This window comes from Lactuca virosa, chromosome 4 (assembly GCF_052849685.1).
Source record: "Lactuca virosa cultivar CGN04683 chromosome 4, Lactuca_virosa_CGN04683_v6, whole genome shotgun sequence".
NCBI classification, from domain to species: domain Eukaryota; kingdom Viridiplantae; phylum Streptophyta; class Magnoliopsida; order Asterales; family Asteraceae; genus Lactuca; species Lactuca virosa.
In genome coordinates this window covers 133,642,256-133,703,203 of record NC_136429.1, presented here as the reverse complement: position 1 = coordinate 133,703,203, position 60,948 = coordinate 133,642,256, and the positions used below count along the sequence as shown (strand labels likewise).

The 60,948-nt window shown below is 37.1% G+C and overlaps 3 protein-coding genes and 1 long non-coding RNA gene across 27 annotated transcripts; 1 reads left to right on the top strand and 3 right to left on the bottom strand.

Annotated features, from left to right (window-relative positions):
- Positions 1-6,814: 6,814 nt before the first annotated feature.
- Positions 6,815-13,281, bottom strand: LOC145107428 (vacuolar-sorting receptor 4-like). 21 transcript variants are annotated; one of them, XM_079044311.1, is made up of 13 exons: positions 12,640-13,272; positions 11,895-12,446; positions 11,745-11,814; positions 11,563-11,638; positions 11,177-11,252; positions 11,023-11,096; positions 10,499-10,608; positions 9,156-9,982; positions 8,916-9,072; positions 8,195-8,325; positions 7,785-7,832; positions 7,233-7,501; positions 6,815-7,105 (listed from the first exon to the last, which is right to left on the bottom strand). In XM_079044311.1, exons 5-8 carry the CDS (start codon positions 11,182-11,184, stop codon positions 9,785-9,787), a joined length of 390 nt encoding a protein of 129 aa, XP_078900437.1. In that variant the 5' UTR covers positions 11,185-11,252; positions 11,563-11,638; positions 11,745-11,814; positions 11,895-12,446; positions 12,640-13,272; the 3' UTR covers positions 6,815-7,105; positions 7,233-7,501; positions 7,785-7,832; positions 8,195-8,325; positions 8,916-9,072; positions 9,156-9,784. The 21 variants fall into 21 exon arrangements, with proteins under 21 accessions (XP_078900437.1, XP_078900438.1, XP_078900439.1 ...); XM_079044312.1 differs by lacking the exon at positions 7,785-7,832; XM_079044318.1 differs by lacking the exons at positions 6,815-7,105; positions 7,233-7,501; positions 7,785-7,832 and adding exons at positions 10,736-10,805; positions 10,881-10,959 and having other exon boundaries at positions 8,010-8,325; positions 11,041-11,100; positions 11,539-11,638; positions 12,640-13,280.
- Positions 13,282-15,111: 1,830 nt separating this feature from the next.
- Positions 15,112-17,199, top strand: LOC145107427 (uncharacterized). Its single transcript, XR_013707858.1, has 3 exons — positions 15,112-15,301; positions 15,390-15,479; positions 16,122-17,199. It is a non-coding gene; the product is annotated as an uncharacterized LOC145107427 (long non-coding RNA).
- Positions 17,200-19,743: 2,544 nt separating this feature from the next.
- Positions 19,744-20,180, bottom strand: LOC145168482 (auxin-responsive protein SAUR21-like). Its single transcript, XM_079087278.1, has one exon. The coding sequence runs from the start codon at positions 20,123-20,125 to the stop codon at positions 19,817-19,819; it is 309 nt and encodes a 102-aa protein (XP_078943404.1). The 5' UTR covers positions 20,126-20,180; the 3' UTR covers positions 19,744-19,816.
- Positions 20,181-22,434: 2,254 nt separating this feature from the next.
- Positions 22,435-25,917, bottom strand: LOC145168480 (AMP deaminase-like). Of its 4 annotated transcripts, XR_013741900.1 has the most exons (12): positions 25,013-25,917; positions 24,697-24,921; positions 24,435-24,588; positions 24,142-24,320; positions 23,940-24,018; positions 23,789-23,856; positions 23,582-23,710; positions 23,467-23,520; positions 23,249-23,362; positions 23,035-23,154; positions 22,872-22,965; positions 22,435-22,784 (listed from the first exon to the last, which is right to left on the bottom strand). XR_013741900.1 is itself a non-coding variant. In XM_079087276.1 (9 exons), the coding sequence occupies exons 5-9, from the start codon at positions 23,473-23,475 to the stop codon at positions 22,747-22,749; spliced, it is 375 nt and encodes a 124-aa protein (XP_078943402.1). In that variant the 5' UTR covers positions 23,476-23,520; positions 23,582-23,710; positions 23,789-23,856; positions 23,940-24,018; positions 24,142-24,253; the 3' UTR covers positions 22,435-22,746. The 4 variants fall into 4 exon arrangements, 2 of the variants coding, with proteins under 2 accessions (XP_078943402.1, XP_078943403.1); XR_013741899.1 differs by having other exon boundaries at positions 23,940-24,320; XM_079087276.1 differs by lacking the exons at positions 24,435-24,588; positions 24,697-24,921; positions 25,013-25,917 and having other exon boundaries at positions 24,142-24,253.
- Positions 25,918-60,948: the final 35,031 nt, after the last annotated feature.

The window sequence follows — 60,948 nt, the reverse complement described above, 5'->3', positions numbered from 1 at the left end:
CCACCTTTCAAGCTGCAGTCACAGCTGCCGTGACAGCTGTCATGACTCACCTAAACACTAACAATGCAAAGGTTAGCGGGATGGGTATCAATAATTCCAATCAAAGTAACAACCAAATACATCAGCGAGTATCAAACTACCACGACACTCCGAATCTCAAACCCAAGAGTAATAAACGAAAATTTCGGGATAGATTTAAAGGCAAATCACCCCAAGGCACGAACAAGAGACAACAACCTGTGGCAGACTTCGCAGCCACGACGTCTGTAACTCCTACTACCATCCCTAGTAGTATCCCGGTTATTCCTAACCCAGCCAGACAGTATGCTGGAAACCTACCGAAGTGCAATAAGTGCAGCTTCCATCATCTACGTAGTTGTCGTCTGTTGCACTGCAATAACTGCAACAAAGACGGACACGCTACCCGCTTCTGCAGGACAAGGATCCAACACCTTACTTCAACCACCAATGTCGAAATTTCTCGGATATGCCATCTATGTGGCGTAATGGGACATTTCAAAAGGGACTGCCCAACAGAGAGGGGTGACGGGGGAACAGGAGGAATTTGACCCCAGAACAACGGAAGACAGCTAAGGACCCTACTATAGTGTAGGAACGCTTCCAATCGGCAGTATTTTGTATGCTTTCAAACTGTTTAAAACTAGTGCAACTCGAGTCGTATCTTTTGCGAGATCCCGTCAGTAAAGGGATCCTCGTGCTGCGTATACTTGTCTTTTGTAGTATACCTTGTTCGCAGTAGTAGTCTAGTAGTTAATCTAAAGTACTGTAACTCTGTTAAAAATTGCACTTTCATGTTTTGTCTGTAACGCCGTTATGATCAAATCTAGTGCCTTTATTTCCGAGTGATTCCGATATTATCATACAACTTGAGTCAATTCGATCCACACAATACCAGTTTCGTGCGCACATATCTTTCTCGAAATCGCCTTTCTAGCGAAGCCGTCATTCCAGAACTCCGAAGTACTCATGCATAGAGTGCCTCATGTTTCGTAACTTTCCGAAGAAACCTCAGAAAACCTCCCCGGAATACCACTCGTACAGTACGTCAAGTTCAGTACAAGGACCCTTACGGTTGATCTATCCCTGAAAAATGTATACGCAAGGGTAGTATATAATCAAGGTTCTACAGGTTTAGAACTGATGATTCCGCTTTAACTTCTTTTCCTTGTTAGGATGTGAGCTTAAAGGAAAATCATTTATTCGACTACCTTTTCAATCTTGATTATATACGACTCGTATACACGAGACTGTGATTGATGAACCATGTATGACTTCTAATATGAACTTCAGGACGGAGACTACTCAAGACTTTGAGTGATCGTGCCGTTATGCGAACAAACCTAGAACCCAACACGACTCCTGTAACCAGATCGCCCTACAGTCTAACACCTACGGAGATACAAGAACCGTCCGGACAACTTAACGACTACTCAGCAATAGAATTAGAAGATCAAGCTTCTCACCCTGGGGAGGTCCAGTCTTGTTCGTCAAGAAGAAAGACGGATTGTTTCGTATGTGCATCGACTACAGGGAGCTCAGCAAACTGACCGTCAAGAATCGTTATCCTTTGCCTCGTATTGACGATTTATTTGACCAACTTCAAGGGGCGAACTTCTTTTCAAAAATCGACTTAAGGTCCGGATATCACCAGTTGCAAGTATTAGAGAAGGATGTTCCGAGGACAATCTTCCGAACTCGATGCGGACGCTACAAGTCCGTAGTGATACCCCTCGGATAGGACCAATACGCCCGTAGTATTCAGGAACTTAATGAATAGGGTACGCCATTCTTACTTGGATCAGTTCGTCATTGTCCTTGTAAATGACTTACTTATCTACTCTCGAAGTAAGAAGGAAATCATAAAGAGCATCTACAACAAACCATGGAAACAATACGATCAGAAGAAGCTTTACGCGAAGTTCTCTAAATACGAGTTTTGGAATTAAAGAGTCAAATTCCTAAGACACACCATTAGTGATGTGGGAATTCTTGAGGACCCTTTCAATTAATCAAAACCGTTGAGAAATTGTCAGCACCGAAGACGCTGACGAGAATTCGCCAAATTCTAGGTCTCGCTGACCGACTGTCGTAGTTCATTTAGAACTCCTCGCAAATTACGGAACCTCTTACGACTTTGACCCAGAAGGAGCGACCCTTGACTGGGAAGAGAATCAAGAGGAAGAAACCTTTGGAACTCCAGGTGAGAGACCAAATTCTTTTGGAAGTCTCACTCTGGGAAGGCTTGATACGCTTCGGAAAGCGTGGAAGGCTAAAATCCAAGATAGTTAGGACCTCCGAGATTCTTGCCAGAATCGGCCCTGTAACTCACAAATTCAACCTACTCGCGAACTCAGTAACGTACATTTTACCCTCCACGTCTCGAACTTGAAAAAGTACCTTTCCGTCAGGACTCTTGTAATCCCACTCGACGAGATCGAGATCAACGAGAGCCTCACCTTTGTGGAAGAACCGTAGTGACCATGGACCGAGAAGTCAGACGAACGATTCAGAGCCGCTTCCCATTAGTGAAGGTTCACTGGAATGCCAACGGAGGACCTGAATTCACTTGGGAGCGCGAGAATAAATCGATTAGGAAGTATCCCCACTTCTTGTCTCGATTATTCATGCCTACTCCTTTACCTAAATTCTAATTTCGGGACGAAATTCCTTCTAACGGGGGGATGATGTGACAACCCGAAATTTCTATTTTGTACAACCATTCACTTCAATAGGAGTCAAAACTATTTCTGCTAATTTTCAAGCTTTTTGGAATAAGTTTGAGTATTTTAAGATTAGTACTTCAAGAGATAACAGGAGAGAGGATGCCCTAGGGTTTATTGTGCAACAATATTATTCCAAAACTCCAAGAGTTTGGAGTTTACGGCCTAAACAAAGGTGTTTACGGCCGTAAACCCTAAATTGGGGGTATATATATGACACTTAGTCATTATTTACCATTTTTCACAAATTCAAGATCCAAACTCAATTCTCTCTCAAGTATCATCCAACAATTCTTCAAGATCTTCAACTTGTAAGTGTTTCTAGCCCTAATAAGTTGATATATTACTTAATCTAGTGATTTAACACACTTCCATCGGTGAAATCATTCCAAAAGGTTAGATCTTCAAGTTTCACCAAGAACACCAAGAACACACACTAGTGTTCTTGGACTTTTAGCACCTTTTCAAGCCTCTATCTTGTAAGTACTTCTATCCTAGAGTATAATAAGGCTTGTTACACTTCTATACATCAAGAAAACACCAAGGAAACCAAGGATCAAAGGTGTTTATGGTCCAAGAACACCTTGGACCGTAAACCGTAAAATGGGTGCCAAAGTGTGCCCTAGTCCCTTCTAAGCCTTGGAAACTTGCATAGATCCCTTCCTTAATGAGTTTAGTACTTGAAAACATCAAAAGACCATAAACCATATGGGTTTACGGCCGTAAACCCAAGGAGAAGTGGTCCAGGGACCGTAAACTCCAATTAGGAGTGAAATGGTGCCCTAATCTCTTCCTAAGGCTTATACTTCAAGTAGAAAGGCTTCTAAGGACTTGTAAAGCTTCAAAACGCAAATGGTCAAAGAAACATGAGTTTACGGTCGTAAAATCATGGGTTTACGACCGTAAACTCATAGGTTTACGACCGTAAACTCAATGAGTTATGGTCACAAAACCGTAAACTCAAATAAAGGGTTCCCTTGAACCCTAAACTCAATAGCAATGTCCTACAACACTTAGATGCAATCCTTAGCACTTATAACACTTATAGAAGGTGTTTAACATGTCCTAGGATGTCTTAACTTTGTTAATTAGGTTTTTCAAGACTAATTGGATACATATATGTGTTATTATATGTTAACTATGATCATTGTGTGTGTACAAGTCTTCACTTGACACCTAGCATCCTCTACATTCCGTTCATCCAAACCACTCACTACAGGTGAGTTCGTACCCCTTAATTAACCTTTTAAATGTTTTTAAATGCTTTTATGGGGGGGAATACAAGTTGAACAATTATAGTTATTATATCAATCACATGTGATTAATAACTACCAAACAAGTGGATTTCTTACTTTTCAAACTGTGTTACCAAACTATTTTACATACCAAATGCTTTTATCAAACTCGTTTACATGTTAAATACTTTTACTTAAACTCTTTTAACTTATATTATGTGTATCTATATAGATATAGTTATATAAGTAGGATTGAAAGGACTTAGGACTGATAGCTCACCTTACTTCCTGTTCCTTGTTTGGTTGTGGACTTAGGGTATTCGGGTTATTTGTCCGAAGGTCGTTTGAATCCTAATTATATATCATGTATATGTGTATAGATATAAAAGGTTACTTCTTTCATTCAGTTCAATGCCTTTGGGTAGCAAAGGTATACAAACATGTTCATATACACAAACAACATTACTAGTAAACTATAATAGGTATGGTTTAGGAAGATACTATTACTAGAACAATGAAACATTCAATGAGTCAGTTCATTCATGAGTAATACATAGTGATGAGAAACAAACATAATACATAGTAATGAAAAACAAACATAATACATAGTGATGAGAAACCAACATAATACATAGTGATGAGAAACCAACATAATACATAGTAATGAGAAACAAACATAATACATAATGATGAGAAACAAACATAATACATAGTGATGAGAAACAAACATAATACACAGTGATGAGAAACAAAACATACAAGCTAGACAGAGAAAGAACACACAATACAGCTAGCACATACATATACATATACATATACATTAAATACAGTTATGTGAGCCACTTAACGGGGGAACATGGCACTACCTGTCATGACCCGTTTTGTATCCAGAATCTCCTTAATTGGGGAGCGTATGAGTTTGTGTATAGATCTATACTGGATTGACTATCCTACACCTCGTTGCTCGCTACAGTGGGACTTGCAAGTCTATGGGTTCCAAACGTCATTTCTTACGGCGTCTTACATCGTCGTTTTACTAGAGTCGGTAGCAGGATACTGGCCGATCACATGGTACTTTAAATAACAATTAGTTTAAAGTAGTTAGTACAGCAGTAGTTACTTAATACAACACTACAGTACTATTTTATTTTCCCTTTACATTTACTTTGTGATATTCACACAATAAACAATAATGTAAGAACTATATTTTTGGTTAATGATAGTCAGATTTGGGAAAATACACACTCTTACAAGAGACACACACACAGACACTAGATGCCTTGGTAGAAGGCTACTTTTAGTAGGAAACATAGGGTTTTCTAGGAGAGTTCAAACAAATACAAACTTTTACAAAACTTATACATTACAAACATCTTACAAATGCTTTCCTACAAACACAAACATTAATATACTTATGATCTCACCAGCTTTAAAGCTGATAAACTCTTTCAAAATAACTTGTATTCTCAGGTCACCAGTAGACAGGTACCGGTGCCAGGTTCTGAGAAGATGGAGCTCGTTCAAGACTCATCTTTTATTTTTGATGTATATTTTTGGTGTCTATATAACTTGACAGAACACACTTGTATGAAATTATTTTATTAATGCAATGGATGATGTTGTTGCTTGTTTACTACTTTGCATTGTTGTGATACTGAACATGACGTCCTCCACCCCCGAACGTTTCCGCCGTTCCGGTTTTGGGGTGTGACAGTGCGGCTGGCTGGCCGTACAGTCGGGTGTGCGGTCGCACACACCTTGCTTGGTGTGTTTGGCCCGATTTTGTGATGCTACACACATTCTAACCCTTCCTAAGACTCATATCTTGATTATACTAAGCCTAATGCACTTATATAGACCCAAAACTTCCTTACAAAATTGCAAAAACGAGGCTAACTTTGATAAAAATGAAGAATGTATAAGTTAGAAATTTCGGGTTGTTACAGTGTCCGTATGATATGAAAACATGTGGCCGTATTATAAAAGTGTGGCAAATGTGTACGAAATTTTTTTCCTTAAATATCTAATATTGTAGCGTTAAACCTACAATAGTCACATATATTTAGTAAACGTGGTGACTGTATATCACCAAATTGCGACATTCATGATGTTTTAGTGTATTTGTTTTCTTTTATATTGTCACACAGTTTAAATTTTATTAAGACTATTTTGTATCTTTTGTAAACATGTAATTATGGTGAGTGTGACCATGTTTGCTAAATGGCCACATGTAATTACTTCCACAAGTGGCGAATTGTTAATTATTAGTCACAAAAAACAATCAATTTTTGTGACTATAACCTATCGTATAGAGACACACAATTAAGTGAAATACAATCATAAGTATTATAAAGACACATATTTTGTTAAAATTAAGGACTATTCGGTATTGTATTAAGACTATTGGGTATATTTTAGACACACATAATTACGGTGAACATGTCCATGTTCGGTAAATGGACACATATAATTAATGATGTAAGTGACGATTAGCTAGTATTTAGTCTCAACAACAATCAATTATGGTATTTATTTGCCACATAAATTGTTTTTCATGTTGTTATTGTTTAACTTAGTCACAAGAACTTTAGAATAAACATCATTTTAAATCAATTATAGTCTCATAATTCTTGTATATTATGGCTATTGTTAACCATTTAGCCACACGCTAAAAATTGATGTAAAGTAACCATTGTATATTTTTAGAGACATTAAAAACCTATAAAATATGGCCAAATTTATATTAAAGCCACAATAATTCTATTTTTATTGTTAGTTTTTCTATATTGTAGATACATCAAAACAATATATAAATGAAAGTAACCAAGACCGACAATATGAAACAATATCAAAATTCAGAATTCGATATTATTAATAACTGAAATCCAAATCCATACATTAAATTCGTAATTAAAATACCAAAAAAATGAAAATTGTACTAATTGCAAGTATTAAAATATGATAAATAAAGCAAAAACATCATAAACCAAAAACTAGACATAACTAGGCATTCATCTTGTTGGTATTGCTCCTTGTCTTCATGAGAAGACTATTGTTCGATATAAAAGTTTCCCTACACTTCTTTGAGTTTTGAAGTTAATTGTCTTGAGGTGATTTTATATTTGATACCTATACCAACAACATTGAAACAAAATTGAATAAATAAAAAACATAATAAAGTAGTTTACGAAGGAAAAAAAAACCCATTAATGTATGATTCTTAATCATAGTAGAAACAAGGGAGTTGAAAACTTACTATGTTTCAACAATTCGATTGGTGTTTACTTCAGCTTGATCCACTCCAACAATCCTCAACATACCAAAATCAGAAATCTTAGGGTTCATATCAAAATCCAGCAAAATTTTGCTAACCTTCAGATCATGATGAATGATTCTTAATCTTGAATCTTCATGTAAACTAGAAAAGTTTCCCCATGCTCCGCATGGGTTGGAGTATTCAAGTTTTCGGACTTCATTGTAGTTTTTTTGGGGAGTGAAAGTGGAAGGTCAAATAATTGACGAAAACTATCATATATATAACATGGTGAAAATAGATATTAGAATTACATAGGTTGTTTATTTACATACTAGTCTGGTTTTTACTACAAGGAGATCAAAAAATTCATGAATCATTTGCATACTTCCCATCATTGAATAAGAAAAAACCTGGCAGAGATTCCAGCCCAGCAGTTGAAAATTCAATCTCATGTGGTTGAAAGTTGTGGAGTACAAACTCCATAGAAACTATAGACATGAAATTTTTTGCATCTTCCATCTATAAATAAGAATAAGTAATGAACTAACTCACCATCAACTGTATTTCATCCTTCAAAGCTATTTGAGTTGCTTCTTTTGCCTATTAATCGCAAAGTTTAACTTTAAATTTTAGATATTTTATTGTTGTTATGTATCTATGTCAAAAGAACAAACACGTTTTAAGCACTACTGTTGACTATACATGACAATTTGATCAAACGGAAACATTTAAATGAAAAAAAGCATAAAATAAAACTAACTCCAAGTTGACTGATGCTTCTATCAACCAAATTAATACAAAAAATTACATAAACCACCTCTCAACCATTTATCAATATGCAATATCTATAACATAAATGGAAAAAATAAATAACATGGATTCAACTATAGTACAGCACCACAAAGGAAAACAATATTTATAAAAAAATCGATTACATGAAGATATATGAGCCCAGATTGTACCTTTCAATAGTCAACTTCAAAGTAACTTGATTGATGTTTGCCTGTTAATTAAGTTCGTTAGTCAGGTCCATACCAGTGTCACTTCTTAACTTCAAACGAAGTTGATCTACCACCTTCAAACCAATACCAACCTGAAACATAAATACCAAAGAAATAAATACAAATTTATTATCAAACATTTTTTTAGAATAAATGTGTAGATACTAAATAATGACTTCTTTTACTTAAAAATAACAAGATTTTTCCAATTTTCAATTTTGACTCTATATGTCCTTCATACTCAACAATTAAACAAAACCACATATAGATGAACAAATTCTTCTAAAAGACTGCAGCAACTTAATTCATTTTCAAAAGAAAATAACCACATAGGGGATCAATCTAAAACAAAATCAAAAGTTCCACCATGTAAGTACATCAATCTGATCACCCTCCTATACCACCTGAAGGCAAGTGATAGAACATAAATTTTGATTAAGTAAATAGGACTGAAACCATAAACCATAAATGTAAGTTTGATTCAACTTTACCAAGTAGAAACACTGCTAACCAGATTTTTCATTGAGGATTTTTGTCGAGCATTTGGTGTTCAAATAAAAAAAAGCAAAAAGAACATAAAGTTGTATTCCACAATTGAATTCCTATTCTAATAACAAAGGTCAAATCCAAATAAACAGTAAATTACCAAAACAAATGGTGGAAGTAAGAATGAAAAACTCACTTGTCTCTAAATCATGCCAAAACGAAAGGAATTTCATGGATAGGTATTACTCTGATTAGTCTAAGAAGTATTCTTGATGTTTCTTCTCCGTCTTAAAGCCCCGTCAATGGCTGAGTCGGAGTTTGTTGGCCACCTGTTTTCTTCTCCACGCTTATAGCTAAATAAAATGACGAAATTTCTATTGAAATTGAGGAGAAATCATAAACAGAAAGGAGAAATCAGAAGCAGAGAGAAAGGCACCTGATTTGATTTCAGAGAATGGAAGTTAAAGCGTATACACGAAGGTGGTCATTGTTAACAGGGAAGACAAAGAGGGAATGGCGGTGGGGGTTCTATGTCTGTCGCCTTCGATTGTTTCCCTTTTCTCCGTATATCATACCGCCTCAGATTGCTTCGATTTCAAAATCCAAACCCAAGTAACCCAGGGTTTTTTTCCAATTGAAAGGCACATAGACGGAACTAAAGTTCCCTAAAAACCCCTAGGATGCTTTTTTTAAGGCAATAAAAAACGGAGGGTGAGGGGAGATCGAGATCGAGATAGGCACGAAGACGAAATCGAGATAGGCGGAAGTATTTTTTTTTTTTTGGGGGGGGGGGATCGGTAGGAATGAATGCTTTTGTTTAAAAATTTTGAAAGATATAAAATTTAAAATATGAAGATGAAATCGAGAGGGGCGGCAATAGGTTTTTTTTAAGGAAAACTAGCAGGAATTACCCGCGCCGTTGGCGTCGGGTTGGATCGGGTTTGCTTAAATGTTGATAAATTTTTATTTTTGTGTACAATTCAATGAATTTTTTTTCTTTGTAAGCACAAAATAAACAACATAAGTCATGCTCGAGTTATAAAACATGTGTTGTTAAGAAGCAAACTAATTACATGATTGAACGGGAGTCGTTAGAACAGATGATGGAATGGAATGTGTCATCAATGGAGTTGGGATTGAGGTGTATGGTCCAGTGAGGGGGAAGATGCAACACGGGAATATGATCGAATTGATGTAGACGTATGGTATAGTGGAATGGAATTGACTGAGTTTGATGATCGATGGTCCTAGATTCATAGCAGCCTGCAAAATAAAAATTAGTTAATAACTTTTAAAAAAAAGGGGAAATTCCACAAAAACCGCTATATTTTGGGCAAATTTGTGGTTTAACTTTTTATACTTTATGTTTTTTTTCCAAACAAACTATAAAAGTTTCAAACAGTTGTCCTTTTTAACCTTTTTTATTATATCATAAGGATATAATAAATTTCATGGATAAAGGCAACAAAAGCGGTCAAGTAACTAAGAATAGACCGTGCTCTAATTCAGGTTCAAGAAACAATCATATACAAACTAAGCCAAATCCTTTCCCAAAAAGTGAATATCAAACCATGTGATATAAGATCATTGAAGCAATTAAGTATAAAACGCAGAAATTGTCATTTACTCTCCTTCACAAGATTTGACCAGTTTAAGAAAGAAACAAACTTTATGTATATATGAGTTTAACCGGACATACATCATTATTCATTCAGCTAAACCATTATACTTTTATTTTTTACCATTTTGGAAAATAAATAAGCCAAAGGACCAACTTACCCTCCATCTATACTTATATACGAGATATGCTCTACCTCCGGCCGTTGCTAACCTCAAGAAAATAATCCACATGGCATCCCATGAAGATTTACCTTTGCCAACTGTCTTACCTGCCATCATTTATAATAAATAAATAAATAAATAGTCAAATAAAAAAAATAAGAAATAGAAAACATATTAATGCAAGTATCAAGGTATCTCATATAAGGAAGATCACCAGTACAACTACACTCATACCTTCCTCATGTATGCTTCCAACTGCATTCTAGACATTTACATGATTTCTTCTCTTTACATTCATTAACATCTGTGTTCAATAACTCATCTTATTTACCAAATTACCTTTCTAAAACCCTTCCATCATTTTAAAAAATTTATTTACCTTCACGATTTTTAACACCATCAGCTTTAAATCCCGAAGGACAGGCACATTTTCCATTTTCATTATCATCTTATAAACCCTACATTAGAATGAAATTACCAAAATGCCTATGAATAAATTGCAAGAGAGAACAAAACCAGACAAGGTGAGAGTGAACTACAATCTCGGCTTTCATTCCAACATCCTCCATTATTGATCTTACAATGCCTGGGGCCACTTGCTACAAAAATACTTAATTACCAAAATACCCTTCGAAAACTAATTTATGTTCTTGACTAAAATGAATGAAAGTATACCTACACATGAGGTGTACCCATCTTCTTCGAATTGTACTCCATCAAACTCTCGTATGAAATGTATCTTGTGTAAAAACTGTAAAAGTATACGGAAAATTTTATAAATTTGTGAGCTTGAGATATAAAAATAAAAAAGGATACAGATGTATATAAAATCAGATCAAAAATACATATATATACAACACAATAAATTAATTAACCCGCACTTTGACAACTGTACCCAATTATAGCATTAATCGTTTAAAAAAATCTTATTATAACAGTAAATATGGTTTGTATTTGGATCATATTCCTATAAATTGGTACATTTTTTCAAAGTATATTGCTATTTTGCTCCATTAAAACCTAAAAATCCAAGTAACCTCTTGTCTGTATAATTTTTCAACCTTTGTTGAAACTGTTTGTATCGAGGGAATGTATTTGGGTTTGTTCTCAGTATGCTATTCGTAAATTTTCCCAAACCTGCCAAAAGATCACATGTTTTATTTCCATTTGAAAAGTCAATTTACAAAAGATAAAGAAAATGGATGGAAGTTTCATAAAATGTGTCGATTTAAAAAGCACGAACCTTTGTGGGTCCCAACGCAGTACTGTTGTACATGTGGTTTTTTCTTTTTCATCTTTTGACTTTTCATCACCTGTAATAAAACATAAATTAATATAATATTACAATTTCAAATCTTTTAAATTAATATAATTTTCATAAATATATGTATACCATATTAGAGTTGCAGAGTGTGAGGTTATCTCTCAACAGATACATGACGAAGGTGTTGTAATTGAGGAATTCCTTCTTCAAAAGCTTGATTAGTCCAATAGTAGGTTCGATAACATGTACAACAGAGTTAACATAAAGTACAACTGGCCAGCAGTTAAAATATTGTAGCAAAGTAATTCAACCAACAATAGATCATTTAAATTGGTAAAAAATAATTCCAACAAAGCAACAATATATACTGTCAAGGTTAATCCAAAATTCTATGTTAAAATATAAAAAAATGCCAAATTAGGCCAAAATGATGAAGTTGTTGACTACATGCGGTTGCGATCGATTCCTAATTGCGTATAAGAAGATGACAAAGTCTTGGAAGGTTGGACCCCCTCAAGTCTTTTAGGTACACGGTAAGTCATGTTTTTCTGCCAGGTCACACTTTACCTTGTTTTACCTGAAAACCTCAGCCACTTGCACAAAAAAATGTTAAATTGATGAGTTTAGTATCGTGTTGATTCAACAGCTTCTTCTTGGCAGTGAGAACATCATTCGCATCCCCTGTTTTCATTAGTATTGAAAAACAACCCAGAGTGAGACAATAAAGTTGAAAGAAATGCTTTAATTGGAAACCCAGTCACGTGAGCTTAAGAGTTACTCGAATCATAGCAATCATATTCTGTTCTAACTCAAACAATTGAGGTAATTCCAAATCGCGGAAGAAAAGTAAGTCGAAAATTTAAGGCTTATATACCCGGTTGAGGTGTACCATCGCCACCGAAGGTGATGAAGCCCTATCCATCGCTGCAATTCCAGTTAGAAGACCTATAACGGAAAGAGGGCAGCAAGTAAAAAAATTCAGATGGAAAAGTAATACAGATCAGTGAAGTGTAAAATCAGGGCTCAGATTGGTCATGATTTCCGCCAAAAATTAGGACTCAGATTTGGTTATGGTTAGAAATTCAGAGAAAGCTAAGAAAATAGAAAAAGGCCGAGCAGCGACGTCGCTAAAGGAGACTTTATCGGTCTGTTCGGTTCTCCACAAAGGCAACCGCCGCCACCGATATTACTTCTCCGTCCTTCAGCGTCTCGAACGTGATGTTTGGTTGGATTCTTCTCCAATATCCCTTCTGTATGGTTGGATGTAGAAGAAACGGGCCTTGAAAAGGAGAATGGATTTAATCATGGGATAAAGATAAGAAATGGTAATGGTAAGTGATTGGATGCGAGAGGCGGTGGCGGTAGCAACACATTATTGGATGGGAAAGGCGGTGGGTGAGTGACGAAGCCTCAATCTGTGAAAGAATATGTTAAGGGACGTAAGTGTAAAGGTCCTAAATTAGCGTGACAATCGTCTTAAACAGGCAGAAATCTGTGGTGAAATTCGAATTCATGTTCACCAATCGGATGAGAATTAATATGTATATAATGAATATTTTATTTTAAAAAGTTCAAAAAAAAATTAAAAGATTTCACATTTAGAAAAATAAAATAAAACATATCCTAATAAAATATTTTGGGTCAAAAGTTAAGAAAAACAAATAAAGTTTAATACTCCCTCCGTCCCAAAAAAGAAACATGGACTATTATTTTGAGACGGAAAGAGTAGTTAATAATTTTCATTACTTTTTATATAAAAAAAATCGAAGTTCTAATAAATTACTTTTAAATTTTTATATATTTTAAAATTTGATTAATGATAGTAAACTAGGAATAACTCTAAAGCAAATACTTAAGTGGGCGATGCAGGGGTGAGGTGGTGTAGGGGTATCTGTGTTGACGTAAAGTGGGTGGGTAGGGTCGGATATGGGTATGGGTAGGGGATGGTAGGCGTTGGTGGATGAGTATATACATGTGAGTTTCATGGTATGGGTCGGATATGTGTAAAGTAGGTGTATGTGTGGGTGGGTGGTGTAGGTTATATAAGGTGTGGGTGGGGTATGGGTGTGAATATAGGGCGAGGTGGGTGGTATTGGTGTAGGTGGGGGTAAAGTTAGGTGAATTAGTGGGTGTGTGTGAGGTGGGGATGTAGGAATGTGCCTTAAGCCTAAACCTATAAGACATGAGACATAATCCATAATTCATAAGCCCTAAGTCATAAGTCATAAGCCATAAGCCATAAGCCAAACATCATACACCACAAGCTATAAGTTATAAGTCTTAAGCCTTAAGTCATAAGTCTCGAGACATAAACCATAAGCCATAAACATTAAGTTATAAGTCATATATAAGCCACAATCCTTAATCTATAAGACACATGCCATAAGTTATAATCCTTAATCCCTAAAACATAAGTTGTACGCCTTAATCCTACAATCTCTAACACCCACCTAACCCACCATAAGGCATAGGGCTTAATGCCTGGTATATGCTTAGTGCTTAGGGCTTTATGCGTAGTGCTTATGGATTCGGGCTTATATGGTAGTTCTGAAGGCTTAGGTCTTATGAAATACATGCACATATACATATACGCACATACACATACACAAATGCATAAACTCTAAGACATACCCCGTAAACCCTAAGCCTTACACCATATGACATAATCCTTAAGGCTTAAGCCATAAGCATTAGGCTTTAGCCCTAAGACATAAATCATAAGACTTAATCCATGCACCTTAACCATCAAGTAATATGACTTAAGTTATAAACCATAATCCCTATGTCGTAAGCCATAAGCCAAAAGCCCTAAGCCTAAGTCCTACAACCTAATCCGTAAGCCATGAGTATTAATCTATAAGTGATACATCATAAGCCATGAGATATAAGCCCAAAGTCGTAATTCATAAGCCCTAAACCATGTGAGGGAATATAGAGCAAATATAACACCTAAATAGTTTACTAGGGTCACTAACGCGAATCTTAGATTATTAAGATTGTCAAAATCTTAGTGAAATTAGTTAAATAGTGAATTTTACGTAGCGTTCGACTATTGTGGCGATAATAATTCGAGTAGTTCCTTACTTCAGCCGATAAGGAGGATGTTCGTTCGCATAGTCAAAATAGGGCCTAAATTCTCTTATTTCTTTTCTTCTTTCTCCTTTCTCGGCCCAACTATATATATATATATATATATATATATATATATATATATATATATATATATATATATATATATATAAAAGGGGAAGAAATGTGGAAATGGCTAGAATTGTGCCACCTCCATATTATTTAGCATATAAACATGCATATTACCCCACAAATATTGAGGCAACTAACCAATTAACCACTAAGTAAAGACTAAACTTCTCACTCTTATCTCTCACTCTATCTCTCGGCCTATCTCTCACTCTCCAACCTCTCTCTCATTTCAAACTCAACCCATATTCTCTCAACTCTTCTCCATCCTTCATCTCTCAAAGAAATCGTGGATTAAGGGAGATCTTCAAAGAATCACTTCAAGCTTCATATTTGTGGTGAGATATTACAAACCTAAGTGATATACTTCATCTTTAAACTTATTCACTCCTCTTACACTCATGTTTTCGTGAATCATGCTCTTAGAACACCTTAGAGCCCGAAAATCATCTCAATAACACATCTAGGGCCGAGATCTCTTCATTTCTTCATCAAAAACCGAAATCTTCAAACAAGGTGAGTTCATACCCCTTTATTTTCGGTTTTATATGATTTTTGGGGGAGAATACAAGTTGCTATATGATAGATCTCGAAAACTCTAACAAAAATGGGTGAGATTTGAAAACTAAAACACTCTAAGCAACATCCTACAAAAATGAAAGTGTTAAACATGTCTAAGATGTTGAAAAACTAAACAAAATCGTGTATAAGGATCATTTTTGACAAATAAACAAAAGTTGTGACATTTGTGACTTTAAATCATTCCCGAGTTTGTTTTGTAAAATATCAAACCAAAAGAATTTCTTTTTGTAATGAATTAAACCAAAAGGGACTATTTTTGATCTTTTAAAACAACATAAGGACCATTTTGTAAAGACTAAGAGGGTGTTTAACTTAGCTTTTGAAAGCCAAAAAGTTTTTTTTGTAAAAGTTGGAAAAGTCAGGATTACGTGACTTTTCAAAAAGATGCCCTTTAGTCTATTGAAAAAGTTGAAAAAGTCAGGATTACCGAATATTTTTTTTACTTTTAGAAAAAGATAAAACTGAAAAGTCAGTTTAAAAGTTATGACAAACATCCTCTAAGTCCAATAGAGTCCAATAGGATTTGCCTTGAAAGCTGTCAAAGGTGTCAGTTTTAATTTAAAGTATTAAACACAGGAACTGTTTTGCCACATTCCCCAAATATACCAAAGGAGACGCATCTTCTTCTGATCAGGGAAGAGGAACGGACGGCCAAAAGAAACGCGAATGAAACAGTCATACGCCTCTCATCTGTCGAGCGGAGGGAAAAGGAAATCGAAGGCGGCAACAGGTGGCTCGGTGGAGGAGACCAATCGCAAAAAGGAGGGAAGAAGAAGTCTGTCAAAAACGGCGATCCATCTTTGGTCTTCGTGATTCTGTCGCCGACAGCAACAACTCGGAAAAGAAATCAGAACAACAAGCAACAACGATTGGGTTTGGGGTGTTTTGGGTCGTGCTTTTTCGAAAGTAGCTGGGGTGTTTGGCTGAGATCGGTGAACAGGAAGGGAAGGATGTGAAAGTAGAAAAGCGGCTCGGTGGTGGCTGTTGTCAACAGCGGTGGTGGCGGAGCATAGTGGCAGTGGGCGCTCTCTGGTGAACCCTCGTGGGTTCCTTTCTCGTCACAGGTTAGTCAAATGGGCAAAGAAACAACACTAATAGGGTGTGTTTGGCGTGATGTCTTCTTGATTGCTGGGAAATCTCCACTTCTGGTGGAGGTTTGGGTTGATTCCATTGACAGGTAAGGCACAAGAAAGAAAACGGGGATGCTGCCCATCTTGGTTTCGCCGGAAACTGCCACCCACCACCGATGGTCCTTGGCAGGAAATGATGAAGATGAAAGGAGGGGTTGATGCTTCTTCATTGGCCAAAACAGTCCATGAATCAGAAAAGCGAAGAGAAATAAAGAAGGATTTTGGGTTTTTGTGGTGATACATTTGTTTTCAATTTCCAAATTTGGTATTCACCATACATTATAGATTTACTTTTTGAGTGCCAAATTGGTCAAGGTGAAGCTTGAAATCAACATACTTGGTTGTCAAATTTTATTTATTGTTGTACTTTGAGGTAATTTTAGAAGCAATGTATTGCTTCAATTATTAATATGTATTTATGTATGTAGAAACATGTATTTGGTGTATTATTGAGTGATGTGGTAAAAATGTGAGTGTAGATGTTATAGTCATATTGCTAGAAATTTAAAATCAATTATGATCGACTCAAAGTGCCAAAAGTACAATGTCATATTTGGAATATCTAAAATGGTGATATTTTCTAACTTTCTCGATTCGTGTGCTCTCGATCCGGATATAATTTTTTTTTTTTGAAAATGACAAATGATAATCTTGGTTATAAGATTTCCCAAAACTGAAAAGGATCTTAAATCCGATAAGTAGAACTTCGGGAAAACCCGTTTAAAGTTTCGCGATTTGTATGATCGGATTCGACAGATTTTTCAAATCTGATTTTGGTCGAGACTAAAAATGTGATAAAATAATAGAACGTAGTCTGAGTTCAAAAACGTGCTCAAAAACAGTTTACGAGATTCGAAGCTATTCAAACGAAACAGGGCACGGTTCATTTCAAAAAAATCAGATAAATACTGATTTTTATAACCTTAAAGAGTCGTAACTTTCTCATACGACATCCGTTTTGGTCGTTATTTATATCCACGAAATCAGGTGAACATATTCTATTCAAATATCTTATCCATAACTCTCATATATATCTGATGCAAAAATTATTTTTTTAACCTTACCAATAAATTTAATTTTTGTAATTTTCGAATTGATGTTCAATGATAGAAGGTTCGAGGAGTTTGAGATGTTCTAAAAGTAATTGTAAATATAATATCTATAGTATACTTTATAAACATAAAATTACACGCAATTGATATTTATTGCATAACGGTTCGCGGTGGTTTGACTGCCGAACTCTAACCAATTTTACCAGTTGTTACAATTTTTTAACTTAAGACATACACTAGTACAAAAAGAATGACCATTATATAATCATAGTCACATATTCAATGACCATACTATAATTATATTGAACATACATTATTTTACTTATATAACTAGACTTATCTATAGACACACATAATAATTGTAACCATAACTAAATGCTACTTACAGTCACAATATTTGTTTTTTTTCAAAGCTAATTCATCATATTTTGACATACATAATAAAATGCACATGACCAGAAACCACTAAAAGTAATGTGTTTTCTTGTTTTGACTAAGTCACTAGTAAACACTTTTCTATGGACACATAAATATTTAATGTGATCATGTGTATCACATGTTAGCTACATTAGATTTCATGTGTCTAAAATATGCACCATGATACAGAAACATGTACAATTGCCTCATTTGACCATATACTTATCTATTGTCTCTTATAAAAAAAATATCATAACATTAATCAATACACGTGGTTGATATCAAAGATAAATATGGTCAAATTTAAGAGTCTTCCAAATACAATAGTACAACCAGAATAAACATTACATAATTATAAGAACATATTCAATGAACGACCCCTAATTATACCGATAAGACATTATTGTTCTTTTATAACTATATTTACATATAGACACATATAATAGTTGTAATCATAACTAAATGCTACCTACAAACACAATATTTGTTTCTTCTCAAAGCCAATTCATAATATTTTGACACACATAATAAAAGGTACATGACCATAAGTAACATATTCAATGAACGACCCCTAATTATACCGATAAGACATTATTGTTCTTTTATAACTATATTTACATATAGACACATATAATAGCTGTAATCGTAACTAAATGCTACCTACACACACAATATTTGTTTCTTCTTAAAGCCAATTCATAATATTTTGACACACATAATAAAAGGTACATGACCATAAGTAACCAATACTAACTTGTTTTATTTTCTTGCGTTAACTAAGTACAACTAGTACAGAACCGCACTATGGACACATAAATATTTAGTGTGACCATATGTATCACCTTTTAGCTACTTTGTCTGTTATGTGGCTATAAAGGCATCAGGTTATAGACACACATAGAACTAACTCATGTCACGATACGTTTATCTACTGTCTCTCATAAAAAAGTATGACAATCTTAATCGATAGCTGTGGCTGATTGTGACCTATGGCCTCAGTGGTCGAGTGTGACTAATTATTGTCACATTTGGTATAATTAAGTGTGGTTAAAGTTTTTAATGGTCACACAAACTAATTTAAATGTATCCAAAAACAGTCTCTAAATTTTTTTAGTGACCTTTGGCCACACTTTTAATAAAAAGTGTCACATGCCGTTTTTCGGAAAGTGTGACCGTAGGTCATTTTTGTACTAGTGCTGCCTATAACGCGAATTGGAAGGTCGTGATGATGTCGTGTCGATGAGATTGTGGAATGTGGATCACATGAGGAAGCCGCACAATATATCTATCTGGAGGAGTCTTTGTGTTCAGTTCAGCAAAATTGGGCGCTTGATTGAAATCGTGTGGCTGTCTTATCGCAGAAGAAATGTAGTATTAACTATATAGAAAAAGATGTGAAAAAAACACCATTTTTGAACACTTGTGAGATCGATGTAGAAAGTTTGAAGTACATGATTTTGAGCACCTTATAATAGTACATTAATAAAGGAAGGTGGCATATGGATATATAGATAAAAAAATTTGAATGATGTTCTTCATTGCTATGTTAATAGTCAAAATAGTGTTGGTTATCCTACAATTTGGAGACTGCTTTACAAATACTTAGGTTTCATGGTGGTTTCTACTGTACAAAATTATGTATATGTTATCAAATACAATGCAAAATTCTGGGTCATAATGAGCAGATCAGGCCAGATGCAAGTTGAATGAAGACATCCTCACGACATGGAATTGTGAGGCCACCCATTGGATGATCATAACCAAATTCTTCCTCTGATTGACGTAGCAGATCTTGGAATGAAGGCTGGTCTAATAACAATAAAGGAACAACAAATCGTCTTTTTTCTTGATCACCAACATAAACTGCAAAATGTCCTTTGGGGATGATTTCTACCGATGATGATGATGAGCGGCTTCCATTGGAGAATGATCGACCGAGAACCTTTTTGGCCTGAATGATTTGAGGCATACGAATGGCCATTTTTATATGAAGGCTACGGTCTCTTTCTTCTGAAAAGGATTTCTTTTATGTGAAAGATGCTATGATGGATTTTGGGAGGAGTTGTGCTTCATATCAGCCCAATTGTATCCATTTTATAGGTGTATGAAGATTTCAATGAAGATCAAATAATAGTAGGAATTTCAAAGAAGAGATGGTGACACATTCTACCAAAAAGAAAAATCACATGATTTTGTCTTCCAACTTGTTATTGCCCCAAAGAATTATATATGTACAATGAAGTATGCAACAAAATTTCAGTGTAATACTGAGTGGCCAAGCTTCAGCTACACTATGGACCCATGTACAAGTGAGTCTTATGGACACACATCATTAATTATTTCTCACATGGCCATGTTTGTCAAAAATATCAGAAGGTTAGGCATCTTTATTTCAAGTGCAACAAGTCCACAATTTCAGGTCCTGAAATCAACAAAACATCCAAAAAGAAATCAATGCTCATATCTAATCTGATATATGAATTAAACACATAGTATGCACTTAAATATTTTCCTTTTCCCTCCCGAAGAAAATCAGATATATATCTTCTGAAGGTTGTTCTGTTATCAATGATCGATACAAATTAAAGGATCCGCTATTTGACTTTAACTGATAGCCGATTGGCTGTTTGCTTTTCCGTAACTCTGATATCAACTAATTAAGTGACCCATTGTGTTTTTATATTATTCATTTATTGATTACAAGCAGTAACTTGTGATGTTGAAAACTTGATATATATAGGTCCATGTATTGTGGGGTCTTTCTAACTATTTTGGTAGGTTGTCAGTGATTGCCATGTTGCTTGAGTAATTAAGATTTGTAGCGGAATAAATCTCTTGGGAAGAAAGTAGGATGTGATGATGTTTAGGATGTTCCAAGAGGGGTCTCTGCTGGAATTCTTTTGTGATTATAATATTTGAAACTCAATGCCTTGCCTTTTTCCTTAGTTTTCATGATATCTATACAAGAGTTGTAGCTAGACTTTATATTGAAACCTTCCTAATTAGTAATATGGTCATGATCTAATATAAATATGCCTAATAGTTTGCCATCAGAAGAAGCTAAGTACCATGGTATTCGCAATATGAGTTCTTTTCTTTAAACTTCCGAGCTTCCTCAAGAAAGACATTACAATGCCCTTTACAAAGTCGTTCCCTTGAGTTAATACACTAACATGTGTGATCCTACCATGAATTTTTATCTAACTATTGATCATTGGTCATCGGCCGATTTCTCTTCACCAATCAGTCCCTATCATAACAGGTTAGAGGAAAAGAACAATAACTGATAGCTCTTGGGTAGGTGGTGTTATAGAAACAACTGATCCAGGCCTTAAGGCTATAGTATATGGAGAAAGATGTGGCATACACACTTTTTTTTAACAGATTGAAAATACAAGCTAAAGAACAAAAGTAAGTACGTGGTTCTGGTGGGTTTAGAGGACATTGATAAAGAAAGCCCTAATGGCATAGACATGAACACCATAAGTTGAACTATGCTCGTCATTAATGTATTAATGCTGAAACTAAATTTTGTTATCATACAATTAATTTGGAGACTACATTACTCCCTCTGATTTACAAGTAATTAATCTTCATGGTGATTTTGACTGTACAAAACTGTTAGCAAACACGATGCATGCCAAGCTCTTCATCATAACGAGCTAAGGCGGCAGGCAACATCAATGAACACTTCCTCACGACACGGAATTGTGAGGCCGCCCACACTACAAGAAACGGGACCTATCGGGACGACAAATGTCGTCTCTATAGGTTAAAAAAGTCGTCCCTATAGGTGTCCGGGACGACATGTCGTCCCTGTAGCTCTCGTCCTCATAGCCCCGTCGCAATAGATCTTTTTGGTCGTCGCTATAAATATCGTCACAATAGCTATCCTTTAGAGACGACATGTCGTCCTGTTCTGGTTCGTCGCTATACATTGCTGGTCTCCATAGATGAAGCTATAGAGACGACATGTCGCCTCTATAGGTATATCTATAAACACAACACGTCGTCTCCATAGATAGAGATGTAGTCGACTCGCCCTACCCTTTAGCAACAGTATGTCGTCGTGGTAAATGCACCTGTAGAGACGACATGTCGTCTCTATAGATCCACCTATAGAAACGACATGTCGTCTCTATATGTATGCCCATACAGCTGCTCTTTTTTCTCTATAATTTCCCAGTTTTCACGTCACAAAATTACTAAAGCAGTAAATTTACAAAATAGATAAAATGGTAAATTTAATTGCAAAACATTAATATTTGATACAATCTCAAAAGACTACATTATTAAATATAATTCATATGAAGAACAAAATTATTAACTTGAGGAAATTTGCATAATCATCACATGCCTTATCATTTGTGTACATAACACTACATTCTACATGGTTTATAAAAACACCATCAACAATGGATTGCTTCTCATCATAGTGTGCCCTTTTTTGCTCCCTAAAGCTTCTTGCACTCTTCCCACTTTCATTATCTGAAAAAAAAAAGGATGAAGGAACTATGAGAAGAAGGAACCTTGATCTTGATGACCATCTATTTCATCTTCATCATCCGAAGATGTCCATCCAGAATGCAATCTCATTCAGTGCTAAACGGATTTCAACTGAACATAATCCAAACCACCTTCTGGAAAAAATAAAAAAGTGTAAATTGTAAGTAAAATGACCACATTTTAATGATTTTTATAAATAAAAGATGAATAAATTTATATACCATTGAAGTTTTTTTTTTCTGATGTAACAAAGGTAAGCATCTGTTCCAAATAGGTTGGATTCCCATATATTTGCACATATTCACTAATCGAGGCCTAATAAATAGAAATTTTTATGAAATAAATCAAATTCAAATTATGTAATGTGTACAATTTAATTGGTACCTGTTTCAAGAAAACATGCAACTGGGGATGTGAATCTTGATCGATTAAAACATTATCCAAAATTGTCTGAAATGATGTTACAATTCCCATTTCTTTGTATATGTTGTAAAGCCGGGGTAGCTGAATAACACAAGTATGCATATAAATTATAATGTTAGTTGATATTAAAGTATAAACATTTGGTGTCTTTTAAAGTATTGTAGTAAGAGATCACCTGAATCAACCAGACAACATTCTCACTGTATAATTCATTGTTTACAATCCAACTAGCTAAATTGTCCCATTCACTTTGCTTTCTTCCATATATAGATATTCTGTATTCAGCCATCTGTCAAAAGGCAAAAGCTTTAAGTGTAAGTGTAAGTGGAAGTGTCATGCATGGATCAAAACAAATAAAAGGAATAAATAAATAACATGGATTTCAAAACTCACTTGTCCCATTCACTTTGCTTTCTTCCATATATAGATATTTACTCGCTTCAAGATCTGCAAACACTTGGCTTGTTACCTCAACAAGAAAACGACCTGAAAAAGTAGTGAAACTTACCCCGAATAAGATTGTCCTGTTTCAAGAAAATCTCCCGAAGCCTGCTTTGACCACATGGGTTGTATTTCAGATTGAATTTATCAAAATGATGAAATGTGCACATCTAATTGATCAACATTCAGGTCGTATCTACATTTAAGACTTATGATCAGAAAAAAAAAACATTCACACAAGAAGATATAATTGTTCTACAGATAGTAAAGTTACCCGGTTAAATCCAAGCTCTCAAAAACCTCTTTTAAGGTCAGATATGTCCCATCACAAAATATTACAACCTGAAACAGGAAAAAGGAAACTTTGATTCATGCAAAAGAGAAACACATTTTTAAATGATCAAGAAATAGATATGAAGCATTACCTCATATGGTTTCTTTTTGAACTTGGACTTAATGAACCTCAACAGATGCTTTTGATTCATGCTATCTTACAATCTTTATCTGCATAAACATGAACCACGCCATCTTCCATTTGAAAATAATGTTGCAACCATTTGAATATCAAGTCAAGATTCAAGAAAATAAGCATCAAGAACAAACTTGTGTCAGAAACTTCAAACCTACATCATATTTTGTCTCAGGGGTATACTCAAAAGGATTTGGATTACGCTTTGGAGAACTAGGATCAGATATAACTTGTTTCTCCCATGGAGCAATGCTTTCTCTGAACACATAGCTCTTTCGCATCTCAAGACAACCTTGTAATGCTCTATAAACCTCTGCTTCATCAGAAGATGGTGTCTCTGCAATAAGAGGAGTTGGAAAGAAAGAAGATTATTCAATTTTCAAATACTTGTGTATGTATGTCTTTTCCTGCATAGATGAAATTACAAACAAAAAGAAAGAGAGAAGATTACCAAATGGGCTAATTCTCAGCCTTACAAAGGTCTCGTGCTCTGGTTCTTTCCTAAGAATATCAGCAACTACAGGATCTGGTTGAACACCATGCAGGTCTCCAGATACACTATGCTCTCCATTTGCATTATTATGTTCTGGTAAGCTCCCATGACCCTGTTTGGTAAATGCCAAACAGATGTTAAAAAGCGTGTGTTTCAAGATGGAATATCAGGTATCAGTTACAAACACACACGGAGATCTAATAATGTATCAAAAGCTTACAGCATTTCCATTAGTATGAAGGTATGTTGTATCTAGATCAGCATTGTCAGTCATATCAGCATCTTCTTCAGACGAATAGGAAGTAGACAAAGAGAGTAAAAGGGAAGGATAAGTACCGATTGGAGAGGATACGTGATGATTTGAGCAATGATACCTCCGCCAGCTCCTACAAGGCCATTCACGACGGTGTTCGAAATTCCTCTCCGTCGATGATTCCTGTGAGAGCTATGAAACCATAGAAAATCACAATTCCAGTTTCAAACACATAATTGCTAACATAAACCCCAATTCCAGTTTCTAACCGAGAATTGCTAACCTAGGTCGCCAGGGTGGGGCTTGTAATAGTTAGAACTCGTAACCGGGGATGAAAAGGAAGCCGATAGTTGGAATCGTCGGTGTTGAAGCTGATCGTCGGTGGTCTTCGGCAACTAGCATGAGGATCGGTGGAGAGAGGAAGAAGATTTGCCGGTGGTGGGAGGTGTGGAAGTCGTCAGCAGAGAATCTTTGACCGATCGATCGAGAGAGACCGATGATTGATTACTTAGCGTGCGTGAATGAAACGAAGGGGCTGTTCCAATTTTGGCTGTAGAGAGCTGTGAGGACGACATAGCTATCCCCAAAACGACCTTCCCCATTATTTCCGTCAAAGGATTTAAAAAATATGTTATTTATTTTTTATTTTTTTTTATTGGAGCGAGAAGACGTCCCCATAGGTGTTTCAAGAACGCGCCAAATTCACTTTCGTTCCCGCCTAACATGTTGAGACGAGAGGTCGTCGTTGTAGCTTCAAAAGTCAAAAATAATTAGTCAACTCTATGGCAACAACATGTCGTCCCTATAGGGCGACTATTGCGACGACATATGTTGTCCCTATAGATCTCGTCTCTATAGGTGCTTATTCTTGTAGTGCCATTGGATGATCAAATCCAAATTCTTCCTCTGCTTGATGTAGCAAGTCTTGGAACGAAGGCTGGTTTAATAATGATAAAGGAACAACAAATCGTCTTTTCTCTTGATTACCAACATAAACTGCAAAATGTCCTTTAGGGATGATTTTTGTAGATGACGATGGACGGCTTCCGTTGGACAATGATCGACCAAGAACTTTCTTTGCTTGAATGATCCGAGGCATACGAATAGCCATGTATATATGAAGGGTAAGGTCACTTAATTTGTTTTGGTAAAGAAATGCAATATGAAAGGATTTCGTTTTTGTGACAGGTGCTGTGGAGGAGTTGTGCTTGATATCTGCACAATTGGATGCATTATATAGGTGTAAGAAGATTTCAATAAGATTGGGTAATAGTAGGAATTTTAGCGAAGAGATTGTGACACATTCTAGCAAAATGCAAGATCACATGGTTTTGTCTTCCAATTTGTTATTGGACCCAAAGGATTAGACGTTGAATGAAGTATGCCACATATTTTCTGCAATGTAAGTGGAAAAGAGTGAGCAAAACTATGGCCCAAATGTATATTGGATTCTGAAGGACATGCACCATTATTATTCACATGGCTATGTTTCATTAATAATCGTAATATTTTGCATCTTTGTAATTAATTTATTTTTTGAAGTACAACCATTCCACCATTTTAGGTGGTGAAGTGGTCAGCACTATCAAAAATGAAAAGGGATCAAATCTAATTAGGAATATGAATCAACCACCTACTAATATGCTTGTGAAGAAAATGTTCCACTCTAACTAAATGGGAATCGAGAGTGTCATTGGATGTATTTATGGGGGATTGGCCATTCAAGAAGAAAATGTTGTTTCTTTCATCTAACCTGAAAAAGGGAGAGCTGTTTGAACGTGGTTTATTTTTATATTTATTTTTTTTGTAGATGTTGAACAGATAGAAAAATGTTAATCTTAATTTGGTAGCTTGGGTTAAAAATCTTGTTATCACTCAAAACTCGTGTAATTAACTATTATAGCTGGCATATTTGTTAGCCCATTTTGGTATGTATATCTATGTATTTATACATACCCGACCCATTGGTGTTGACATTCGGCCTATGTATGTTGTACAAGTATATATTCTTTTTCTTTAATGAGAATTGGGATTGATGTGGAAACACGTTTTAATATAACATCAAATTTGTAACAGACTTTTCCTGATTATCTCACTTCAGCCTCAAATCCATATCTTCTCCTTTTCTTCCTGTTAGTCTTCATTCTCCGTACAACCATAGTCACCACCTTCTCTTCTCACCGATGTCTTGAACTTTTTGAGATCCACCGCATCATGTTTAGCGTCGTTGAACATCTCTTGACCATCCCGACAGAACCCCACAAAGCAATGAAAAAATTGACTCTCTTCTCAAGTTTTAGATTTATGCTGAAAGACGGGAAAAGTCTTCATATTGGGACCGTGAACGTTTTGATATTGAAAAATCCCAAAAAATTTGATTTTCTCTTTCTCAATATACCAACTTGCACTTTAGTCGATCGATGTTGACTTTGGTACCTTTTGACGAAGGACGTTCTAATTGATATCCCAATTTGGTTTCCCTCTTGACTCTTTTATTATGAGGTTGTTATATAATAGTTATTAATTTTTTGGCTTTTAAACCAACTATGTGGGCAATGAGTATTTAACCTTCGATTTGCCTAGCTATAAGTTCGAAATTTCAATGGTTTTTGAAACGATTTATAATATCCAAATAAAAACTCTTTTGAGATTGTTTTTTTTAGATTCTACTTACGGTATGGTTGAATAAAGGTTTTTTTTCTCTTTTTTTTCTCTCTTTTTTTTCTTTTATTTTTAACTTTGTGACTTCTCTAATTGATAAAGTTGCTAGAAATTTTCGTGTTTGTCAATAAAATTATAAAAATGTTAGAATTAATATTGTCATTTTAGCAAATAACCTTATATTTTAATACAAGTATACCTTTTAACCGATTGATGTGGATTCAACTAAGATGATTGACCATTTCATTCGTTGATGTTGTTGTGTTGTGAATCTTTCTTTCGTTCTTAACTTTTGATGTTTATGTGCTGTGAATTGATTTTTTGTTATCTGTTGTATAGCTTGCCAAGGAAGATGCTTATAGGATGACACAAGAGCCCTTCATCATCTATAATTACCGGTTTGGAAAACTGTGTGTTTAGAAACTTTTGCTCTTAAATGGCCTTTCCTTTTTAATTCATAAAGACACAATACATGTGCTTGATTATGCCATGATTAATTCAATTTGGTTACCATCATATGTTAAACATATGTAAATGGTGTTTAATTTAAGTAATTGAATATATTGGTGATTAAATATAGTTACATTTATATATTGTAGTTTGAAAAATTATTGATTTATACATTTATTATGTTAATAATTTGTTATTTATCATCATTCCCAATTATACAGGTAAAATCATCATTTACTTATATCCAGACAGTTGAATAAGTTGATAAAGTAGACATTCTTAATGTATATGACACTTTATCCACACTCATTTGTGAGAGTTCAAACCCTAAAAATGGCATATGCATTTTGGATTGTGTCCTTTTTTTGTATTTTCTTTTATTATAAATCATCTTTTTCTTTTATTAAACAATATTTATAAATGTGTTGGGTCTTTCATAAGGTACAAATATAGGTGCTTTATTTTTCTTATCTTGTTGTAGGCATGGACGACCAATAGACCGGCCCTGCTGGCTATAAGATTTAACATCCTTGTGTTAATCTTTCATCATTGATATAATGTAGATCCCATATTAATCTATCGTGATATTTACTAATCACCACTAATCATACACTAATCATACACATAGCATATGAACGTGTAGGTAATAACATGTGTCGAAATTTCACGGCTTGGGGGACCACTCACGTGCACCCATGCATTGCTTGAGTTTGAGGGTGAGTGTCCACTTGCAGCACGTTTTGGCTTAGGCTTGTGTCTAATGCAGCCACATGTCTTGTGAAGTTAGACTATGATTAAATGATGCTATCTACCCATTTTGTGGCGCCGCCCACATGGCCTTTCTCCTACACTTAGAAAAATTTAGTCGTTCTCCATCTTTCTTTCTTATTTTTCTTCTCGTCTTGTAACAACCATAGATTCTTCATATGATATCAGATTTCGATGCATCTTATATCCATGGAAAGTTAGTAAAGTGTGTTGCAACTTCTCATCAAACATCTTTGGTTGAACATGTACAAATATGGAGTTATTAACTGTAAATTTTATGTTTTAACTTGACTTTTCTAAATGATCATAACTACTACATAATGATTCCAATTTTCTTGAATCATTTTTCTATGTTTTTGTTGACATAATGTTTATAACATTCGTTTTATAAATTTTTCTGAATCATTCTAGATCTGTAGCTATTAACCTCCAAAGTTAGTACCTTGGATTTTTGAAATAACCCATAACTTATGAATGAATTGTCTTTTAACTTTGCAAGCTCATAATTTGCTCATTTTTTACCAATTAAGTTGATTCATTTTTCATTGTTTAGTATTATACGTCCTCTTTCCATTTCAACCTTGTTTGTTCCTTAACACCTTCGTTTGGTTAGCCTCCCATTGCTCCAAATTCACTACTTTCATTATTTCAAGTAAATTTTAATTTTTCACAATTCTTCTCATTTTACCCTCATTTCCATGAAACTCATTTCTAATAAATTATATGACTTATAATAACATATATAAAGGTAATAACAATCATACTTTCTTATTTTTGTCGCTTTTGACCAAATTACACTTTTTGTACTATTACACGTATATAAGACTAGAATTTTCATTCCGTTTCATATCAACCATTTATGACACCACTAGAACATTACCTAGTTTTTGGTGCGATAGGGTTTTTTTTGGTGCGGTGGTAGCCTAAAAGATTTTGATGCGATAGGGTTTTTTTGGGTGCCGTTGTAGCTAAAACAGTACTAGTAAAAGAATTTCGCATCAATACACCAACCAACTACACCATTTAAAGCATTTATCAGTGTGGTTCCTATAACCGTAATAAAAAGCATTAAAAGCGTATTTATTGGTGCATTAGTTCGATACCGCACCATTATATCATAGAAAACCAACCAAAAAATCATGGAATCATCCCTCTAAAAGTTTCATTCAAAAATTTCATCTTGCGCTAGTTCTCTCCATATATATAGATACCTTTCCCAAATCTTCCCTCTTCATTGTAACATCCCAAAATTCATGACCAAAAATTTCATTTTAAATTAAGTAATGTATAAAATAGTAGTCTGAAAACATTAATAGTATCATCTCATATCATAACCAAAACCAATATCTCAATAACCAAAACATGTCATAAGAAAACATCATTAAAGTACAAATCCCAAAGATCTCATGTGCGGAAAATCATAGTGTGATGCGTTGCGATCATGTCGGCCCCTTTCCTTTCGAATAAAAAGTACCTGAAACCAAAACAGAAAACCGTAAGCATGAAGCTTAGTGAGTTCCCTCATCATACCACATACCATACGATACACATACTGCCTAGGATATCCGGGTGCTGGCCTACCCCCTTCGGTCTCTTTCAACCGGTAAACGCCTAGCATATCAGGGTGCGGGCGTACCCATTCGGTCTCTTTCAACCGATAAATGCCTAGCATATATGGGTGTTGGCCTACCCTTTCGGTCTCTTTCAACCGGTTACGAGGTCTATTTCGCTCCCCTACCACTACCACATAATAGCATACATAATCATATTGTCAGGCATATATGGGTGCCTGACCTACCCCTTCGGTCTTATCGACCAGATACAAGATCTATTTCACCCCCTGCCACTATCACATAATATCATAGCATACTAACACATAAATCATAACAGATAGTGGCATGCCAGATAATTATCATAAAGACAATCATCTAACTATAAACTCCTACTAGTGGGTCGGCCTTGGAGCCTTAGACCCACTGCTACCGGGAAGGTAACTCACCTCAAATGCTGTAAAGTAGCTGAACAATCCTCGGCTCTGAAATCAACCCAACTCAAACCCCTCAGATGAACCAGAAATGAAGCCCAACTTCTGGATCTACAGGCTCTCTTCAAGTCCTTGCTCCTTCTTTAAACTCCTTGCTCAAGAACCAGGCGTTACAACTCTCCCCCACTTGTTTCAGACTTCGTTCTCAAAGTCTTCCGTCCCAAATAACTCTGGATAGTGCTCCCTCATCTCCTCCTCTGGCTCCTATGTCCACTCTGAACCCTTATGGTGCAGCCATTTCACCTTCACTAACTGCACAAACTTGTTTCTCAAGATTCTCATCTTGCGATCCAGAATCGCCACTTGTCTCTCCATATAGTTCAGGCAGTCGTCCACCTGGATATCCTCCAAAGGCACAACTGTGGAATCATCCACTAAGCACTTCCGCAGCCGGGAAACATAAAAAGTATTGTGGATCTGACTAAGCTCGGCTGGCAAATCCAGTCGATACGCAACCCGTCCCACCCGGGCCAAAACCCTAAACGGACCGATGTACCTGGGGCCTAGCTTGCCCTGCTTCCTGAACCGGATGACACCTTTCCAAGGAGACACCTTCAGGAGAACCATATCTCCCACCTGGAACTCTAAGTCCGACAGACGTTTGTCGGCATAGCTCTTCTACAGACTCTGAGCTGTCCGGAGCCTGCTCCGGACCTGCTGTATCATCTCGGTAGTCTTGAGTACTACCTCGGTACTCCCCATGACCCTCTGACCGACCTCGCCCCAACATATTGGGGTCCTACATTTCCTCCCATAGAGCATCTCGAAGGGAGGCCGGTCAATACTGGCGTGGTAGCTATTATTATTAGAAAACTCTGCCAATGGAAGGTAGGTATCCCAGCTAGCACCGAAGTCTAAAACGCACTTGCGCAGCATATCCTCCAAGGTCTAGATGGTCCGCTCGCTCTTACCATCCATCTGCGGGTGGAAAGTCGTGTTGAAGTGTAGACGAGTACCCAACTCGTCATGAAATTTGTTCCAGAATCTGGAAGTGAATCGCATATTCCTGTCGGAAATCACAGAAACCGACACCCCATGCCGAGCTACTACCTCCCTGATGTAGATGTCAGCTAGCTTCTCGGCCGAAATACTCTCCTGAATCAGTATGAAATGGGCGCTCTTGGTCAATCGATCCATGATGACCCATATCGTGTCAACTCTGCGCGTTGTCCATGGTAACTTCGTAATGAAGTCCATAGTGATCTCCTCCCACTTCCACACAGGAATATCCAACGGCTCCATTTTTCTGTGTGGTATCTGGTGCTCTGCTTTGACTTTCCTGCAAGTCAAGCATCACTCAACGTACCAGGCTACATCCCGTTTCATTCAAGGCCACCAGTAATCAGGGCGAAGATCCCGATACATCTTCGTCGCCCCGGGATGGATAGAAAATCTGAATTTTTACGCCTCCTCCATCAATATTTGGCATACACCGCTCGCATACGGAACCCACACCCTACGATGGAGTATTAATAGCCCACGGCTATCATAGTCGAAGGAGGAAATATGACCCACGATACGCTCAGTCTTCTGATGTTCCTCTTTTATAGCCTTTTGCTGAGCCTCAAGAATCCGCTCCAAAAGTGGAGTCACTACTGTCATCCTCAGGCAGATGTCTCTGATCGGGCCGTGAATGTATTGCGGCTAAGAGCATCGGCCACCACATTGGCCTTCCCCGGGTGATAAAGGATCTCACAGTCGTAATCCTTCGCCACGTCCAACCACTGTCGCTGTCTCGTGTTCATATTTGGCTGGTCCATCAAGTACCTCAAACTCTTGTGATCCGTATAAATGGTACAACAAACCCCATAGAGGTAGTTTCACCAAATCTTGAGGGCGAAAACCATAGCCCCCAACTCCAAATCGTGCGTCGGGTAGTACGCCTCGTGAGGCTTCAACTACCTCGAGGCGTAAGTGATGATGTATCCTCTCTGCATCAACATTGCGCCTAAACCTGAGATAGACGCATCACAATACACTATGAAATCCTCAATGCCCTCTAACAGGGCTAAAATCAGCGCCTCGCACAACTTCTGCCTCAAGGTCTCGAACGTTGTCTGCTGCTCAGGCCCCCAACGGAATGTCACTGACTTCTTGGTCAGTCGGGTCAATGGAACGGCTATCATGGAGAAATCCTGGATGAATCTCCGATAATAACCCGCTAGACCAAGAAAACTCCGAATCTCAGATGGAGACCTAGGAACCTCCCATCTCATCACGGCCTCTACCTTGGCCGGATCGACCAAAATATCCTTCTGATTGACAATGTGCCCCAGAAACTGCACCTCGCGCAACCAGAACTCGCACTTAGAGAACTTTGCGAAAAGTTTCTCCCTCCTCAATGTCTCCAGCACCTCCCTCAGGTGCTCCTCATGCTTCTCCTACATCTTGGAGTAAACCAAGATGTCATCAATAAAGACTATCACAGACCGATCCAGCATCGGTCTGTATACGCGGTTCATGAGATCTATGAACGCAGCAGGAGCATTGGTGAGCCCAAATGGCATCACCACGAACTCATAATGACCATATCGAGTCTGAAAGGTTGTCTTCTGTACATCCTCATCTCTGACTCTCATCTGATGGTAGCCTGATCTCAGATCAATCTTGGAAAATCAAGATGCTCCCTGTAGCTGATCCACTAGGTCATCAATCATCGGGAGGGGATAACGGTTCTTCACTGTTACCTTATTCAACTCCCAGTAATCTATACACATCCGATGTGACCCATCCTTCTTCTTCACAAACAGGATCGGGGCTCCCCATGGCGAACTGCTCGGCCTGATAAATCCATTGTCTAGCAGCTCTTACAGTTGTGTAGACAACTCCTGCGTCTTGAGAGGAGCCAACCGATATGGTGCCTTGGGTATCAGAGCCGCACCAGGAACTAGGTAAATCCTGAATTCTACCTGCCTCTCCAGAGGTACCCCAGGCAAATCCTCCGGGAACACGTCCGGGTACTCTCGTACAATCGGTACATCGTGCACGGTCGCCTTACCCTTGTCCCGGGTCTCCATAACATAGGCAAAATAACCTGCGCAACCTTGCTGAAGCTAGCGCCTAGCCCTCGTTGCTGAACACATGATTGGTCTACGTTGCGGTCTCTCACCCTGAATCACCAGCTCTCCCCCACTTGGGGTCCTAACCCGAACCAACTGTTGCTCACAGTCGGTCACTACCCCATTAGGTCTCAACCAGTCCATCCCTATGATGACCTTGTTCCCACGCAAAGGAATGGGAACCAAATCTACGAGATAACGCTCGCCATACATCCTCGGAACACAATCCCTATAAACCACTGATGCCCGAACGGATCGGTCATCCGCAATCTCGGCCTCTAAAGGACAATCCAATGTGCCTGAAGGCTCAGCAAACCTCTTACTGAGTGCAACAGATACGAATGACCAGGTAGCCCTCGAGTCAAATAATACCAATACTGGGATGCCGTTCACATGGAATGATCATAAACACAACATATAAAATATAAATATTAAAACTGAAACATAATAAAAGTTAGGGAGAAGAAAACATACTCATCACCACATCCAGTGTGGCACGCGCCTCTTCGGCGGTCAGCTGGAAGCCTCGACTCCTCACCACTGGAGCATCTGTCTTGCCCTGTCGGCCATCTGTGATCTGCAGGGTCGCTGGAGCTGGCGCCAACACTGGCGCTACTGATACCAATCTTGGGCAGTTGGCCTTTTTATGGCCATTATGATTGAAATGGAAGCAAATCAGGTCTGATGTCTGTATGGTGGGGGTAGGGGCAGTACAATCCCTGCCAATGTGCCCAAGCTTGCTACACTTATAGCAGCCCGATCCCCCTATTCTGCAAACTCCCTCATGCGTCTTGCCGCATTTCCCACAGTGGCTCCGGCCCTGCTGGCCCTTCGACCTCGAGTCGAATCCCTTGGGTTTCTTCACTGAAACCCTAGTTGCCTGCCTAGTCTTCCTCTTCCTCTTCCTGATGTGCTCAATATCAATCTCCCTCTCTCGCTCCCTGGCTATCATGTCATCCAAAGTCGGGCATGCCGAATAACTGACATGTTTCTGAATGTCATATCTCAACATGTCATGGTACCGGGTTTCTTCATCTCCTCATCATTCGCGTACTGAGGCACCAACAAGGCCCTCTCCCTGAACTTGGCGGTAATCATTTCCACTGTCTCAGTAGTGTGTCTCATATCCAAGAACTCCCTCATTAGCTGCTGAATCTCCATAGCTGGCGCAAACTCGGCTCAGAATCTGGTCACAAATTCCAACCAGGTCATAGCATCAATGGTTGGGGCTCCCTAAGAATCACTGACTGCCTCCCACCAGTCTCTAGCTCTCTCTCTCTCTCTCTCTCTCTCTCAAACACCCAACAACATACCTGACCTTCTACCCCTCAGGGCAGAAGCTCGTCAACTGTCCAGACTCGATGTCTGCAATCCATCTCCTAGCCATAATTGGGTCCTTCACCCCGCTGAATTTTGGTGCTCCACGTTCCCTGAAGTCCTTGAAGGAGATTGTGCGAGTCCCAGTCTGGCCAGGTGTCATGTCACTCCTGAATGCCCTAACGCGATCCTCCATCAACTCAATGATACCCTCCTTGATCGACCGAAAATCACCGGGGTCGCCTTAAGGATGCTTCTCGTAATCTCGGATGCATTGAACTCGCGCAAACCATCATCGGCTGGCTCGGAACCCGTACCCGAACCTGACTAGACCCTGAACCTCCTACTCTGTGATGTGTCACCACCATTCTGAAACAAAACACATAATCATTAGGGTCATACATATCATTGGGGGCCTCACACACACTACAAGTTCCCTAGTTCTATCTCAGCCCTCCTTGACTCGAGTACGGATCCTCTACTTTCAGTAGTACAGGCCCATACTACCTTCCACATATATCTATACTTTCCTCAAGGATTGCTTTGACTTCACCAAGTCCCTTCTACTATTATTGCTCTCCGTGCTAATCTCATCCTAGGCTTACCCTAGGGTAATCTCCGACCCACTCTCCTCCATCAGTTGCATAAGAAGTCCCTGCTACTTTTCCCTAACTAGCTCGTAAATACCATTACATATTACTAAGATCAGATAATTCTTCGAATGAGAGGTCCTACCCTACAAGGTTAGACTCAAACGAGAGTTGCACAATAGGGCTAAACCTAACCTTCTGAAATTATTTGGTCCTAGTAATATGTAACTTAGCTTATTCGTTTACTAGTTAGTTAAAGATAACTAGAACTCCTAAAAACACAAAGCAAGCAGCATTCGAGCATTGAGTAACCAAAACCAAGCATATCCTAATCAGGCCATCATATCACTGACTAATCAGTACTACCATGCAGTTCAATAAGCTCATACAGTAGGCATACACGGCATCATTCCTAGATCCTTAGCCCTAATCTAGTATGCAATTCTCATACACATACAGTAGGCATACAAGGCATCCTTCCTAGATCCTTAGCCCTAATCTAGCATGTTGTTCTAATAAAGATGATACACATATAATATGCACATAAGGCATCCTTCCTAGATCCTTAGTCCTAAACTAGCATGAAATTCTCATAAGCTGATAAACATAACATAAACTTGTATGGGTAATTTGGGAGTACTTACTTGAGCTCGGCTGATTGCATGCACCACACCCTTTTCTCTTTCTCAAAATTCTTTTCGCTTTTTCTAAAACTCTTTTCTTTATACTTTTCTAAAATTGTTTTCTTTTCTCAAAATCCTTTTGTAAACATGGTTTTTCTTTTGAAAACTTCATACCACTTCCTTAGTTTGAGTTCAGACACTCCCGAAAGTGTGCCCGAATCCCTCAAACCAAGGCTCTGATACCAACTTGAAACATCCTAAAAATACTAGCCAAAAATTTCGTTTTCAAAATCATGTAGCAAACATAAATATCATTGCCATAGTATAAAATCATGGAACATGTATCTCAAAATTTCATAAAAACTGTTATCATAACATCGTCTCATATAAAATGTCATATCCAAATATCAGAGTAAAACTCCCAGGATGAAGACTGTGGTGTGTGCCATGCGATCATCCCGAGCCCTTCCTTTTGCTAGTGGAAGTACCTGAAACCAAAACTGAAAACTGTAAGCACAAAGCTTAGTGAGTTCCCCCAAACTACCACATACCATACAATAACACATAAAGCAAATACTGGGCCTTGCCCACTGCATCGGACCGAAGTTCGGGATAACTAGGGCCTTGCCCACTGCATCGGACCGAAGTCCGGAATAACTTGGGCTTCGCCCTCTGCATCGAACCGAAGTCCGGAATAACTTGGGCCTCGCCCACTGCATCAGACCGAAGTCCGGAATAACTTGGGCCTCGCCCACTGCATCGGACCGAAGTCCAGAATAAACTGAACATAACATAAACATGAACATAAACATAACACATACACTGCATCGGGCTTGCCCGACATCGGACCGAAGTCCGGAGCATATAACACATAACATACACATGCATGAATCACAAAGACGTCAAGCATACATAACTACTTCTCGGGACCACCCTGACATCGGACCGAAGTCCGGAAACATATAGACTGCATCAGGCTAACCCCGGTATACTACCAATATATAAACAAGCCAGCATTGGTGCCATAGACCCGTTCCTACTGGAGGAAGACTCACCTCGCGTAACTGACAGCTGAAATACTGAGAGGAAAATATATGGCTACTGCTCCGGCGATTCTCCGGCTATAAATTCCACAATACACTTAGTGAGAAACTATTAGCTATCCATAGGGTAAAATGACCCTTTTACCCCTGACTAAAGTCCACATCATGGTCAAATTCAACTTCCTAGTTGATCGGACTCGCCAAGTAGGCTCGTCAACTCGCCGAGTCCCAATCCTCTCATCTACCCCCAACCCGACTCTACTCGTCGAGTCTAGCAAGAACTCGATGAGTTCTCTTTCAATCATAGCATCAAGACAATCTTCATCTGAGTCGCCGAGTTCTTCCTGAACTCGTCGAATTTATCTTCATCTTATTAACGTGTATAGTCTGTGACTCGCCGAGTTGCATGAACAACTCGTCGAGTCCGTCTTCATGAGTTGGGAGATGGCCTTGTACTCGCCGAGTACGTTCCTGCACTCGCCGAGTCCCATGGTTTCCAGATCCAAGGCTATGTCTATTTCACTGAGTCCTTTCCCTGGACTCATCCAAATCCCTTTTGAACTAAAATGGGCTCCTCTGAGTCATAGCAGTTTTGGGAACCAACTCACGACTCGCCGAGTCCCAAGAACGACTCGCCGAGTCCATGCATGTCCAAGTCTAATAATTCGATTTCTGATGTGCAAAACTCTTCCAGAAGGCAGATCTAGGCTCCTAAGATCGGTATAGCACTTAAAGCCACAAACTTTACGTTCATGCATGAGACTTTTATGCTCAAAGGACCTAAAATGGGGGTTTATTTCATTCTTGGGGTTCCCATGGCCATAAAGATGGCACCTTTATGCCATGAGGACCCTCCAAGGTTCTAGATCTGAGTGTAAATCGACTTGGGACATCCAAGTCCAAAGGATCAAGCTTCTTGGACCCAAAACTTCATAAAAATGGCAACAAAAGATCTAAGAAACTACAAGTCAAGTTTGAAGCTTGATTACCGGAAAGTGAAGAGAAACTGATGTTGTTCCTGGATCTACTCTTTCTCCCTTGAATCTTCTACCTTCCAACTCTTTCCCTAGCTTCAAAATACACAAACAACTCTCAAAACCACGAAAGAAGCTCAAAACCACTTATGGAGGATTAGGGTTTCGGGATAAATGTTTTTGAGGTGATGGAGGCTGGACAAGAGGCCCATAATGTTGCTTAAATAGGGTGCAAACCCTAAATATTAGGGTTTCCCCCAGACTGACCTACTCGTCGAGTCAAGGCGTGGACTCGCCGAGTAGGTCACTTAAACCCGCGTCCAAACCTGGCATCTACTCGACGAGTTAGGGATACAACTCGTCGAGTAGATCTTATAAAATGACATTTAATGAATTAAATACGTACCAGAAACGGGGTGTTACATGAAGTGTGATAGTTACCAAAAATAACAGTCTCGTTACAATCATTTATAACTAGTATCATATTGTGCTTTAAATTTTTTCAATATTAACCAACATAAGAGTCATATAATTTTTACAATGGAAGTGTGAGATGGAAAAACAAACAGTGTTTTAGAAATAATTTCCTTAAATGCCTTAAAAAGAACCTAGATTGGATAACCCTTATACTTCCTTGAAGTACCGAACCCTATAGTCTCTGCGCCTTTTGAGGTTAGGAGGGAACTCTGGTTATACCCACAATTTGTTATCATTTTTGAAGTATTGAAGATATGGTGGGCCTCGAAGTAAAATCCGCACCCAGTCAATATATATGTTAGAAATGGTACATCAAGAAACTTGAAGAAATTTGCAATTCAAAGCCAAATCCATGTCAGGTTCAAGTCAAAATCGAGAAGCAAGCAAGTTAAATCTGAAGAGTTGATCAAGACGAAGAAGATGTGTGGTATAATGAGATTGATCCCTCGATAGTGGGATCATAAGGGTAAGCTTGGATTTTCTGTCCATAATGGAGCTTACCGCGTTTACTAGACGAGTTCAGAAAAAATGAGGGGCTGGTCAAGCTAAGTTTTTATAAACGAATTTTCGTGAAATTATTTTTAAAGATACATTGTTTTCACAAATTTAATTCAGTGTAAAAATTATTTGCTTAAGCTTGGTTTAACTCATTAGATATAATTATGAATCATTAATATAAAGTATTGAGACTGTTGTCTAGGTAGTGATTTCATTGGAGCTTTCTCGTTGTGAAATCTGATCGTGTGACAAAAAAAAAGAGTGAAGTGTTTTGATAAAGTTTAAATTTTTAGTTTCCTTAATCTTATTTTAGTTTTTATTCTAAGTTTCTTTTTAGATTATCTACATCTTTCCATTTGTTTATAATGCTGTATCTTTTTCTTACTTGAGGGCAAATAAGGTTTAAGCTTGGGGAGATTTGTTAGATGCCATTTTATGCATCTTATAGGTTAGTTTTCATTAGCATTTAGGATCATATTTTGTACATTTTCATGTCATTTATTTAAATAATGTTCAGCTCATGTCTTTCGATAGAATTCTCGTACTGCTCATGTTTTTATGTCAATTTCAGATAGTTCGAGTGGAGCAGTGCTTTGGGGACAATTGGATGCGCGTTTGGAGCTTGGAACTTATGGAGTATGTTGAGGAATGATTTCAAGATGCTTTGGTCAAGAAACATTCGATTGAATTGATCACACGAAGAGAGAATTTGTAATCTAAAGTTAAAGGATGTTGCTGGCAGCTTTGACCCCCTGTCAGTATTTTGACCATATCTCGAGAACCGTAACTCCGATTGAGGCGATTCAAAATGATCTGAAAAGTAGACGAAATTTCGGACGTCTTAGGCACAACATGCGATTGCAGGTTGCCTTTATGCGATCGCCTGGCGCCTTTATGCGATCGCAGGTTAGGCCGCAGCTTGGATTCGAGGTTTTTTAGTGCCAAAAATTCATCCGGAAGTGAAAAATGAAAATCTGCGATCGCAGGTTGTGTACATGCGATCGCAGGTTGGCCAAAAAGTGCGAAAATAGCATCCTACTTCATTAAAAAGGCCCGTGACACGTTTTCTTCAAAACCTGCGATCGCAGGTTGTCTATATGCGATCGCATGCACGTCGTTTTTGCTGCTGGACGTATAAATAGACCCTGATAGCATTCCAGTAACCTAATTTGGCGATTCTAGAGCTTCCAGACGACGAAAAGACGATTTTGGAGGTGTATCTTCTCCGATTTCAATGATTTCTGAAGATCTGAAGACTGTGGATCATCTCCTTCAAGTAGATTAGTAAGATTAGTTGTTTAATGTCTCATTTCATTTGTTTTTATCAGATTTTAGTCATGTCTGGCTAAAACCTTAGTTTTCAGTTTTGCAAAGACAAGTACTTTTCATGTAATTGATCATTAGATCAGGTTTTTGATTTGTGTTTCTATCTAGATTCTTCAGTTTTGTTCTTAATGAATGTTTGATTTTAATTCTTGTTAGTATGATCACCTAGCTAGGGTTTTATCATTCCAGTTAATCAGTTAATAGAATCTGTAATTGTTCTTCTCAATTAGTAAAAGTAACAAGTATCAGATTGGTTCCGTTTTGGGATTTAACTCTGATATAAACTGTAAAAATCATATCTTTACGCTTCCGAGCTTGTGAGAAGTATTGGGTATTGCTGGGAATTTTACAAATAACTTAATGCAACTTTTCTGATCTTAATTAAGAGCTTGTTTGATTAGACAGTAAAAAGTTAGGGTTAATTGAAGAGCTTGTTTTGATTAACTAGTTTAGGTAAAAGAGAAATTACTAGAGCTTGTTAGTTTTTCTCAGTACCATCTTAGATAGAACGCATCTCAAATAATTAGATCTGGATCAGTTGCATGATTAGGAAAGTCACAGCAGAACTGAAATTATTTTTATTATCCATTTTCGTTTCATTTAATATCACTGCATTTTTAGTTTTTAGTTTAATCAACCCCCCCCCTTTTTATAATTTATGTTTTGACTAGATGTGCCCGATAAGAGATCCAATGAGATGTAGACCATTAGTATAAAGAGATGTTGTAAGTATTCATTTATGCTTATGTTTCTTGTATCGACGATGACATCCCGAGTTTTTAATAAATCAATAAAAAACATTCCTTTGGGAATATTTTATGGGACAAATTTCGCATTTGTCAATTAAACTTTGATTTTAATATAAGCATGAATTGGTCTTTTCTGGTCGTGAAAATGGGGATGTCACAGAAAGGGTATGAAAGGTTGTGTGAAAAATGGCTTGGAAGGAGCATCTATTTATAAGACACGGAGCGCACGCCGCGCACTCTTTCCTTGTTGACTCCTCCAGCCTCCTGCCACATGTCGCATGCTTGGTTGCCCGCGTCCTAGCCTTCTAGAAACCACCACATTTCACCATTTCATGGTGCCACGTGTCTTCATATCCATGAGCCATATCGCCTTGTCTTGGAAGAAAGATGGACACCCAACACTGCCACGTGTCGCCCCTAGAGAGTGCCACGTCATCGTGAACTCGGCGCACTTCGCGCGTACGTACGAGTTTCCAAATTTTCAAAATGTCGTAACTTATTCATCCGAGCTCCCTTTTTGACGTTCTTTATATCCCCGGAAAGCTATCGACGAGATCTACAACTTTCATTTAGACAACGTCGATTAATTTTGACTTTGTTTTTAAAGTTATATTTTTAACAGGCTTAGACTGTTAAAGTCCGTTAAAAATTCATAATTTTCTCATATGATATATGTTCTCGACTATCTTTATATCGACGGAAGCATATGGACAAGATCTTCAACTCTTGTTTAGATTGTTTTTCCTAACAGTCAACCAATATCTACTACGGTTTCTAAGTCGTATACTGTTGCGCTGAAACTTCAAAAAATCATAACTTCCTCTAATGAAGTCAGATTTGGACGTTCTCTACATGCACGCTCTAGGTTTAATGACTACTGTGACTTTCGTTTAGATAATTTATGCTAAAAAGCAATCTATTAAAAATTCACTTTTTACAATAGGCAGAGTCGTGCTAGTTTAATCGCGAAACTTCGAAGAAGCATAACTTCTTCATACGAAGCCGGATTTCAGCATTCTTTATATGTATGGAACCTTTGTCACATATATTATAACTTTGGCTAAGGTTATTTATCCTAAATAACCTTATATCAAAAAGTCATTTTTATAGCTTATTCTATTTAATTGACTACACCGGATTTGCGGGTGTCGCAGATTAAACATGTTAATATAGAACTTAAACAAGTAATTACTGAAAAATATCATATTCCATATATATCAAAATCCTTACATTAGTTGATGTCCTACATAGTTCTAATATGAAATACTAAAATAAAGATCAAATCTAATCACTAGAATAGTGATGTCCGATCCCTCAAGCATGACCTTCAAACTTGGCTTGAGGAAGGGGCATCGTGAATGGGTCTTCCAAATTTTGATATGCGTGTACTTTGTGAATATTGATTTCACCATGTCCTACTTCATCACGAATGTAGTTGAAGCTTCGGTTAATATTTTTGGTCTTCTTATGTAAACTAGGTTCTTTGGCCAAGGCAATAGCACCCTCATTGTCACAAAAAAATTCTAGGGGATCCTGAATGGAAGGAGCAACCCGTAGATCTCCAATGAATTAATTCATCTAAGCAGATTATTGTGCATCTTCTGAAGCAGCTATGTATTCTGACTCTATACATGATTACGCTACAACACTCTGCTTGGAGCTTTTCGTAGACACTGCACCCCCTGATGATAAAAATAATAATAATAATAATAATAAAACATATCCTGATTGTGAAAGAAGCATCAGTGTAGCACCTTACACTTAGGTCTTCATTTACACCTCCATAGACGAGGAACATATCCTTAGTTCTTCGCAAGTATTTAAGGATGTTCTTCACAACCATCCAATGACTTTCTCTTCGATTTGGTTGATAATTTCTTTTCGTTCTCATAGCACAGGCAAAATCAGGTCTAGTACAATTCATAGCATACATGATAGAATTAACTGCCAAAGCATATGGAATATCCTTCATCTTCTCTAGCTCAACCTTTGTGATAGGACATTGATATGAACTTATTATTGTGTTATGTGTCATTAGTACATATCCTCTCTTGGAGTTATCCATCTTGAATCACTTCAACACTTTGTCAATATATTTACATTGGCTTAAACCTATTAATTGTTTTGATCTATCTTTGTAGATTTTAATGCCAAGAATGTATGATGCCTCACCTAGATCCTGTTGGATCAAGGTGTCTAAGCTCTTACCCAAATTGGTATAATTTGCAGAATAAATGTAAAGTCCTTTTTCGGTTGCCCTCATAACCAGGAAATAGCTTGGATTGATAATAGGAGAGATATAAATAATTTATTAATATATTATATGATTAATATATTAATCAAAAATAGTAATAATTAATTAAGAATTAATCATAATTAATTTGGAATTAGTTATGGTTTAATTAGAATTAATTAGAGGTACAAGGATTGGAATGTAATTTTTCAAAGTTGAGAAAAAGAGACAATCCATAACCTTCCTGAGAGTGGACGGTTATGGAGCCCTTCTTTAGGGTTTCTGGAAGCCTCCAACTCAGATAAGGAAACAGATGTTGAATTGGGATAAAATACTATTATTTTATTATTCAAATTTAGGGATTCTACATTATTTTGCAATTATAAATAGGGGTGTCTCCTAGCCAAATTCGTTCATAACCTTTCATACCTCAAGAAATCAGATTTCTCATATCCCCTCACCCCTATATTCGACCCTAGGGTGTCCTAGGGTTTTGGGTGTGACGCATTAGAGGCTACCACATGATTGGAGCTTATTTTCCAAGGAGATCTTCAAAGAGTTTGTTAGCTTAATTCAAATTAAGCAAAGGCATGTCTTCTACTCATGATTTTTTATAATCATAGGGTTCTTATTTTGTTTCATCAAAGTATGTTTCTATTAAAAGTGAAAATCCATAAATCTTGTTTTGGTTGCATGTACTCTTAATTGTTAAGTGAAAATCCCACTGGTACCTATAACTTAAAAACCCCAATAGTATTCTCAGAGTCATTTTTTTTCAATTATTAATGCATATGATGAAATTGGAAAACGATAAAAAATAAACATGTTAATCTCAGGGCACGTCGTGCCTTCGGCTTGGCGCGACGTGCTTCTGATTAATTCGGGATTATGAGATTTGCTTGCCTAATTTGAATTGTAGGTTACTTATTAGTCATTATCTGTTATTTTATCTTATTAAAATCCGAACTATTAATGCTATATAATTATAAACCTTAAATTCAAATTTTGAGGAAGTAAATATAAAAGGAAACAAAATATTAAATTATAAGATAGTTAAACGGAATTGAATTATCCTTAATGGAATTTAATATATATTCAATTAATGGTATAACTAAAAGATAAATATTAAATTCAAAATTGGTTTAAAAGATTAATTAATTAAATGTTAATTCATATAATTAAATTTAAACCTTGTGTATTGAAAAATACTTAAAATACACCCTATACATATGTATAAGAGTATAATACTATATGTATAACTAAAAGTTAGTCAGATCAATAGTAGGTCTCATTTACGAAGTCATACTATAGGAGAGGAATAAGGAAACGACCTATAAAATGACCGTTGAATGGCTGACATTTTCACCCACCTCTTCTTTGTATGGTGGGGTCATTAAGCCGAATGGGTTTCATAGGACATTATTCACATTAAAAGTATAATGTATATAGTACTAGAACCTTTTATAAAATCTCACTCTAGTTACTTTAAGAAAAATGTGAAATTGTAGGCTAATCCATGAAAACGCACATTATTTCTTGGTAAGTCGTTAGTGAAGTGTGTGTGGCTAACAGTCACACTAATGTGGGACTACACAGATTAAATGATGGAACATACTCAAATTTTATGGTTTTTGATGGAGTGTGTGTGGTTAACCGACATGTCAATGTGAGATCATAAACGACCTCGAGGATGTCGCGCGGGTTTGCATGGTTATTCACATCTTGTTTGTGATTCTCAGCATCCCGGTCCGAAATCGAAGAGCATAATCTGATATTAAACATGCCATTGGATATTTCAATGAATCTCGAAAAATATAGAAATTTCATATTAGTTTCAAATTGGTAAAATATTTTACCTACCTAAAATAAATTCGCAATTACATTACGGCATCCCTCTTCTTAATTGCGAATTGTATTTATGGATCCTAGCCTTGAATATTAATTTGGGTTAATATATTAAGGATTAAATCAACTAACTAAAATGTATGGAAATGGTTATCTTCCTCCTCCTCCTCCAACCACTGATAACTTTACTCTCTTGCCAATCCTCTTAAATGACAAGCTTACTAGTCCAAACTAAATGGAGTAGATGCGTAATTTGAAGATGATGTTGAGATATGAGAACAAAGAGTATATTCTCGACACTCCAATCCCAGAAATCGATAAAGAATCTGCTATTCCTAAGGAATTGGTAGAATACAACCAACATGTTGACGATGCCACCAATGTCGTTTGCATTATGATTACAACCATGGCACCTGACCTTCAAAATTCCTATGAGGACTATTGGCCTTATAAACTGAACCAGGCTCTCTTGAAGATGTTCCATAAAAAAGAGAGACAAGAGTAATACGAAGTCGTCAAGGCCCTCACGGCATGAAAATTGAATGATGGGCAATAAGTGTATGATTATGTGCAGAAAATGCAGAAACACAAGGAGAGATTGGAAAAGCTCATTGTGAACTTTGAAAAGGAGCTTTCCATTGACATGATGCTTAATTCATTGCCCAGTAGTTATGCTCAGTTGATTCTAACCTATTATTTAAACAATACTAAGACCATATTGATTAAGCTTCACAATCTATTTCAAACAGTTGAAGCATGAATAATGAAGTCTCATTCCATCAGTGTTGCAACTGCCCTAGTCATAGCTATTAAACAAGGAAATTACAAGATTAGAAAGGCCTATTCCCAACCCAGGTGGAAAGGGAAAGCCCACATTGGGGAGTCCAGTGGGTCAAAGGGAAATGTCAACTTCGATGCTCCTTATGTCGGTGACCCAAAAGAAGTTGTGTACTTTCATTGTGGCCAAAAGGTTCATTGGAAGAGAAGTTTCCCCAAGTACCTACAATAAGTGAGAGAGGCTAAGGGCAAAGTGTCTGGCTCTTCATCTGGTATGTACTCTATTGAAATTAATAACACTTATATTTCAAATTCTTGGGTCCTTGATACGGGATGTGATTTCCATATTTGTTCTGATATCCAATGGTGCATGTGATTTATAACTTAAAACCCCAAATAGTATCAGCATAGTCATTAATGTTCAATTATTAATGCATATGATGAAATTGGAAAACGATTAAAAGAAACATGTTAAACTCAGGGCGCGTCGTGCCTTCGGCTTGGCGCGGCGTGCTTCTGATTAATTCGGGATTACGAGATTTGCTTGCCTAATTTGAATATTAGTCATTATCTGTTATTTTATCTTATTAAAATCCGAACTATCATTCTAGATAATTATAAACCCTAAATTCAAATTTTGAGGAAGTAAATATAAAAGGAAACAAAATATTTAATTATAAGATAGCTAAATGGAATTGAATTATCCTTAATGGAATTTAATATATATTTAATTATTGGTATAACTAAAAGATAAATATTAAATTCAAAATTGGTTTAAAAGATTAATTAATTAAATGTTAATTCATATAATTAAATTTAAACCTTGTGTATTAAAAAATACTTAAAATACACCCTATAAATATGTATAAGAGTATAATACTCTATGTATAACTAAAAGTCAGTTAGATCAATAGTAGGTCTCATTTACGAAGTCATACTCTAGGAGAGGAATAAGGAAACGACCTATAAAATGATCGCTGAATTGGTGAACTTTCCACCCACCTCTTCTTTGAATGGTGGGTCATTAAGCCGAACGGGTTTCATAGGACATTATTCACATTATAAGTATAAGGTATAAAGTACTAGAACCTTTTATAAAATCCCACTCTAGTAACTTTAAGAAAAATGTGAAATTGTAGGCTAAGCCATGAAAATGCACATTATTTCTTTGTAAGTCCTTAGTGAAGTGTGTGTCGCTAACAGTCACACTAATGTGGGACTACACAGATTAAATGATGGAACATACTCAAATTTTATGGTTCTGATGGGGTGTGTGTCACACCCCCAAACCTGAACGGCGGAAACATTCGGGGGGTGGATGACTTCATGTGTAGTATCACAAAAATGCACAATTGTAATCAAAGTACAACATTCATTACATTGATAAAATATAACTTTACATTCGTGTTCAAATCATTGTATATTTGACACCAAAAAGTATAATTAAAAGACATAATTATATGAAACTCTGTCTTCCTCAAAACTTGTGAGTACCTGTTTATCGATTTCCTAAAAATACAAGTAGTTTTGAAAGGAGTGTCAACAATTAAGTTGGTGAGTTCATAAGCATATCTGTAATTGAAATCTGTAATTTGTTCATTTGAAAAATGTAAACAAGTTTTCCCCAAAAAATCCTATATAATCTGTTGTATATGTATTTGTGTTCTGAAATAGCATGATATAGTTTTAAATTCCCATAAAACTGTGAAAATTAAGTTTTCTCTGTATTAGAATAGTATTTTGTACTTGTATGAAGTTGTAAATATCTAGATTCACCATTTATAGTTTTATTTATATAAAACTATGTGAAGTTGTTTACTTATTCTTACACTAAACGTATTATTCAATACCAAATTGTGAGTTATCATAACTACGCTTGATGACCTATGTCTCGCCTGAAACACGACGTTCTTCGGGCGTCGAAATATGATACGACAATTGTCACCACAGGTCTGCCGACCTAGCTGTTGCAAGCAGCTCTGGTGCGGGATTCTCAGTCCCGTATAGATCTATACACAAGTGTCACGCTCTCCGGAATGAGACTCTGGTTATAATTATCAGGACTTTTGTTTTATACTTAAATAAGTACTTGAAGCGTGTTTCACAAATGCTATATTAATAGTTACGTGTAGAATAATGAAAAATATCGATGTAATAGATATATCGTAAGTATCTCATAAATTATATTTAATATAATTTATATTGTTATTTCATAAGTTACTCTGTATATAGAAGGCAATATGTAGTTCCATAAAGTGTATTGATAAATATGCATGACCTATTATAATTTATATGTTTATTTTTTAAATAAATCCCGAATTGGTAAAATAGTTTGTTTATAACAATCGTAAACTAGTTGAATAACTTTTGTTATTTGTACAAGAATTCTTTGTATTTTACCTTTATATTCCCCCCTTAAAACATTATAAAAATAGTGAAAATATAGGGGTATAAACTCACTTGATAGTAGTAAAGATTTGAGCAGTACTTCATTGCTAGAAAGGCTTTATTGCTAAACACCGGGCTTTGCGAGGGTCGGGTTTAGAAACCGAAATACTCTTTTCTTGCGGACTTCTGGTGCCTCGGGATGTTCTTCAGGTGTTGGATATGATAACGGGGCTTCGGGGTGTTGTAAGGAGGTTTGTGGGGGGGAAAAGTGTGAAAAATATGAGAAAGTGGGCTAAATATGGTGAAGAAACCGGGAGATCTCGCACCTTTATATAGGGTGCGAGGGTTCGGACCGAAGGGGGAGAGGGAGGCACGCATCGGACAGGTAGCGAGGGGGAAGGTTACGCGTCGGAAGGAGGGGCTGCACACACGTCTCGGTTCGGACACCTCCACCGTGATGACACACGTCGAACTTCGCTTGGTCCGTGTAACAGGTGACTCAGCAGCTCGGATACGGGGCAGGCTCGCATGCGAGGGCGACGTGGCCGAACCTTGGCCTAGTGCATGCGAAAATTCTCTGTTTTTGTGCCCCGAACTTCAAAAATTCATAACTTTCGCATACGAGCTCCGTGTTCGACGTTATTTATATGCACATGTAGGTGAGAGTATACTCTACGGCTTTCGTTTAGACTCCGTTGGCTAATTTTGACTTTATTTTTTAATATTATTATTTTTAACAGACCGGGACAGGAAAATTCGTTAAAAATTCATAACTTCTTCATCCGATGTCCGTTTTCATCTGTCTTTTTACCGTTGTACTGCTATTGACGAGATCTTCGATTCTCGTTTAGGTTGTTTCGGCTAAAAATCGCCCGATCTTTATTTCGAATTTCGGGTTGTATATTGTTATGTCAAATCTTAGAAAAATCATAACTTCATCATACGAAGTCAGATTTGGACGTTCTTTTTATAGACACTCTCGATTTAACATATACTACAACTTTCATTTATATACCTAAGGCTAAAAAGCAATTTATTGAAATCTTGTTTTTTTACGCTTAACAGTGTTTTGCCACTTTTGACACGGATCTTCGATTGGTCATAACTTCTTCGTTATAACTCGGATTTCAGTGTTCTTTATATTTTTGGAAACCTTATCACAATCTCTACCACTTTATACACCCCAATCAAGATTATTTAATACTTCATTTTTGACGCTACTTTTCATCTCAATTAATTTCTATTTTTGAGGGTCAATTATGTAAATGCATATAGTATACAAAAATTTATCTTTATTATTTTAAAATAAGTTACATTTTGACCTAGACTATTACATAACGAGAAATATCGGGTTGTTACATTATCCCCCCGTTAGAGGGAATTTCGTCCCGAAATTATTTCTAAGGTGGTACTCATGGACTGTGGAAAAGATGTGGATATTTTTGTTTCATCTGATCTTCCCGTTCCCAAGTGAATTCAGGTCCCTGCTTAGCGTTCCAGCAAAGCTTCACTATTGGTATACGGCTTGGTTTTGTTCTTTTGATTTCCCTATCCATGTCCTCCACTGGTTCTTCTACGAAGTGTAGACTCTCGTTTAATTCAATTTCATTGAGTGGAATTACAAGAGTCTCATCAGCCAGACACTTCTTGAGATTTGAGACGTGAAACGTGGAATGAATGTTACTGAGTTCCTGCGGTAGTTTGAGTTTATAAGCAATTGGACCAATTCTAGCAAGAATCTCGAATGGTCCGATGTACCTTGGACTTAGTTTTCCACTTTTGCCAAAGCGTACCATTCCCTTCCAGTGTGAGACCTTTAACAAGACACAGTCACCAACCTGAAATTCCAAGGGTTTTTGTCGTTTGTCTGCATAACTCTTATGTCTGTCTCTAGAAGCTTTCAAACGTTCCCGAATTTGTATAATCTTTTATGTGGTTTCTCGAATGATCTCGGGACCGGTTAGAGTACTGTCGGTTACTTGGTTCTTGGATAGTTGTGTATCGCCCACTTCAGCCCAACAGAGAGGAGATCTGCACTTACGGTCATAGAGAGCTTCAAGGGGTGCAACTTTGATTCTAGTGTGATACATGTTGTTGTAGGAGAATTCAACTAGTGGCAAATCCTAAGCTTTACCAAAATCTTTCACATAAGCTCTTAACATGTCTTCTAGCGTTTGAATGGTTCTCTCGCTTTGCCCATCAGTCTGAGGATGGTACGCTGTACTCATGTCAAGATTTTTTCCTAAGTACTTTTGCAATGATTGCCAAAATCGGGAGGTAAATCTACTATCTCGGTTAGAGATAATAGATATTGGAACACCATGCAATCGTACTATCTCTTTAAGGTATTTCCTTGTTAACTTCTCCATTTTATCAGTTTCTTTTATTAGCAGGAACTGTGCGGATTTGGTTAACCTATCAACAATAACCCAAATGGTGTCATGACCACCCGTTGTCCTGGGTAACTTGGTTATGAAATCCATTGTAATCCGCTCCCACTTCCACTCAAGCATTTCTGGCTGTTGAAGTAAAACTGAAGGTTTTTGATATTCTACTTTGACTTTGGCACAAGTTAGACACTTGCCCACAAAAGTAGCTATCTCGGCTTTCATGTTTGGCCACCAATAGAGTTTCTTTAGGTCGAGATACATCTTTTCTGAACCCGGGTGAACGGAGTATCGAGTTTTATGGGCTTCGTTCATGACAACATCTCTATAGCCACCAAACTTCGGTGTCCAGATTCGATTCATGAGATAACGAATTCCGTCACCCTTGATTTCCAAGTTCTTTTCCATTCCCCTTAAGGATTCTCTTGTCATGTTTTCAGGTTTCAAGGCTTCCAGCTGAGCCTCCTTGATTTGTGTAGATAGGTGGGAATGGATAGTCATGGTCAGAGACTTTACTCAGCAACTCATGTACTCTTTCCGACTAAGGGCATCTGCTACCACATTGGCCTTTTCGGGGTGATAACGAATCTCACATTCGTAATCATTTAGTAGCTCTACCCATCGTCTTTGTCTCATGTTAAGTTCTTTCTGATCAAAGATGTGTTGGAGGCTTTTGTGATCAGTAAAGACTGTGCATTTAGTACCGTACAAGTAATGCCTCCAGATCTTTAGAGCAAAAACCACTGCTCCCAGTTCGAGGTCGTGTGTAGTATAGTTGACTTCGTGGTTCTTAAGCTGTCTCGAGGCATAGGATATAACCTTTCCTTGTTGCATCAGAACGCAACCTAGCCCTTTCTTGGACGCATCACAATAGACTATAAAATCTCCCGTCCCTTCTGGGAGGGATAAGATCGGTGCGCTACAAAGGGATTCTTTTAATGTCTGGAAAGCAGTTTCTTGTTTCTCCTCCCATTTGAATATCACACCTTTTTGGGTCAAGGTGGTGAGTGGCTTCGCGATCTTTGAAAATTTCTGGATGAATCTCATGTAGTAGCCAGCGAGACCTAGAAACTGATGAATCTCTGTTGGGGTTCGTGGGGTCTCCCAACTTTCGATAGCCTTGATCTTGGAGGGGTCAACATGTATCCCATCCTTGCTGACTACATGACCTAGGAATTCCACCTTTCGAATCCAGAATTCACATTTTGAGAACTTCGCATACAATTTCTCTGCCCTTAAGGTTTCCAAAAATTGTCGCAAGTGTTGGTTGTGTTATTCCTTACTCTGAGAAAAGACTAGTATATCGTCAATGAAGACTATAAAGAACTTGTCTAAGTAAGGTCGACACACTCGATTCATCAGGTCCATGAATATTGCGGGTGCATTCGTTAGACCAAAAGGCATCACTACGAATTCGTACTGACCTTAGCGAGTTCTGAAAGCAGTCTTTGGAATGTCGGCCTCCTGGACTCATAACTGATGGTATCTTGATCTTAGGTCAATCTTGGAGAAGAAACTTTCCCCTTGAAGTTGATCAAAAAGGTCGTCAATTCGAGGCAAAGGATATCGGTTTTTGATAGTAAGTTTATTCAGTTCCCTGTAGTCTATACACATGCGAAATGATCCATCCTTCTGTTTCACGAACAAGACCGGTGCTCCCCAGGGTAAGAAGCTTGGTCTTATAAAGCCCTTATTAAGCAGTTCGTTCAATTGACTGGATAGTTCTTGCATTTATGAAGGTGCAAGACGATACGGGGCTTTAGCTACAGCGGTAGCTTCGGGAATCAAGTCGATTCGGAATTCGACTTGGCGTTTAGGCGGAACTCCTGAGAGATCTTCAGGGAATACATCAGGGAAATCACAGACTTCAGGAATATCCTTGATGTTTTTCACTTCTTGTGTTTTATCAACTACGTGAGCTAAGAAGGCACAGTAATCCTTGTGAAGATACTTCTTGGCTTTAACGCAAGAAATGATTTGAAGATTTGCACTAGGTTTGTCGCCATAGATAACAAGGGATTCACCATTTGGTAATTTGAAGCGAATGGCCTTTTCGAAACGTAGAATATCGGCACGATGAGGACTTAACCAGTCCATGTCGATGATGATGTCAAAGCTTTTTATGGAGACTGGCATAAGGTGTATTTGGAAGGAATAATTGTTTAAGGTAAGTGTACACCCTATGTATATATCGTTTGTGCTCTCAGTCTTGATATTATCCATCTCTACAGTGAACGTGTCTTTTAAGGATTGGGGATTTTGTTTTAGTAGATGTTTAAATTCGTGGCTTACGAAACTTTCTCTGCACCGCTCTCAAAAAGAATGCATGCGTAAGAATTGTTGAGAAGAAACGTATCAGTAACCACGGTAGGATCTGCCATCGCTTCTTCGTGGCCAATTGTTAAAACTCTTCTTGTGCCCCCGACATTCTTTGTCTTTGGGCAGTTTCTCTTGTAATGCCCTATTTCGCCACACTCGTAACAAGCTTGGATAACTCCCCTAGTGGGGACTTGAGATATGGGTTGTGTTGGTGCTTTACAGAAGCGGGAAATATGCCCCTTCTTGTTGCAATTTCTGCAGTGCATTTCCTTGCAAACTCCCGTGTGATGGAAGTTGCACTTATCACACTTTGGCAAAGTTACAGCATATCGACTCGGATTTACTGGAGTAGCAGAAATACTGGTAGATGCAGGAGTAGGAACGACAATTGGAACAATAGCAATGTGTACTGCCACAGTTTGTTGCTTTTTAGATGGCTCCTGTGATGACTGCCCTTTTCGTTTATTCTAGAATTTCTTTTTACCGCCTCCTTCTTTGGGCTTTTCAGGAACAGCGCGTATGGAATCTTGAATAACCCCATGATCTATTAATGTTTGTGCCAAACGTTTGGCACTATCAAAGGTAAGGGGATTGGCAGCTAGAACATTCCCTTGAGTCGGGGGAGTTAATCCCCATATATACCTTTCCACCTTCTCGCTTTCCGGGGTGACCATCCCGGAACACAGTAGAGCCAGGTCACTGAACCTAGCAGTGTAAGCAGTGATATCGGAGCCCTTCATCTTCAGACCCAAAGTTCTTGTTCTAACTTTTGCATTACGCCCCTCGGGCAGTATTCAACTAGCATTAGTTCTTTCAAATCATTCCAAACCATACTGTTAGCTATCGGAAGAGTCAGGGATTTGACTTGGCTATTCCACCAAGTGAGAGCTCTATCTGTAAAGGCGCATGCTGCAAATTTTCACTTTGCTAGACTAGGGGCATGCGTAAATTTCGAAAATTGATTCGATTTTCTCGAACCAATGAGTTAAAGCAATGACACCTCCCGTTCCATCAAAGGATCGAGGTTTAGCATTTGTGAAATCTTTGTATGAACATTCCTTCGGATGACTGTTAGAAGGATGGGTACCACTACCTGCCCCACCGTTGCCACTGGCATTGATCTGTGTTATTGTTGCTGCCACGGCGGTAGCTACTGCTGCTTGAAAGACAGCAGCATCAGATTGAGGAGGTACCGGCGGTGGTGGATTTGGTGGATTGTTGTTCTTTCTGTTGGTCTTTCTTGGAGGCATCTTTTATCTATAATGTTTTAAGAAAATGGTGATAAGTACAATATCATAGGTCAGGTGAAATCGGATAAAACATATCTTAACTTATGAAGCAAGATGTTTATGAAAATTTTAATAACTCCCTAATGAAATAAAATGCTTAATATTTTATTGATATATTGTTTTGTACATGAAGTTGGGAGAATTTGACCTAGATATAGGTCTATATTATATCAACAAAAAGGGAAATTAGACAACATTACTACCTACGAGTAGTGTATTCACGTATTCGTAGGGTGGAGTTTTACATATAGTAAAAAGTAGTATATACATTCGATATCCTAATTTTTATCAAAATAGAAAATAGAAGTAGTGTAAACACTACTTGCGGCGATTACGACACCTAGTACTGGACTCTGCCACATGGGGTTCTGATTCCCTCAAACGCCTTTCTTGGGTAGGATGATATTCCCTTAATGCCCTTATTTCAACTTGAGCATCATTCACTTGTCTTTCAAGTGCTTTAGTATGATTTTGGGTTTCGTCCTGTAGTTCATCTAAACGAAGAATATCAGCATTGTTGATTTGTGCAGTATCATTCACTTCTAGGATTCGATTTATTGAAATTCGTGCCTGATCAGTTTGACGGGCTATGCGGTGTACTATGACTGGAAGAGCTCTATCAGGAGGTCATAATAGCCTCTTTCCATTCTGTAAGGAGGAAGTAGGCCTTGTTGCTGACTCCAGTGGTTCAAATGTTCGCCCCATATAGGTATAGGTCCTTGAAAATCTTGTCTTACTATGGGGTGTTGTCCAGCTTGAGGTGGATTATATATTTGAGGCTCTGTGTCTGTACCACTAGAATCACTATCACTAACTTCAAGTGGTTCTTCATCTGAATTCACGATCCAACCCCCATCTTGTTGGTGGTAGGTGTCTCCGGGTAAATTATATGCAGCCATGTTGTCTATACGAGAAATAGGAATAAAAGTATAGAAAAATTTTATAGTATCTCAAAATACTCCTATAGGATTTTATATGATAAAGCTATGGTTTATTGGTAAGTTCTAGACTTGTCATTCACTACGACTATTTCTCGGCATATACTAGTCATGTCCCGGATAAATATAGTTGATCAGACTATATTCATCCCAAACATGATTACATACCCCGAGACTTAATCATAGTGTCCAACTCATCATAAAAACTTTTTATTATTAAAAAAATGTTACTTCAGAGATTTTAAGTCCCTTTGTATTTATATTTTGTATATCTTTTATGAATTGATATACTGAGTTCACTATAAACAAAGCTCTGATACCAATCTGTCACACCCCCAAACCTGAACAACGGAAACATTCGGGGGTGGATGACTTCATGTGTAGTATCACAACAATGCACAATAGTAATCAAAGTACAACATTCATTACATTGATAAAATATATATTTACATTCATGTTCAAATCATTGTATATTTGACACCAAAAAGTATAATTAAAAGACATAATTATATGAAACTCTGTCTTCCTCAAAACTTGTGAGTACCTGTTTATCGATTTCCTGAAAATACAAGTAGTTTTGAAAGGAGTATCAACAATTAAGTTGGTGAGTTCATAAACATATGTGTAATTGAAATCTGTAACTTGTTCCTTTGAAAAATGTAAACATGTTTTCCCCAAAAAATCCTATATTTTCTGTTGTATATGTATTTGTTTTCTGAAATAGCATGATATAGTTTTAAATTCCCATAAAACTGTGAAAATTAAGTTTTCTCTGTATTAGAATAGTATTATGTACTTCTATGAAGTTGTAAATATCTAGATTCACCATTTATAGTCTTATTTATATAAAACTATGTGAAGTTGTTTACTTATTCTTACACTAGACGTATTATTCAATACCAAATTGTGAGTTATCATAACCATGCTTGATGACCTAAGTCTCGCCTGAAACAAGACGTTCTTCAGGAGTCGAAATATGATACGACAATTGTCACCACAGGTCTGCCGACCTAGCTGTTGCAAGCAGCTCTGGTGCGGGATTGTCAGTCCTGTATAGATCTATATACAAGTGTCACGCTCTCCGGAAGGAGACTCTCGTTATAATTATCAGGACTTTTGTTTTATACTTAAATAAGTACTTGAAGCGTGTCTCACAAATTCTATATTGATAGTTACTGTAGAATAATGAAAAATATCTATGTAATAGATATATCGTAAGTATCTCATAAATTATATTTAATATAATTTATATTGTTATTTTCATAAGTTACTCTGAATATAGAAGGCAGTATGTAGTTCCATAAAGTGTATTGATAAATATGCATGACTCATAAATTATACCTATTAATTTATATGTTTATTTTTGAAATAAATCCCAAATTGGTAAAATAGTTTGTTTATAACAATCGCAAACTAGTTGAATAAATTTTGTTATTTGTACAACAATTCTTTGTATATACCTGTATTTTCCCCCTTAAAACATTATAAAAATAGTGAAATTATAGGGGTATAAACTCATTTGATAGTAGTGAAGATATGAGCAGTACTTCGTTGCTAGAAAGGCTTTATTGCTAAAAACCGGGGTTTGCGAGGGTCGGGTTTAGAAACCGAAAGACTCTTTTCTTGCGGACTTCTGGTGCCTCGGGATGTTCTTTGGGTGTTGGATATGATAACGGGGCTTTGGGGGGTTGTAAGGAGGTTTGTGGGGGTCAAAAGTGTGAAAAATATGAGAAAGTGGGCTAAAAATGGTGAAGGAACCGGGAGATCTCGCACCTTTATATAGGGTGCGAGGGTTCGGACCGAAGGGGGAGAGGGAGGCGCGCATCGGACAGGTGGCGATGGGGAAGGCTACGCGTCGGAAGGAGGGGCTGCACACACGTCTCGGTTCGGACACCTCCACCGCGATGACACGCATCGGACTTCGCTTGCGCCGCGCATCAGGTGACTCAGCAGCTCGGACACGGGGCAGGCTCGCATGCGAGGGCGACGTGGCCGAACCCTGGCCTAGTGCGTGCGAAAATTCTCGGTTTTTGTGCCTCGAACTTCAAAAATTCATAACTTTCGCATATAAGCTCCTTTTTCGACGTTATTTACAAGCACATGTAGGCGAGATTATACTCTACGACTTTCGTTTAGACTTCGTTGGCAAATTTTGACTTTATTTTTTAATATTATTATTTTTAACAGACCGGGACAGGAAAATTCGTTAAAAATTCATAACTTCTTCATCCGATGTCTGTTTTCGGCTATCTTTTTCTCTATTATACATGCAAATATGAATATTCCAAGGTATTTTTCTAACTAGCATACTATAAGGTACATGTAATATAAAATATAGTATAATCACATACCTATTGTTGTAGCTTGATTCCATGGAGCTCAAGAGCCTAGTGCCTTAAGTGTGACACCTCAAATGGTTCACACAACATCAAATACACTTAGAATAACTTGAGAGAAATGAGACACTTCATGAAATCGGCTAGCCCTCACCATTTCTTCATAGTGGCCGATTTTTGGGAAGAATAAGATGCTTATATAGTGTGTGTCACAATTAGGGTTACACCATGTAAACCCTAATTTTCATGGCCTTTCATTTCCATGATCCATGGGTACAAAAACACCATGGAGCATCCTATGGGTTTTAGCCCAACTTGATAATCCATTGAGCATTAGCCCACTATACAAGTATGGATGATTTACACAATCAACCCATATATTTAATTAGTCTCCTTTTCATCACTTAATTAATTCTAAATTAATTCTTGATCAATACTAATTAAATAATATTATTAATATAATAGAACTTATAATATATTAATAAACCTTAAGTGTTATTTCTCTCATTTTAGTCTATCCAAATGCATGATCCCATGCAACCCAAATGGACCATGTCAATCGGGTCAAGTACATACCAAATATAGTTATGGACTGAGACACTAATCCAACAGTATCCCACTTGGATAAGTCTAAAACTATCATTGCGTATGACTTCAAAACCCGACTAGCAATCGTAGCTCTTAAAAGCTGTTGTCGTCAAACTCTGAACAAATCAATGACGCGTCCATCAGATAAGGGATCATATATTCCTCCATTCTAGATATCATATGGACTGAGACATGGATTATAATCATTCTCTCTGTCCATTTGTTGTTTCACGATTTCCGATTTATGACGACCGACTAATTGAACAAATCAAATCAGTCCTGGCTTGACCAAGCACTTCGGGGTGTCATCACTAAATCATTGAGGGGCCCATAGATATCGCTTTTATCCCTTTAAGGGTAAAAGGAATGGATAAACTTCGACTCATATGGCTTTTTCTACTACTTGTTGAATCATACACAAAGGCACGTTTTATAGCATCGAGTTACCAATGTGTTTTCGTGCAATCAATGTATAACCAACTCATAGTAACAACTCATATCTCTAGGTTTGAAGAATATAAGATATTATCGTCTCATGATCACTCGTGATAAAATCCATGAAGTGATTCAAATGAGCGTGGGTTGAATCCAATACTCAGAACTTATGAGCACTCATGAATATTGTAGCAACTCTTGCTATGTCCACTACCTTGGACATCTACGAACCAGCTTCATGACAGTCTTGATTCATATCTACTTCCAACATATGACCGACTGTGGATAGTTTGAATAACTTAGTCATTCAGGAAGAACGACCTAGTTATTCTGGAAGTCAAAACATGCAAAGTGAAACACAAGAATAATCGAATCCAATATGGTCTCAGAACTTATGAATATAAATAAAACACCTTTTATCAATCACCATATTGATTACACATTATTCATTGCATACTGTTTCAAACTATCAACTTTATACTTGAATTAAAAAAATAGTTGTCCCATGCTCCAAGCATGTACACTATGTTTTCTAAACACTACTCATGCCATACACCAAGTATGCACACTATGTTTGTCTAAACATTAGTTATGCCATACACCTAGTATGCATACTAAGTTTGTCTATGATCTTTACTTTGTGAAATAGATCGGTTGAACATAATTCCAATGATTCTCATTTCACAGTCCCAAATCCTTACCGCAAATGCAAGAATTCCAAATTCAGGCCATTTACCGAAATATTGTTAGATTTTAAACTTATATGCATTGATCCTCTTGTAATGATTATGCACAAAGTCGCAAAGACTTGTCAACAGACATTACAGAGTATTCCAATGGAGATCAACTCCATGGAAACATCCTTCTTGCATTAAGTTTTTCTAATCTTACACAAATTGAATAACTTCCACCTATGGAAACATTTCTATATTCCCATTTTGACTATCACTTCTGAACAAGAGTTGTCTCTTTTCAGAATATGTCAATATGGTCCTTTTAAAAAATTAACAATATACTTCCAACTGTCCCTGAGCAACCAATCTTTGGTAAACCTTAGATTGTTCTCGACAATTGCTTAATCAAATTAGTCATATCTAGTTCTAGTACTTTTTCTCTCTTAATGCTCTAGGCATTTGGAAAAATTTAGAACAGATGAATATTGTATTACATGCAATCGTCCCTATATCTGAAGCATATGGGACACGATTCATGATGTCTCACATAAAGACATGTAACTAGACCAGTCTTTTTGCTACAATATTTCTATTTGCCAAGTTCTTATAATTCAGAATATGAAAAGGGATGTCGTAATCATAATCGAATTTTAGAACGCAAATAATGGACCCATATATAGAATTTCCTTATGTTGAGCCATTCCAACACAAAATTCATATATATCCTTGACTAAAGATGATTAAAACCTCAATCTAAGCTTTTTAGAATTGAAATGAAGTATAATTTCCTCTCCCTTAATTATAGCTAAACAACTTTTCAACCCCTGCAAATTCACGAATTGAAACTTTTGTTTTCTATAATTAACATTGCTATCTTGCAATACTAATAATAATTATCATGCTCCCACTAACATGATGATTATTAGCATAACACTTATGCTCCCACTAGCTTTGACATGTACTCAGAAATCAGCTGAACTTCTAGAAATCAATACTTTATTGACTTTCTTACCAAAGTTCAGATTTTTGATACGAGATGTTTTGATAAGACTTTATTAAAATCACACACCTTTCCTTAGATAGCTCATATGTGTGTCTAAACAATTTTTAGAACTATGAAAAGGGATGTCGTAATCATAGTCTCAATTGTTTAGACCTTTTCCATTTCTCACAAGTCCATGTTAGTGTGCCGGTTAACCACACACGCTCCACTAACGACTTTGAGAATGCAAATATCACAATTGCTATCTACCTAAAATCTACTTATTGAAAGCGTTTCCTCACCATCATTTTCATGAATCAGAGTGAAACCTTATGCCACTTAGATTTTATGGTGTATGTGTTCCTTTCCATGTGAATTTGTCAAAACCATAATCACAAGACAAGGTTAGTGACAAATCAAAACTCATATGGACCGAACTTGTGCAGTCT

Coding starts and splice junctions, on each gene's coding strand:
- LOC145107428 (XM_079044311.1), bottom strand. Junction 10,609..11,022: donor TTGTAGTTCACTCTCACCTT/GTCTGGTTTTGT, acceptor AAATGATGGCAG/GTAAGACAGTTGGCAAAGGT. Junction 9,983..10,498: donor TATATAAGTATAGATGGAGG/GTAAGTTGGTCC, acceptor TTTATTTTGCAG/GCTGCTATGAATCTAGGACC.
- LOC145168482 (XM_079087278.1), bottom strand. CDS start 20,125: ATGGCCATTCGTATGCCTCAAATCATTCAGGCCAAAAAGGTTCTCGGT.
- LOC145168480 (XM_079087276.1), bottom strand. Junction 22,966..23,034: donor TGCATGTTTTCTTGAAACAG/GTACCAATTAAA, acceptor TCTATTTATTAG/GCCTCGATTAGTGAATATGT. Junction 22,785..22,871: donor AGAAAAAAAAAACTTCAATG/GTATATAAATTT, acceptor TATTTTTTCCAG/AAGGTGGTTTGGATTATGTT.